General features: G+C 34.8%; 1 protein-coding gene and 1 pseudogene across 1 annotated transcript; both read right to left on the reverse strand.

Annotated features, from left to right (window-relative positions):
• Positions 1-21,293: 21,293 nt before the first annotated feature.
• Positions 21,294-34,374, reverse strand: LOC145821328 (laccase-7-like; annotated as a pseudogene).
• A 13,818-nt stretch (positions 34,375-48,192) lies between these two features.
• On the reverse strand, positions 48,193-52,165 carry LOC114321948 (laccase-7). Its single transcript, XM_028269198.2, has 6 exons — positions 51,919-52,165; positions 50,960-51,111; positions 50,621-50,865; positions 49,719-49,850; positions 48,635-49,585; positions 48,193-48,536 (listed from the first exon to the last, which is right to left on the reverse strand). The coding sequence occupies exons 1-6, from the start codon at positions 52,006-52,008 to the stop codon at positions 48,406-48,408; spliced, it is 1,701 nt and encodes a 566-aa protein (XP_028124999.2). The 5' UTR covers positions 52,009-52,165; the 3' UTR covers positions 48,193-48,405.
• Positions 52,166-72,089: the final 19,924 nt, after the last annotated feature.

Below are 72,089 nucleotides of genomic sequence, written 5' to 3' on the forward strand. Positions count from 1 at the left end.
CATGACGTCATTGTGCCGTTATGCAGCACATTTAGCGGCGTTTTTTAAAATGCCACCTATACTAATATAGCGACGGTCGTATCTTCGACGTTTGGTATTAAATGTCACAAAAATAATTAGCGGCATTTTTGATAGCTATAGTGGCGTTTTTTAAACGCCACTAAAAACCTCATTTCCAACGGTGAATTCCCAATCTGATGAGCCTATCAGCAGTCATCACCCGCCCCGCCATGCTAACCATCCAAAGAACTTAATTGTATCAACTACAATATATAAGAGTTTTAGAAATCAAATTTTTGGGCTCTAAAAGTGAAAATTTTGTTACAAAAGACATTTAAGGACCAATTTTGTTGCTAAAAGATCGTCCTGAAAAGTAAAAATAAGGCTTTTAGTGATAAAGTTTTGAAAATGTCACTAATAAATATACTTTTAGAGACAAAATAATTTAGTTTAAAAAGTGTTTATTTTTTAAGACAAAAAAATTTGGTTCTGAAAGGATAATAAATCATCACTAATGTTTAATTTTCGTTGTTAAAAATATAATAATGACATTTTTTACAACAAAAATATTTGGTCCATAAAAAATAATTGTCTTCAAATTTTGATCTTTAAAACCTTAATTTTTTTTTGTAGTGAGGGGGAGCAGCATTCCTCCAAATTAATTTCGGTACTGCTTTGTTTGGTCCTAAATTAAAATCAACTTCAAGGCACTTATGCAAAGATACCACTGAGGACACTCAACTTTGATCAGCTTTGTCTAATTGCAGGGGCTTCTGTTAAGAGGTTGCTCAAAGTGTTTACCTCATCCTCTTCCCAAGCAAGCAAAGATCTTCTGAACTCCAATTTTCATCCTGTTCCAACACACCTTGAGTCCGCGAAGTCGACAGCACTCACTTCCTTGTTTGTACTAAGTTGGTACAGCCTTGGGAAAATATTTTTCAGCACTACTCCTTCCCTCAACCAATCATCCTTCCAAAACAGGCCTATTCCCATTTCCCAGATTGCATATGATATTATCCAAAAACAAACCACAGATTGTAGGGCATCTCTCTCTTACCATTGAAATATCCTTCCAGATTCTAAACGGAAAATTGAAAACATGAAACCAAACCGAGTTTGGGAATATTGAGGAGAAGGTGAAATGTATTGAAGATCAGCTACACTCTTTGGATTTGGCAGCAGAGGATGGTATCTTGCAAAGTCAGGATCTATTAAGAAGGAAGGAGTTAAAAGCGGAATTGTGGAAAGCTTTGTTGAGGGCTGAATGGTTTTGGCAACCAAAAATCAGGGGTTGACTGGGCTCTTAAAGGTGATCATAATACAAGATACTCTCATATCATTGCAAATAGAAGACAAAGAAGGAATTTTTTAAATTCTGCATTAGTGGAAAGGAGTAGTATTGAAGACCCAGAAGGGGTTAAGTTAGCAGTGCTGAATCATTTTATGAAGTTATTTTCAGAAAATGGAAAGTAAGGCCATGTTTGGGTGGTAATTATGGGGCTGAGATTGGTGATGACATGAACAGGTTGTTAACGGAAAATTTTGCTGAAAATGAAATCTGGGCAGCCATTAAAAGTTGTGATGGCAATAAAGCTCCAGGTCTTCATGGGTTCAACATGCTATGTCTGAAGAAGTGTTGGAAGATAATGGAGGAGGATATAGTCCAATTGTTTTCAGAATTCCAGGAAAAGGGGAAGCTACTAAAGGGGCTAAATTCATCATTTATTGTGCCGATTCCAAAAAATGATAACCCAGTATCATTAAAGGATTATAGATCCATTAGTTTGGTTGGAAGTATGTACAAAGTGCTATCGTAAGTGCTGGCAGCAAGAATTAAGGTGGCACTTCATTCTATTATTGGCGAAGTACGAACTGCGGGGGAAGAAACATCCCGGATGGGATGAAGGGACTGGAAAAGCTTAGTTAGATCTCTAAATAATTAACTATTGAAAGTGCGTAGTTAGATCTCACAGCAATAATGTTGGAGGTGAAAAATAAAATCATTTTTACTGAAAAATCCCTTATATATAGCCTTTGCTTTTTTCCAAAAAACTACCCTTACTTTGATCAAATCCAGAGTCTCATTTCGTTAAAAAACAGACCCATTGAAAATGTGATCAAATTCACAACCAAGCATAAGATTGTTGGATTACTATGAATAGAAATTGAGCTCGATTGAAGTTGGACATGCAAGACCCATCAAACCGATCATAAACTAAAATTTAAAAATAATAATAATTTACTGGGTTTTGGATTTACTTGTGCTAAACAAGTGAAAACCCACACAAAAGCCCTCTACCAAGTTTACAATACGAATAAGGGAAATTACTAATAGGTCATAATAGTTGAATTTAATTATCAAGTTCTATTGAAAAAAGTCATAGTTAAATCGTCGCTAAAAAAAAATTTTGATGACGATTTTTTGCATATGTACTAAAAATTTATTAATAACTTTTTTTTTGTCACGGTTTTTATAAATTGTTGTTAAAACTTACAATTAGTAGCGTTTTTCTGTGACCAATTTTTCAAATTGTCGCTAAAAGTTAAAAATTAATAACTTTTTTTGTAATGATTTTATTAAACTGCGCTAAAATTTATAATTAGTACTATTTTTTGTAACAATTTTCAAATTGTCGTTGAAAATTAATAATTAATAATGTTTCTTAATAGTGCTCGATGAAAAACGCCATTAATTATCGTGTGACTTATTGGATTATAAGTTCACCTATTAGGATTTACATATTAGTTCCCTTATATGTAAAATGATAATACGACAACAAAAGGATACTAAAAAATTGAGTTTTAAACCAATCAAACGACACTTAATTATGAATACACTACAACATATCAGAGTTTTAGAAACCAAATATTTTGGTCTCTAAAAATAAAAATTTTCTTGCAAAAAACATTTAGGGACCAATTCCTATCCTCATGAGGATAGTCGCTAAAAGACCGTCCCGAAAAGTAAAAAATAAGACTTTTAGTAACAAAATTTTGAAAATATTACTAATAAATATACTTTTAAGGACAATAATTTGGTCTCAAAAAGGTTTATTTTTTTAGACAAAAAATTTGGTTCCAAAAAGATAATAATCCATCACTAATGTGCAATTTACGTTGTTAAAAATATAATAACGACATTTTTCGTAACAAAAATATTTAGTTCCTAAAAAATTATTTTATCCCTAAATTTTGGTCTTTAAAACTTTAATTTTTTGTAGTGATACATGAATATCTCAAAAAGTTTATTAGATAAGGCACAATCATTGTTGTGCACATAAACAAAGTAAGTTTCACTTGCCAAGATTACACTGATAAGAAAATTCATTTTACTACCAAAAAAAAAAAAAAAAGAAAAAAGAAAGTAAACTTAATACAATTGAAACAAAAAAAATTATTCATCACCATGGTTGTTGTAACGAATAGGAACATAAAATAATTGGGAAATTATTAGAAAATAACTACAATGTAGAACAACTCCTAACATTGGGGTAGATCTAGTGGAGCCGGAGGCAATATAATCAATGGTGTTAACCCGTTCTCAACCACAAAAGCCGTCATTAGGCCCCATATGGCACGTGTATATCCATGTGACAATGCATCAACCATACACCTATAACCATCAAAATATCCAAAAAGCATAAATCAATATACATGTAAAAAATATGTGTTAAACACACATATATTTACATATCATTAGAAGATTTTTAAAATTGTACGGACAAAGGATACTTGACAAGTAATCAAGATACTATATCAAAATGATAAAGCCATGCATGATACAACATTAATATTTACTCGGATTGTCAGCCCGAAATTTGACAACAGCCCATCCTCCGGGCGGCACACCGATGGTGTTACATGCTTGAGGATTGATGAGATTGAACTTTTTGGGATCATTTACGGGGTCATAGTTTCCAAACCCTTGAGCCAACACATGGAAATTGAATCCATGCAAATGCATAGGATGGTTCTCTATACCCAATGAAGCTGTGTTCTGGAACACAATCTCAACAGTTGCATTGAACTTAAGTTTCTTCACTTTGGTTGACTTTGAAGTCATTATGATTGTCTTGTTGAAGCTGTTGATTGATTTTGTGTAATCAAACACCATTGGTTGTTGGTCGGAAAATCAGGGGTGTAGATCCCATCAACATTGTTGAAGAAGGCTTGAAACATCGACAACTTGGTGGGGAGCTGGAATGATGCATTGTTCAAGCTTGCAGCTAATCGCTGTTTAAGTTGGCTTGCACAAGTACCATTACCTTCGCATGGGATCAAGCCTAAGTTTATTGTCACAAACATGTGTTCATCAACTTCAAGTGGGACTGGGACTCAGTGAGGAGCATTCACAAGAGTCATTAGACTAGTATAAAAGTTGTGGGCTGTTGGTGTGTCATTAAAGGCTGGTAGTGCCCTCGTGAATAGTTTCAAGAATGTCCCAAGCCTCTTTTGCAACCTCACACGTGCAAATACGACGAAACTCTTTTGGTGTCACGGAGCAAAAGAGAGAATTGAGAGCTTTACTGTTCCAACTCGAGTTTTGATAATCGACTGCGTCCCATCTATCGAGTGGTTTGGGGATATTAGCACCTTCAATGGTGACAACAGGTTCACTCCATGCATAGATCACACAATGCCAAACTTTCTCATCAATAGATTTTAAAAACGCTCTCATATGAACTTTCTAATAAGAATAGTTTGTACTATCAAGTAACGGAGGTCTATGGGTCAAGTTACCTTCGCGAATTGAATCCATATAAAAAATCACACAAAATCACACTCCTATAGTTTTGATAAAAACAAAGAGTGACCTGCTCTGATACCAATTGAAAAACCTAAGCGATTCGTGATTCGGACCAAAATCAATCGCAACAATTCCCAAAAAAATAAAACTAACAATCTAAATCATCTAGCACGTACGAAAGTGATAGATTGTTGCTTCAAAAATAATAAATCGACACAACCGATTTTTATGTAGAAAAATCACAATTGGGACACCTCCAATTGTGATTAAAAAACAACGGGTGAAACGCCACTAATCAATCCACTATGAAAGAAGGAAAGAATACAAAATTACTAAACAAATTACCCAATCTCTGTCAATTTGTCTTCAACAATCTGTATCTCTTTCACTGTTGCCTCTGACTCGGAATTGATCAGTTTAATGTTGAATCCACAACATCTATGTCGAATCAACGACCACGCACAGCTTCGAACTCCTTCGAATACTCCACGCTTGAATCGTTAGAATCCGCCGAAGAACAACTCTCTTGTATTAATAAACACAAATTGACAACCCTTTGATTTTAACTTTCTTGATCCATGAATAAACTCACAAAGAAATCAAAGGTAAACTAGAACAAGACCTCCGAAAGAAAACCCTAGAATCCCAAAAAGAATAACTGGTAGTTGTACCCTAAAATCTGACGAAAACACATATTTATAGCAAACAGCTCTGCGATCACCGCTCGAGCGTAGGAATGGCCACTCGAGCGGAGTGACTAAAACGTGTGTATCTGACAAGGCTTACGCTAGAGCGTTGGAACTTACGCTCGAGCGTAAAAACACCCCTCTCAATACTTTTGCAGACAAGCCAAACTACTAAGAGTGAGATTTTTGCTCAAGTGCAGCTTTTCCTGCTCGAGCAAGAAGACCAAACAACAAGGAAAAATTACAACTCGAAGAATCCAAGTTTGTTTGCAGAATTGGCAACAAATTGGGACCTAACACCATGGTATTGGTACCCCCAAGCAAGGGCTACACTAAGGATGCCACAATTACATTTCAAAGAAGACAATCATTCATTTGTATCAAAATAACATTTCAAAATAATGATCTTGCGGTAAACCAAAACACACTTTAATAAAATATCTTTACAAAAGTACTATTTGCAGTGGGCGGGTATTGAGAGTAGACCTCGGTTGACCACCTACACAAATACATAGCACAAGTACACAATGAAGCACACCTCCAAATCAAGTAGCGTATCTTAATTCATTTCCTATATGTGTGTTTCTAAGTCAAGCCATGATTAAGGATGCTCTAATGAGGCTTAAGAATGCCTAAATGGGCATGAGAATGTAATTATGCATTCATAAGTGTTAATCAAAATTTGTTGAAAATAGGGCCTTCGCTTGAGCACACACTTTGTTGCTCGAGCGGTTCAACAATATGCAAAGGGTTCACTCGAGCGCATACTTGGTCGCTCGAGCCACCTGTAAAACCTGCAAAAGTATTGGATGCTACAATTGCTCGATAGTCACTTGAGCCAAGTACTGAACAAAAGTAGGTTCGCTTGAGCGCACACTTGGTCGCTCGAGCCAACGACCACATGTCTGAAAAAGTACTGGATGCCTTCAAAGTTTGCTCGAGCCATGGTTCCTTCACTCGAGCGAACTGTATGAATTCTAGGTTTTTCATATTTGAGTTTGAAGTTCAAAAACAATGTTTTCATGTCCAAGACTTGCATGGTTGGTCTCAAAAGCTTTGAAACTTATTACAAAACATGAATTGTTGGAAATTATGGAACCATGATCTTAAATACTTGTCAATTCTTCAAAACAAAGCTCAAAACATCTTGTTTGTTGAAACATGCATGTATCAAATTTGACTATTTTCTTTCTAAAGCATGTATAAATAGATTGTTGAGTGCAAAAACATGAAGAACTTTGAGAAATAACTCAAGTAAGGTCCATGCATGTATGAATTTGACAAAACCAAGCTCAAAAGATGAAGAATTATACATGTATGTACACAATTCACTTGACTCCACTAAACTCTTGATGATTCATGTTCATAACTTTTAATTACATGCAATTGATCCTACAAATTGGTGAATTCATCTTCCTACATGGCTTAACTTCTTGAATTAAGGATAATAATCTTACCTAGAGCTTGAATTTGGCCTTCACTAAGCTTATTCTCTACAATTTCTCATGGCTTCTCTTCAATTCTTCTCCTCTCTTGCTACAATATTGAATTCTCTCTAACTCTCAATTTTCAGCACAAATTTGATATCCCAAAATGAAGCTTAAGCATGTTTAGCATATATATATAGCCTTAGTTTGGGATGTGGGTTGGCTTTTTAGCTTTTTGACTTTTTTAGCCTGGGGCTAAAAAAATCTCGTTTGGGGTGGACTTTTTGGCTTTTTTGACTTTTGTGAGAGAAAAAATAAAATGATTATGATTTGGATGTGACATTTTTTCTTATTGGTTTTTTAATCTATTTTGTCTTTTTTTTACTAAAATAGCCAAAAAAGATTATCCCAAACATAGCCATAGGGTGATTGGTGTTAAGCTAATTAAGTATGATCAAGACTAATCATTTGGCTTAAGTCTAAACAATTATACCTAGTTTATGCTAATAATTTTGGTCCGAATCAAATTTTAATTAAACTTACCATATGATTTTAAAAATTCCAACTAATATATTGGTTTATCTAATTTCGATTTCTGAGTCGGTTTGGGCTTTCAATTTCACATTCTAACATTTAAACAGATAATTCATCAACAAACAGATAATCATCAAATAAACACTTAATCATGCAAAGTATGCCAAATAAAATATTATGTAAAAATGACACGGAGGTCGGGGTTGTTACACATAAAGTATCCATTATTGATGATGATTAGACTGTATTTTGAATTTTTTTTTTTTTTTTTGTAATTGATCGTTTTAACTCATGTGTTTTTTTAAAAATAAATTATTGTATTTTTTAATTATCAATTGACTTAATTTGTAATTATTTTTCAGCTCACTGTGTTTTTTTTTTTTTTTTTCTATGAGCAAAAATGTGATTATATTTTTAACTACTAATTGACTTAATTTGTTATTGGGTTTTAATTCATTTTGTTTTTGGAAAAAAAAAATTGTATTTTTTAGCTATTAATTGACTTAATTTGTGATTGGATTTTTAACTCCCAGTGTTTTTTGAAAAGAAAAAAAAAATTGATTGTAAATGATTGTGTTTTCCAAATATCAATTCAAAAAATTTTGAATTTTGTCTAGCAAAAAAAAAAAAAAAAAAAAAAAAACAAATTTATAATTTGGTTTTTTAACTCACTGTGTTTTTTGGAAAAAAAAAATGATTGTGTTTTTTAACTGTCAAATGACTTCATTATTTTTTATTTTTATTTTTATTATGAGTAAAAATGTTATTGTGTTGTTTTACACTCAGTTTTGATCACACTTTTTGGCTGATTGTGTTTTTTTACACTCCATTTCGATCACATGATGTGAAATTTTTTTTGTTTGGATTGTGACAATCTCTGTGTTTTTTGAAATAAAAATGGATTGTATTCATTACTATTGATGATGATTGGATTGTATTTTGTTTGAATTTTTTTTTTATAATTGGATTTTTTTAACTCACTGTATTGTTTGAAAAAATAAATGATTTGTGTTTTTTTTAACTATCAATTGACTTAGTTTGTGATTGAGTTTTTAACTTACTGTGTTTTTTAGGGGGGGGGGGGAATTGTGCTTTTTAACTACCAATTGACTTCATTGCTTCTTTTTATTATTTTTATTTTTTATTATGTGATTGTATTTTTTTACACTCCATTTTGATAACAAGGTGAATTTTTTTAACTGATTGTGTTTTTTTACACTTCATTTCGATCACATGATAAGGAAATTTTTTTTGTTTGTGTTGTGACCATCTTTGTGTTTCGAACAAGAAAATTACTCATTTCATGCTAGATTGATCATGATGATCCCATATTCAAGGATAAATTGAAACAACGTCAAAAGGACGCACAGCGATTAAGAGCATGTGTTCTACGTGACAAACAATTGCGTTATAGAACGAATGTTCAGAATGCCACAAGTAAGCTCTTAAGTATATGAGATCAAAGGTAAACAAGCAGAGTTTATCATGCGATGTCAACCATCATAAGATCAAAGGTAGGAAATTATAAAATTTATTATAAATAACTTATTCTTACCTTTTCAAATACAATGTTATAATTCTAAAATTTTATAGGATGATGGAGTTAGAATAATTAAAGATTATATTACGTCATGCCAAGATCATGCGTATGCATTTATCATACATGTACCAACAACGTTACGTCAACTAGATTGTGCATCGTGCGTGACCTTTGTTTTAAATATAGATTGGTCTGAAAAATGCCTATACATTTTAGAAGGTAAAAAAAGAAAAAAAGAAAAAAAAGTAAGTATAACATTTTTACTTTATAACATTTTATAAACACATAATATATATGTTGTTTATCAATTATAATAGTAACTATCATGTTGACAATGTAGGAATGCGGATAGAAGACCCACAACAATTTAGATTTTAGTTATAATATATTTTTTTTATTTAGTGAATTTCAAAAAATGTAATAAATTTTTATTTTTATTACTTCAATTATAAAATGTCAACATTTTCTTTAAAAATTACGTATATTTTTTGCTAACAATTTAAATATATGTTTGACATAATCATAAATAAATTTTTTAAAACCAATCTCATGTATGACACGAGTGATATGTTAATTGTTGGTTAATGCTACTTGATATTCTAAGTTATTGTGTCCCTCGATAGAGTTCATCATGTATCCATTTCCTTGATTTTAATCATTTCTCTTATAAGACCCATTGTGAAGATCATTCATAAAAAATAAAAAAATAATCAAATTAATCCAATATTAATAAATGCGTTATAAATAATAAATGATTTATTATCAAAATCATATTTTCCATCCTATTAATTTGATTCGGTTATATGATTATCGATATCCGATCAATTTAATCTTTTTGTTAAATAATCTACTTGAACAGTTATAAGTTCTAGAGACTTAGGGGTGATTTGAGAAATTGGTTAAAAGTTGACTTTTTTGACTTTTTTTTTGTCTTTTTGTGTATAAAAAATATGAAAGGTGATATGATCCAAAATGAGTTAAAAGCTAAAAGCTAGATTTTTACTAGCTTCCCAAATTGCCCCTTACTTTATAGACCTTTCAATTTCAATCTGTTATAGAGGATTGAGTATACAAGTTGTACACGAGGTTGAATAATTTCAACTAGAATTTTTATTTTTATTTTTTTACAGGTAAATTACAAATACACTCCATGAGATTTGCTTAAGGTACAGATTGCCCTTATGGTTTAGAAAATTATAAATATCCCATTGTTAGAATTTTTTATTTAACGGAATTAACTAAAAAAATGAAATTTATAATTGCTCTTATATACAATAATAAAATTACCTAAATTATTTATTGAAACATATTTATAACATCATTAAAAACTGTTAATTGACTTGATTTATTAATAAAATGAGCTATTTATTATGAAATTAGAAACCTCATGGGGTGGAATGTAATTTCCAGAATCACATGGGGTGATTCGTATTTTAATCAAATCTCAAGAGATGTATTTGTAATTTATCTTTTTTTTTTTTTTTTTTGGAAGTAAGCGGTTAATTTTATACTAAAAATATATCGATATTGTAGTGACACTTAATACACGACCCTGAGGGCTAACATAACTTCAAAAAAATAAAACCCAAGCTAAAGGTTTTGACAAAATATTACACCCTTCTAATAAGATTAATCTCTCAAAATCCAAGGGGTTAGGCGAAGATAACTCGCCTTTGGGCAAAACTAGCTAAAACACAACTAAAACAAGGGAGGTAGAAAAGAACTATCTATCACCCAAGACAAATATGCCACAATAGATCAAATCAGATATGCAATTATAAAACGAGGTTCACAATAAAATAACACAAGCATACTATAAAAAAGAAATTGAATAATCATACAATTAGAAAGCCCCAAAACCAATATAAAAGAGAAAACACATGAGAAGAGTCAAAACTCTTAACCTTCAGTTGTGAAGGAGGGGTTCTTCACCAATAGGCTAATTCAATTGGTTAGAAAGGGTTGTGCCTACTCCATTATTCATGAGATTGTTTCAAATATCAAATGGGTGAGTCAACACATTTAAGGGTGCTAATTTGTATGGGTGAGTCAATAAAGAATGGTCTCATTCTTGAGATTGTGTCAAATATCAAATGGGTTAGTCAACACATCTAGATCTGCTGCTGGTATACTCTGCTTGTATGTAGTTGCTTTCAGGTCTGTTAGTATACTCTGCTGGTACACTTTGTGTGGTGCAGGTTTTGGTGCTAATGGTTGCTGGTGTGCAGTGCAGTAGCATTGGTTGTTGTTTAACGTCTGCTGATGGATCTAGGGTGCTGCTCTATGGCCTTTCCTGAATCTGGATCTGCTGCTTTGAGGCCTGCTGGTAGCAGCAGATCCAGATTGCATCAAGTGTCTGATGGATCCAGTTTGAGGCCTGCTGGTAGCAGCCTCCTACTAGTATTTCCTGAATGGTTGTGGTTTCTCTATTTATGATCTTGTGTGTAATTTGCATCAAGTGTAATGCTGCATTAGGAATGGCCCTGAGGTCTAATGCATTTTGTTGACTGATCTGCTAGTGATCTGCTACTGATCTGCTGCTGGTGATCTGCTATTGATCTGCTGCTGTTGCTCTGTTGGGATATGCTCAGCAAAGCTATGTTGTATGCTACTGCTTGGCCTTCTGTAAGCTGTAGCTCAGAGGCCTGCTGGTAGGAGGCTGCTCTGGTTGGTTGGCATGCTACTGTAGGAGGCTGCTCTGGTTTGTGCAGAAAGTAGGAGGGGAGTTGCAAAGCTATTACTGCTACTGTATTGGTTGGGGTAGATGGCTATATGGTGTTGAGTGTTGGTCTGGAAGACTGCTGCTATATGGTGTTGTGCAGATAGTAGGAGGAAGTTGGGTAGTGTTTTGGTTGGGGTAATCTGCATTGGTTGCTTGATTGTAGCTTATTGCTACTGCTGCATTGGTGGATTCCTTGGAGCTGCATTGGGTGTTGTTGCTTTGTTGGATGTATTGTAGTTTGTGTTTTCCCTTTATCTTGTTTTGGTTGCTTCTGATTGGTTCTTCACCAATCTTGGGCTAGTGCTAGCATATGATTGTGCTTCCTTTGCGGTGCCAACCTAGTTGAGATTGTTAAGGTTAGCTATGATGCTTAGTGCACTCCCCCGCTTTGTTGATGTAATTTATGCATGTTTTGTGCTTTATATCAATAAAGTTTTTTGCTGATAAAAAAAAATTGGTTAGAAAGGGTCACTTAATTGCGAGAAGATGAAAATAAATCAAAATTAAAACTAAAAATAAGTAGCATAATTTTAAATTTGAAAAAAAAAACTCTTGGGAATTGGGAAAATGGGCTAAATGGTGTGTGATTGAACAATTTATCATGTCATAAGTGGACTTGGCTTCCCAATATGGTGTTAATATATTGAAATTAATTTAAATACAAAATATATGTTGAGTACTACTTCCTAGCAGTAAGAAAATTGACCGTTCAACTTACACATTTAAAATTTAAAAAAAAAAAAAAAAGCTTACATATTTGGAAAGTGATGGAAAATTTTGTACAAATTAAAAGATTAAAGAAGAGTTCACTTTTAAAAGATTAAAGAAAAGGTAAATGTGTCTCTCTTATTATTATTCTTGTCACCATCCCATTTGTATAACTAACATTATGTGGTTGATGGTTTTGGTGGTTTACACCTTATTTTAAGAGAAAAACAACAAGGCTGAAAAGGATATTATTAATTTTCAAATTCCACCACGCGAAAGGCATATTAAAGTAAATAATAGTTGGTGAAAATTTAGTGTTGGTAATAATTATAAATAAAATACCAAAAAATACAAATAATAAAAGTTACAATAACTATTCTAAGGGCTGAGGCGCAGAAAATTCGTTCTCTTTAAGGAGATTCAAGTCCTCTGCGGTTGGGCAAAACCTCACACCGGTGCAGCAGAAAAAACCTTGACTTGTCTCTCCTAGAATACAATAGCCCGACTAAGTCCCAGGATACAACAACCCGACTAAGTCGTATGGTTAACCAATACTGTACAATTGGTTGAGCCCAAAACTTTATCACATACACCATTTTTATTTGCCTGATAATCTCACACAAAACATAATAAAGCAACAAAAAACTTCTTCTTATTACCAAGATAAGAAGTTAGATCAATATATAAAAGTGAAAACTTGTTAGGCAAGTGTTCCTGGTGGAGAAGTTTCCTGGAGACTTGACTAAGACTTGGTGAAGACTTGACATGGACTTGGAAGACTTATCTTGGAAGACTAGGAAGACTTGGAGGATAAGAATAGGAAAGGAAATTGGTAGGCAACTTCCTTGGAAGTCTTGGAGACTTGTAGAGAAAGACAATGAAAGCTTGGAGGGAAAGAAAAGAAAATCAAACCTATAACACATTATAATATTAAAATATCTGCTAATATTTAGTCTTCCAAAATATTCAACACATGACTGAATTTTGATGGATTAACTCATCTTTGCCTAACTCTTTAAGAAAAAGTCATTTTTATTACCTCCCCCTTTATTTTGACCAAAAGCATTTTTCATATTGGAAAACATTTTCTATAATAGTGTTGTATTAGTGGTAGTATTAGTGATGGCATTGAGGTGGTGGAAGTGGTGATAGTGTGTAGTGGTTATGATGGTTGTGGTAGTATAGTGGATTTTGTAAAACTTTAATTTGAAAAATATTTTTGTGAAATAATTAGTGAAACATTCGTCTATAACTTTTGGTAGTAGGTGAAGTCCAATATGTTAGGTCTCTCAAAAATATTAGGGACAATTTGTATTTTAAAAAATTCTGACAAGTGGATATTTATAATTTTTCAAATTATAGGGACAATCTGTATTTTAAGCAAATCTTAGGGGTGTATTTGTAAATTACCCATAATATTATTGGAGAAATTTTAATTTATCACAGAAAAATTTTAGCTAAATTTCTTTGTGACGAATTGAAATTTCTCTTTGAATAGCTAAAATTTCTCTGTGTCAAAATTTTTCTGTGAAAATGTTAAGAGACGCCAACTACTATGAAAATATTGCATATTCTTTATAAGTTAAAATTTTAATGTCAAGAATCTTAAGCTAAAAACCCCATTTTTTATCTTTCGAAAGTGAAATATTTTTCGTTCAAATAATTTTTTTTATTGATCATTTAATACATTTTCTAATGACTTTGACTTTTATTGTATCATATACAAGAAAATATTTTTCATTTGAATAAATGGTGCGTTAGTTCAAAAAGTAAATTTGCATATGTGAAATTACCCACTTAAGACAACTCAAAAGAGGGATGAATTAGGTTAATATTTTTCTAACAAAAAAACTTAATACAATAGATGCGACCAAAAATGCCACAAAATGAGATGAGATTAGTTGATAAAGTGTGTTTGAATGATGAATGCAATATAATATAAAGAGTTAATGAAAAAAAAAATGCACAACAATTTATTGTACTGGTTCTGTTTAATTCAAATTTACTTACGTGTACTTTTGAAGGCTTTACACGCAAAATTTTATACTCTAGCCTTTATTTAAACTATTAGGTTGAGCAACCCATGAATTGGGTCAACTGGACCCATAATCTGACATAAATGATCAGGAGGTTTTGAAGTATACGTTGCAAACATTATCTAGAGGCTAATGATGATAACTACACAATTAGCCAGAGAAGACTCATCAAAAGCACTCAATGGAGTTGCTTGAATCAATCATAGATATCAATAAAATAAACAATTAAAAGATTCATGATTATTTATGTATGCAACTGATTTGGATCTAGACCTTGTGTATGACCCTTCCTATGATTGATTATCAATCTTGTAGAGCAAATGGTATGTGGTTGGTTTCTCAACCTTTGACATGAGGGGTTCAGTTTCTTCATTATCTTTCAACCGAAAATTAAAGATTAAAGCATCAATGCAATTGAAAATTTATATTAAAACAAATATTATTTCTATATTTCGATGAATAACCCCCTAAAAAAAGAATTGTGATTTTTTAATTTGTTTTTATTTTTTAGTTTGTATATTAATCTTGTTCTAACATGAGGGTCGGCCCAGCTTTCAATGAGACTTATGGTGAAATCTCATTTAGAGACTTTTGTTTTTTTAATATTTAAATAATAATTTAAGTATCATTTATTAATTTTTTATACTGTGAATTTTTTATGTAAGAACTTTTCTTCTTCAATTATTGTAATTAAAATTTGAAGAGTTTATTTACATGCTTTAATATTGGGCTTGCACCTTTAGATAATGCCTTTTATTTTTTATTTTTGGGCCTTTGAATATAAAAATTTTATGAAAATTTTCAATTCCGTCACTACGTCAAAACAGGACATTAATGACCGTTTTTTTAACGGCGATTTTCATTACTGCCGTTAAAGATACTATTAAAGGCGGTAACGAAACCGTCGTTAATATCGACGTTAATGTATCTTTAACGGCGGTTTCGTTACTGCCGTTAAAAAAGCCGCCGCTAAAATATCTTTAATGGCTGTAATGAAACCGCCGTTAAAAAAACTGCCACTAAAGCCCGCTTTTAACGGCGGTAACGAAACCGCCGCTAAAGCCCTCTTATTACCGCCGTTAATGACAGCGGTCTTTGCCGACAGAGCTCCGGCGAGTGGTGACCACGCGCGGCCAGAGGTTGAGCATGACCATCTACAATAACGCAAAAGTAATGTTTAAATATTTATTTAGGAAACATATTTCACATAGAGTGGTTGTGGTGGAGTGGTTGGCGTGCGTGGATTAAAGGTCAAGGGTTTGAGACTTGGAGAGTGCAAGAAGAGAGAATTATTTTTTAAAAAATTTGAACCTATTTACAGCGGTAAAGAACCGCCGTTTTTGGTCCTATGTTACTACCGTTTTTGGTCTACTTTTAAGAACGATAATTTACCTTTTACGAAGGTTGTACTTTTTCCGACACGAGTATAAACGGCGGTCCTAAATTACCGCCGTTAAAGGCTTTAATAGTGATTTTACATCCTTTAACAGCGGTAAAAAACTGCCGCTTAAGCCTAATTTTGGCGTAGTGCGTGCATGTTTTAAAAAATAATTACATTTTTATTTATAAACTTTTTTATGAATGTATAAACATTTTTTGAAAGCACTATTGATGTGAAATTTTCTCAAATTTTATCTATTGGTCCTTTTGATGAGGATTTATTTATTTAAAATTTTCGTTCAGAATGGGTGTCGAAATAGCTCAACTATATATATCTTTGTGCCATTTTTAATACCGAAAATTAAAAGAATTTAGCTATGTCTAGTCTTTTATAGTCCAATTTCAGCTGGTGAAACTACAATAAATCCTATTTTAGTTATCTAATCTTCTAACACTACAAAAAAATTAAGGTTTTAGAAACCAAAATTTAAGGATAATTTTTTTTAGGGACTAAATAATTTTGTTACTAAAAGTGTCGTTATTATATTTTTAGTAACAAAAATTAGATATTAGTGATGGATTATTATCCTTTTAGGACCAAATTTTTTGTCTCAAAAAATAAACAATTTTCAAACCAAATTATTTTATCCCTAAAAATCTATTTATTAGTGACATTTTCAAAATTTTGTCGTTAAAAGCCTCATTTTTGACTTTTTGGGATAACCTTTTAGTGACTATTCTCATGACGATAGAAATTGGTCCCTAAATGTCTTTTGCGGCAAAATTTTCACTTTTAAAGACAAAAAAATTTGGTATTTGAAACTCTTATATGTTGTAATTTTTTAGGCTTTAGTGTGTAGAACATTTACAAAAAAAAAAAAAAAAAAAAAAAAAAAAAGTAGAATGTTCTGATAATTGTAATCACTTGTTTTAATAACATTTATTTTCTAAAAAAAGAAATGGTCAATTTAAAAAATTATATTTGTCATTCATTTGTTTATAAACAAATGTGATTAATTCACAAATTACAATTATTAGATCAATATAAATTTTTTTATATCTATATACTGAAACGAAAAAAAATAATTTGATCAAATCACCAAAATATGGCCCATGGTAGTCCTACGGGCCAAACAAACTGGACTGATTAAATACAAGTGGAGTCAGTTTAAAATGGTACCATGCAGTTGGCTGGGTTGGACAATCTAATTTGGGCTTGTGGGCCGACTGTGAGTATCATTTTGATGATTTAAATTATATATTTTTAAGTGTAATATTACAAATTCAGATTTAAATACTCAAAAATTATTTAGAATTATTATTTTGTGGTTCAAATTAATTCTACATATAAAACCCGCGCTATATAAATTCAATTTCAACCACAATCACTTTCAAGATAAATTTGGGGTAATTAAGGTGGGTTATATAGAATTATTTTTTCCATATTATTTGTTTCTAAAAAAATAGAAGCTATATCTTTTAAATTATATTTATCATCCACATGTTAAAGGAAAGTATACTACAATTATATAGCTTATTGAATTAAAATTCGTGATGGGTCAGTAGCCCAAAACTCAACTATCCAATCCTATGGAGGCAAATCGATTTTTTTTTTTTGGGTTTTCTCTCCCATTGCATGTTTGATTTTCATTTTACGGGTATCAAGGAAGAAAACTCAAAAAATTGGGTTGTTCAAAAATCCACTTGGGCCTGGTCCTTTTTTTTTCACTTTTTTTTTTTAATTTTAATTTTTTGTCTAATTGTTTAAGTGGTTTATTTGGAGACGTTATTAGAATACTTAAGATTGTTGGACTGTATTTTACTGATCGGTTTCTCTCTTTTTTAATTGTTTTTTTTTTCTTATATATTTTATACTAGGCTTTTAGTTTTACATTTGGTAAAATTATTTAAAAACAATAATAAGACAAATAGCCCACTAAAAAGCAGACTTTTAAAGCAAACCAAAGTTATGAAAATTGTAATATTTGTAATATTATTTTTATTTGAAAGGATGCAAACTTAATACAATTGAAAGAATAAGTTATTGACAAACTTTATTATAGGGTCATTGTAATGAATATATTGAAACACAAAATAAAATGAAAATGAAAGAACCATACAAAAATTATTATAAAAAAGAACAACGTAGAACAGCTCTTAACATTGGGGTTGTTAGTGCATTATATTGTTAGTGCATTCTATGCTGTAAAGTGTGTCCTAGCTGATCATGATGTCTTTGCTTTCGGTTGCTTTTGGGTGCATTGTTTGTAAACTTCTCCTTTATAAGGAGCTCCTGAACCATTGTACAAAATACAACATTCAATACAATATCAATCAATAATACATACAATTTATCTCTATATTTTTCATGGTATCAGAGCTATAAGATTTAGGCCTATACATCTTTCTTTCCGGCGGGCAGCCGGCCGACAACCTTGCCTTCGCTGCCCGCGGGAGTTTTTCAACACATATCACAAACACATACCTTTACTCTTCTTCACCACTCACCAATAGCTTCCCTCTCCAAATCGCAGTCATCTTCCTCGTCATCAATTTCCGGCGGCCACGGCCGGCAGCGATCCGGGTCTGGACGCTCTCACACTCGGAGATCCGATAGGGGATGGTAATCCCACCCGGGTGATCAAACCCGGGTGATCAAACCCGTATTCCTCCTCCGTCTTGTTTGTGACAAAGCCAAAACCACGTGATCTGTTCGTGTCCTTGTCATATGCTACTGAACCCTCTTCTATCTCGCCATCTCGCCATGCCTTCTAAAAAAAAAAAAAAAAAAAAAAAAAAAAGAAAAAAAAAAGCAGCATCTCACTTGTTGAATTTGGAGACAAGCCGCCAATGTAAAGCTTCCTCTGGGCCTGATCAGGTTATGACACCATAACCGCGTGATTTTCCTGTGGTTTTGTCAAAGATCACAGCCCCTTCTTTGATTTCTCCATGCACTTGAAATTCAGCACACAAGGTTTCTGATGATGTATTCCAGGCCAAGCCCATCTCTCTTTCTCTCTCTCTCTCTCTCTCTCAATATTTCTGATTTTTGTTGTTATGTTTACCCACGGTCTCTCCCATCTTTGTATCATGTGTGTACCTATATCAATTGTAGAGGGAGAAAGAGAGAGATGGCAACCTTGTCTTTTTTAATTGACCCACCCCAACACCACTCACGTGATCCCACTCACCCATGCACTTTCCTCTCTCTCCTCTTTCCCCTTTCCACCTCACAATTCTTTTTTTTTTATTCAACCCACTTTCCCCCATTTTCTATACAGTTTTTTATTCTCTACTGTTCTCTCCCCACCGAGCCACAAAATGCTCTCACACTCTCACTTCCTGGACCCAAATCATCATGTACCCCACACACTCTCTCTCTCTCTCTTGTCATTAATATATTATTATTATTCTTATTATTTTTCTTAAAAAAAAACAAAACAAAAAAAAAAAAAAAAAAAACAAAATACCACACCCGACGGGAATTGCCTCTTCCCCCTTAATACATTTTTATTATTATTATTCTTTTCAAAAAAAAAAAAAAAAAAACAAACAACTCATCCACCATCCAAACTTTATTTTTTATTCTAACTTTATTTATTTTTTTTTATTATCCAGCTTCAGTGGTGCTCTTGATTCGCCCTGTTCCCACTCTCACCTTTATTATTTTTCTTCATCTTTATCTATCAAACATTTCCAAATTTGCACAACAGTCCATATTTTATTCATGTCGGGGCTCACCCCGATCATCATTTTACATCAACAAAAAAAAAAAAAAAAAAAAAAAAAAACAACAACAACAACAACCCAACACACACAACCCCAACAACCACATCCACAGGCGGGATTTTTCTTCTCTACTCTGCAGCCGGTCTCTTCTTCTTGCCTCCGTCCTAGGCGGCCCTTGACGGTGCTGCCTCCGTGTTTTCCACGCCACCGAGCACGTTCACTCCCCCATACTCCTCCACTGCAGCATATGGCGGCCCTCCAAAACGGAACATCACGGTGGCCTTCCGTTTCAGCTCCTTGTTTTCTGCCCTTAGCACGCTTATCTCTGCTCGCGCATCCTTATACATGCGTTGGAGCAGAGCCAGCTGGGAGTTTAACTGCTGCACCTCATTTGTCCTACTCTGCAGCCGGTGCGACAGGTTTGTGACCGCCGTCATGGACTCCACACATGCCTTCAACGTATACTGATTGGCCTCCACATCCGACTGCACAGCCATTTTTTGCTCCACAGACCGCATCGGAAAGTTCAACGGAGCAAACTCCGGGGCACTTGGTTGAGGTTCCAGTGCCACCGCACCAGTTTTCTCTCTTGTTGACTCGTTGAGGTCTGGAAAGAGAGTGAGCAGACTCTGGGAAGACGAGGCCATTTTCTGGGCAACAGAGTATTACAGACTATCTCTCGCAACAGAGTGTTCCAGACTCTCTCTCTCAGCACAACGCAGAATTTTTCAGAGGTTTCTCTCAGTTTCTTGTCTCAGCCTCTGCCTCGACCTCAGCTCCGTCTTGGTTATATAGCCGAGGTAGCCACGCGCATCGCGCGCCTCTTGACGCCGACAACCTGGCACGCCTTTTCATGGCACGTCTTTTGATGACTCGGGCACGCCTTTTAATGACACGCCTTTTGAGGGTGCGGGCACGACTTTTGAGGGCTCGATATCTACATCCATGTATATCTTTTGGGCAGCCTATCTACACACTCATACAGTGTCTTCTACACCAGTCAGCTTTATCAATCCTTTTGTTTCAACCTCAAATAGGTTTCTATCTTCACACCTATTTGAGTTTGAGGGGGGGTTATACCAGTATCATGTATAAGTCGCTCATGGCGCACTCCCTAAGTCGCCTCCTCGGTGCACCACCACAGCTTCTACAACGGTCCGACATGACCCCGTAAACTGTCTTCTACACCGGTCCGGCATGACCTCGTAAACTGTCCTGCTACATCGGTCCGACATGACCTCGTAAACTGTCTTCTACATCGGTCCGACATGACCCCATAAACTGTCCCGACATTGATTCCGGTCAGCTATTACATCGGTCCGACATGACCCCGTAAACTGTCCTGCTCCAACGGTCCGACATGACCCCATAAACTGTCTTCTACATCGGTCTGACACGACCACACAGTGTCTTCTACAACGGTCCGACATGACCCCGTAAACTGTCTGCTACAACGGTCCGACATGACCCCGTAAACTGTCTGCTACAACGGTCCGACACGACCATACCGTGTCTCCTATCCTGTTTTGTTTTTTTTATTTATCAGTTTACTTTTCTATTTTGTTACTCTCTTCAAACTCAAGTTGGTTAGTTCCTATCCTCCTTGAGTTTGAGGGGGGCTGTTAGTGCATTATATTGTTAGTGCATTCTATGCTGTAAAGTGTGTCCTAGCTGATCATGATGTCTTTGCTTTCGGTTGCTTTTGGGTGCATTGTTTGTAAACTTCTCCTTTATAAGGAGCTCCTGAACCATTGTACAAAATACAACATTCAATACAATATCAATCAATAATACATACAATTTATCTCTATATTTTTCAGGGGTAGATCTGGTGGAGGGAGAGGTAATGTAGTTGATGGTGTTGGCCCATTCTCAACCTCAAAAGCCATTGACAGGCCCCATGGCAAATGTAAATCCATGTGACAATGCATTAACCATATACCTGCATCTATCAAATTTTTCAAAAAGCATAATTTAGTATATGAAAGCTTATGTACAAGTTAGGAATAATGTGGTATAGCACATTCACTCCTAAATGAACCTTTGGAAAGATTTATAGCTACTTGGTATATATATTAAAATTGTATGAAGATGATAAAGCCATGCATGATTGATTATAAATACTTACCGGGATTGTTTGCTTGAAATCTGATGACAGCCCACCCTCCAGTCAGCACGCCAATTGTGTTACGTGCTTGTGGATTGATGAGATTGAACTTTTTAGGATCGTTTATTGGGTCATAATTGCCAAACCCTTGAGCCAACAGATGGAAGTTGAATCCATGCAAGTGCATAGGATGCATCTCTATAACCAACGAGGCTGTGTTCTGCAACACCATCTCAACAGTTGAATTGAACTTAAGTTTCTTCACTTTAGTTGACTTTGATGTCATTATGATTGTTCTGTTGAAGTTGTTGTTTGAGTTTGTGTAGTTAAAAACCAATGGTGGTTGATCAGGGAAATCGGTGGTGTAGATTCCATCAACATTGTTGAAGAAGGCTTGCAACATCGACAACTTGGTAGGGAACTGAAAGGATGCATTGTTCATGCTCGCAGCTAATCTTTGGTCAAGTGGCCCTGCACATTGTAGACACCCCATTTTTGACCGTCCATAAGACTTCGACGCGACTGATGATTTACATGGTGGAGAAAGGTGTACAGGGCAAAGGTTCAATTTCTTCGGCAAAGAGAGAGTCAAATCTCAACTTCATACCCCTGTTCTGGACCAGAACGATCTCGATCAAAAGATTTTAGACTTAAAACCCTCTCTTTCAAAAACATTTTTGAAATAAAGTTTCTGCGATGTTCCGAGGCTCGCATTTTGTCAAAAATTGCGCTTTTCGGTAAACTGAGCATGGACAAAGTGGAAATGAATGAAAGAGAGATGAAATCTTTGAAAAATCTTTCAAAACACCTTACTTAGGGGTTTGAAGTTGAAGAAAAGAAGAGAAGAGGGAAGAAATCCAGTCGGGGGAGAAAATGGGCATGAACCATTAAAAGAAAGTCGAGCAGCCCTCGCCGAATCGGGCCTATTCATTTGGATACTTGGAATCAAACTATGAGGCCACCACCTTTGTAAATAACACTTCCGGGGATTCATTTTGCACTCAAGAATCTCCGAAATCCAATTCCGGACGGGGAAGATATAGTTGATTGAAGTAGGGTATCACTCCGGTTGGACCGAAATCTGCGCGGCTTCACCAAAAAGGGCATAACTTGTTTCACAGGAGGAATTTTAATGCAAGGTTTGCGCCATTGGAAAGCTAACTTCCGGGGCTTCAATTTGGACACTTGAACGGCCACCATTGGACCTTCCTACCACCCACCGGCCACTTTTCTTTCTGGTAGTCCATTTTTTTGTCTTGAAAGTAGCTGGCTGACTAGAAAATCTAGCTGGCCGGCCACCTAGCTGGTGAAATGACTTTTTTGCCCTTTTAAACTAGCCGGACATGCCCCCCTCCCCAAGTGTGTCCTAGAAGTGAATTTTGTTTTCCACTACACCCATGTCCGAGGGTTTGGCCATTTTGGGGGGAAACTTGATTTGTTTTCCCCCCCCCCCTTTTTTTCCCCCTCTTTTCCACCCCTTTTGCTTATATATACAGCCCCTCCCCTTCAAATTTTAGGGTTACAAAATTTGTTTTGAGAGCCTTGCATCAATTCTCCCTCTCTCTCTACTCTAAGCCTTAAAACACCAAGTCCTACACCCTTTTCTTCATCACCACCCAGCACCACACTACCACTTCCATTCCAGCAGCTTGGAGGTCTTCTTAGAGGCTAGAAGGCAGCTTTTCTTGATCCAAGAGGCAGCAAAGGATTGGTCTTCAAGGGTGAGTTGATTTCTCCCTCTTTCTAGCTCATTTTTGCAAGTTTTCTTAGCACCTTTTTCTTGCTGTTTTGAGCTCCGACCAAAACTGAAAGTGGCATTTTTTTGAGCTCTGTTTCATCTTTCATTAAGGGTCTTACCCTGTTTGGGACCCCCATCTTTCACTTGCTTCATTACCCCTTTGTATGCCATAATCTTGCATAATATTTTTGGCCTATGTATGATCTGTTTTGGAGCATGATGTAAACTGAAGATAGGCTTATTTTGAGCCCTTCTTCAACATTGAAGAAGGGCTCATCACTTTTTGGGACCTCCATGTGCCACTTGTCATTATCCCCCTCTTTGGTCCCCATTTTTGCATGATTTATTAGCCTATTGAGCTTCTGTTTTTGGACCTTGGTCTGAAGTGAAAATGGCCCTATTTTGACCCTCTCTTTATGTTTCATTAAGGGTCTATGGCTGTTTGGGACATCCTTTTTATACTTCATGTTATAGCTCTCTTGGTGCCATTATTTTGCATAGCATTTTGAGCATACTTGTATCTGTTTTTGGGGTTTTTCATAAACTGTAATACATCATATTTTTGGCCCCTCTTCAATATTGTAGAAGGCCCCTTCTCTGTTTGGGGCCAGCATTTGTGAGTTGCTTCATTACCCCTCTCTTGGCCCCATTTTTGTATACTAATCTAGCCTCATTTGTGTTCCATGTTTGGCCATGATTTAAACTGTAAACATGCTTGTTTTGGGGCTGCCTAGCTTCTGTCTTCATACTTCATGTTCAAATTATGCATGCATTGCATAGCTATAGGCCATTTCATGCGCCAAAATTCATGTTTCGGGACTCGTTCCATGCATCGGGTATCATTTTGCCATGATTCGGGGCTGTTTTGCATCTCATTTTTCCTCTGAAAATTTCATGATCATATGCCATATTCCATGTTTTTCCATGTCTTGTTAGAGTGGCATTCCGTGCCGTAGGTTCGGTCCTCGGTTTGCGTGCACGCGTGCACGCACTTCGAGTTGTCTCATTTTCATCTTATGGCCTCCTATGTGAGTGTGACTGAGGTCCATTTGTGTTGGTGTAAGTCCATATTGCATTGTGTATGCCATTCCATTTCATTGCATTGTGTATGCTAGGTTGTATATTAGTGCATTGTGTATGTCATGTTACCTCGTGCATCGTGTATGCCATTTCATAACATTGTGCATGTTAGGTTGTATCTTAGTTTGCATTCATGCATGTCATGCATATTTCATTGTGCTTGGGATAGGAGTTAGCCCGAGCACGGGAAACGAAGTACGTTCCGTACTCCGAGTGACGGAACGTGTCTCAATTCCCTAGTCACCGACACTCCGGATCATCCATGATGGAGTTAGGTCTTGTTGTGTTTTCATGTGCATTCATTTCATATTAAATTGTGCAATTCGACTCCTCGGCCATCATGCATCGAGATGCGTGATTGGTGGCACGAGGATCGAGGCATGCATACATTTGTGAAAATACATTGATATGCCCCTTTCCTGCTCTCTGTTGCAACAAATCAAGAATCAGCGGTCTTCCGAGGCTTGGCACGCATTTCAAGAACAGGTGCAAACAGAGGCTAATTGGGGCATCGACATGGATTTCCGCGCAAAGGCAACCCGGGCATGCATCATTCATCATCCGAAATGGAATCAAGGCAGTCCCTGGCTTGCATGCCAGTTTATTTATTTTCTTAGTTAATTTGTTAATTAATTAAGAATTTGTACATATTTGGACTGTAATATTTATTTGGACTGTACTATTCTTTTATTCGGGACTGTATATTTATTCGGACCCTCTGCGGGAGGGCAATATTGTAATAAGTGTGCGTGAGTGTGATGTATGTCTTCCAACCCCACGTCTTTCTTCCCTTTTATTTACCTGCTTATGATGGTTAGATTAGGGACTATTTCAATTAGCATACAGTATGATAGCATGTTTGCATTCATTCATCTATCTTGCATGCACCGGGCTCGGCGCATCATACTGACTGCATTGTATTTTCAATTCCAAGTTAAATACATGTTAGTTGTAGCATTTCATATGCCATGTTTAAAATAGCCGAGCCTGCTATAGTTGCATATTTGCATGTGTTGCATTAGGCATTTCTGTATACTTAGGATTCATGCATGATTTCTAATGAGTTTTTGTTTTGGCTTGGAGTACTCGGTGAGTTTTATGCTTTAGCATTCTTGCATGCGTGTGAGTGACTGCCATGAATAGCATGCTTACCATGAGGCTATTTGCTTATGTGATATAACTGTCTGAATGCCTGCGGGTGAAGGTTGGGTTATTTGGATTGGAACAAATCATTGACTGTGAGTTTTAAGCCCACTAGATAGTGGCAAAACCATTTTTTTCTTAAGCCCACCCGAGGGTGGCAAAATCTGCATTTTAAGCCTACTTGCGAGTAGCAAACCATCTTTCGAAAACAAACATGAAATGTTTTTGTTCCAATTCAGGCGATCCAGTCTATACTTGTATGCTGTGCACATCACATAGTAATCTAGGCTAATAACCGGAATAAGAACACACATTGTTTTCAAAACTAGATATCATGGTTAGTAGAGGCCGATCTTTGATCGGGCGAGCGGGGGTGCTCACGAAGTGACCTTCCCCAATCGTACCCAAGTTCCCGAGCCGAGGCAACTTTGGTGATGACGGACACGTGGCCTTAGGCAAACGAGTCAGGGTTTCCTAAATTTCCCAAAATAAAATATTTAGGTGGCGACTCTGTATCTGGCAAAGCAGTCCATGTTTGGCACTACTTTTCTAAAAATCTATTTTTCTCAAAACGATTTGTCGGATTTGGACTCTTTGGTTCAGACTTAGAACCGTGACAATTTGAGAGTCCTGAGCTGTAGTGACCCCAAAATGAACAGAACGGGAGCTCACCCTCCCGGGGCGTTTGGGGGACGTCTACACACATGTGGTATTTCTTCCGCATGGTATTAAGCCCAAGCTTATTGTCACAAACATGTGTTCATCGACTTTGAGTGGGACTGGAACCCAATGAGGCACATTGACAAGCGCAGACAAACTAGTAAAGAACTTGTAGGCCGTTGGTGTGTCATCGAAGGCTGGTAGGACCGACATTTGTGGAATCAATGATAGAGCATTCTTATAGACAATGATCTCTGTGGTGGATGTGGAATTGTCAGTTATATTTTGTGAACTAACATATGGATGTGTCGCCATATAGTAAGAGGCCAGTGGTTGGTTGGCAGTGAAAAGTACATCTGTGGTTTGGCCAGCAGCAATGAGAATAAAGTCAGTGACCATCGGAGTAGTGTAAGTGTCACGTCCCAAACCCGCCCCTAAAAGTTTGGGCATGACTACCTTAGAAACGGAAACTTAACTTGATGTACATAAGATATGGGGCCTGAATGGAAGCATTATATATATAAAATATCATATGATAACATACATAACATCCATTGAGCTATCACTACTATGCCAGGATCACAAACAAAACATAAGGCAAATAAATATATAGCGACATGCATCTGAGAATCTAACTATGTACATATATATATATATATATATATACAGACCCAGCCCTCGAGATTGGGCGTATAATAAAGACATTGAAAGGGATAAGGATCATATACACTTCCATCTTAGACAGACAATCAGGGTACAAAACTAAAAGCTCAGCCTACTCCATAAAATGAGTTGTCTTCATTTAGGTGCCTGGACACTCTGAGGTTGACATAAGAGAAATTGATGCCATGGGTTAAGATTAACCTCCAGGTTGAGTGCCTACAGAAACAGACATAACATAAAGTGAGCCAAGCTTAGTGAATAATAGCACGTAAACAATTCAATGCTCAACTTGAATTATAATACATATTCATGCATTTATAAATAAAGAGATCATATGGTTAATTTGTTTCAGTACCCATTTCAGAACGGCCTTGGCCCAGTGTTAAACAGAGTGGCTTGAAGCCCATAACAAAATGACATGAAGCCCTTAACAAATCGGCATTAAGCTCTTTTCATGCATATATGGACTCAAGAGGTGGCTCGCACGGATTCTAGAGGTGACTCACATGGCAGCACTTAGTTCCGTGCAGCACTTTGTTCCATACTAACAGATCACATAGAATGGTCATAGGCCTCATAACTTTCACAGAATGGCCAAAGGCCTTAGTTTACATATGTATGGACTCAAGAGGTGGCTCGTATTGCAGCACTTAATTCCGTACAACACTTTGTTCTATACCAGAAATCATTAGGTCTTAAGGACCGATCAAATCAAATCATGTCATAACATAGCATAAACGAAACAGATAAACAGAAACAACTTCGTACAGAATCTTAATTATGCTTGAATCATAAACAGAAATTAGAGTTCATGCTTGATTATACATGGTACATCCAATAGCGCTAACAAATCAATACAGAGCATATATGTTAGTTCCATAACGGAACCTTCAGTACTAGGAACTTGTAACATACTTGAACCACGGTATTCTTACCCCTGGCAAGGGCCATAGACCACGGTATTATTACCCCCAGGTAAGGGCCTTGTGCTAAGGATGCCATGGATACTTTTACATATATGGACAATCATTCATTAGTTTAAAACGTAACATATTAGAAAATAGAGCATTTCTTGTTATATCATGTCATTACAGTACACTTAATAAAGACAGAACAGTTTCCATCATAATGTGAGTTACATTACAATGCCATTGATATTTAATGTTGTCTTCCGGTTGGGTCATTCGTAAGTCAATCTGATGTTTATCATAATTCTTGGCAGTTATTAACGTATAACGTATGAAACTATCCGTGTTCTTACCTCATTATTCATTCTGATGATCCACTTTGGGTAGATATCTATGCCATATAATGTGTGTTGAACCAAATAAAACTGTAGAAGTTCATGATAGGTCATTCAGAACATCATGTTCCCATTCAAAATATCATGTTCCCATTAAGTGAGATTTACATTCATAATTTCTTCCCGTTAACTAATTGCATAATATTAATATTCGTATATAATTCTTATGCGAAGTTCATAGGTAATTTACGGTTATAGTACACTAATGATAACCATTAACCGTAACCAGAATACCGAGTAGGTTCAGAGTCATACCGATGTACGCCAAAATCTTTTAACGTTCACATAACTTCACACCGCTTTCCAATCAACATAATGTTAACGTAACATAATTACTTGTGAAGGGCAGAGTGTTAATGGGAATTATTAACGGTAAAGAAATGTGCGATTATAGTACTACTACTCACAGTGCTATAGCGGAGCGCTTGCCCTCCCGAGTTAGGACCTACACATGTGCATAACGTATACATTAGTTCTTTTTTTCTTTCTTTCATTATTTCCTGCATCATTTACTTCGAACGAATTTGCAGGCATCTTAGGGACATCAAACACATATTTCAAAAAGACCAGAGGGTTAAGCATACGAAACGGAGCAAAACATTTTTTTCAGCTTGGGCCGCACGTGCGGCTGTGAGCCCCGCACGTGCGGCAAGGCTCCCCGCACGTGCGGCGATTCTGGCAGTGCAGTTCGAAATTTCCAGCAAAAACTCAATTTTTTGTAAACTTGTTCAAGGCCCAAAATAGGTTCTTAATTGATGAAATATGAGTCAAAATCATGTATTTAACCATTATGTAATCTCTATATAACTTGGATCTTAAAGTTTATAAACATAACCCAATTCCACAAAATTCCCAATTCCCTCACATATCCACACCCATATACACACATGCAACCATATAGCCATATAGATGGGTTTAAGTTGATAACTGAGGAAATAGGTTGAACCTCTCATTAGATAATTCCACACAATTCCAAATCAATTCAATACAAAAGAAAATAACTTAATTAAGCACTTAACACAATAATATAGAGGAATTTCTTCTTTATTCAAGGAGAGGGTCAATTAGAAATGGGTAGGCATACCTTCAGCCAAAGTCCCTCCACTCCTCCTACAATCCTCTAGCTTTCCCCAATTTCCTTAAAGAACTTTGTCCCTCCTCTCTAACCCTTCTCTTTTCTCTCTCTCTCTCTCAGGATATTTTTGCATAAAGCTCCAAGTCAAATATTTGAGATAACATGAATATATATATATATATATATATAAAGTTAAATAAGACAAAACTTAATCAATTTAATCACCCCAAATCAAATTTCTACAAAAATACTTATTAGTATTTAAAAATTATACCGATCTCAAATGTAAAATAAATTTCAGATTATCAAGCCTTTAAGGCGTTCAATTTCTGATCCAAACACCGTAATTGTGACAGATATTTTTCTTATCATACAGATATACATCCATAAACGTAGGGTTCACTTAATGAAACTTAATTTCACATAAAATTTCACAGTAAGCATTTAAATACTCAGAATAAGGAACTGAAAATATACCAGAAACAGATACGTGGATCGGGTTATTACAGTAAGTGGCATCAACGGCAACAACTGTCAAGTTATGGTTGGCTATTTTGAAGAAGAATTGGTTATTCATTGCTGCATTGAAGATGCGTAGGAGATACGTTTTTCCTTGTACCATCGTCACTTTATATGTGTCTATGAAGAAAAAAACAACCATATGTTATATAAAAGTGAGAGATTGGACCCAATGAGTTGCATTGACATACATGTTTGGAATATAAATTGTTAGTTGTTAGTACTTACGATTTGAAAAACATGGATAGAGATCACTAGGTCGACCATTGATGGTGAAAGCATCAGAACTGTTTGTTGCACCTCCAGCTGCACGTCCTTCGTTTTCGACGTCATTAACATTTGCGTTCCACCACTCTCCTGCAATTACGCTTTCATAGATTACTACTATGTACATTTTGAATAATCTCTTGCTATGTAAAAATTAATATATCCGAATTTTGTGTTTCTTATATCAGATTTTGATGTATTTCAAATATGTTTTCTAATCTTCTAATGTATGCTACAATGCTGATCTAATATTTCAGATTGTCCTTTACTATGAAAATTTTCAAAATTAGTAATATTTTATATGATTTTTTAATAAACTAGCAAAAAGAATTGTTGCGTTTGCATGTAACACGTCCGCTATATTAACCACCTTTGCACATGTTAATTGCTAATTATCAGCTATTGTCATGAATGTAATAATTATGAAGCCTGAGAAAATTGATGGGGAATAAACAAAGAAAAGAAAAAAGATGTTGGTACCTAAAAGAATTGGAAATTATCTGTAAGGTTTTGGAAATGGGTACGAGTGACCAACTCTTGGGCGGATAATTAATGCTCCATAAACGGTTGCACGGAGCCACTGACTGTGTGCGTGCCACCAGAGGGTCCCTTCTTGTCCAGTGATGTTGAATTTGTAAGTGTAGCTACTACTAGGACGTATCGGACATTGAGTTACATATTCAGGTCCATCTGCCCAAGCACTCATTAGTTGAAATATTCCATGCCTGCATACATATTAGGGCAATGATATAAGTATTGATATTAATAGTCCTAATAATAATAATGATATTTGATAATATTCAATTCAAGAGGCTAAAATGGATAAATTGTATCAGAATATATTCTAATCAATAAATAAAAAGTCAAGGTTAATCTTCTAGAGAGTAGTTGAAAGTGAAAAACAACTGGACTATTTTTATATAAATTAAGTTTCAAATATATATATATATATATATATGTATATATAATTTTAAAAGACATATTACCGGTGAATGGTAAGGTTGTAAGGAGACTTATTAAAAACATGAACAACAAGAGTGTCACCCTCATGAACTCGTATTGTTGGGCTAGGGAGATTTCCATTCACTGCAGTGATTACTTGCTTTTGGCATAATGGATGGACAGTCAAATTTTTCACTTGAAATAATATAAACGAAATCAACTATGTTAAAAAAAAGTGAACTTTTAAGTTTAAGAAAATATGCATATATATTGTTGTATATAAGCAATGATATATATATATATATATATATATTGTGTGTGTATGTGTGTGTGTGTGTGTGTGTGATTTTAGAAAAGGAAAAGATACGTTGGCAAACTGAAGTTGATCAAGAATTTAAAGCAAGAAACTGAGAATAGGATAGTAGATTTTCGGCTAAGAAAAGCACTAATAAATATATTAAGAATGACTAAGATAATATATAGATGTTAAATGTAAGAGGGTCAGGGCTATTATGTTCATTGTAAAAATAAAAAATAAAAATAAAAATAAAAAAATGAAAAATAAAGGCCAGACTTAATTGGGTTATCTCCGAAATAACCCATATGTTAGCTTAACATGTAAGTCCAGCATACCCAAAAAAAAGCACAGAGCAGACACAATAGGAAGTAAAAAAAAAAAAAAAAAAAAACCCTAACAAAAACTATAGATTGAGAAAGTTAAAAAAAAATGATTGAAATACATAAGACAGATTATGTAGTGACCCCCATCCTCATCTTTGTCATGTTCATGTGCATCTACATGTTTTGTTTTGTTAAGCTTGCACTTGTGGTTTTGACTTGTTTTGCCTAAAGTAAGGTTTCCGTCTTGTTTTGTACCTATGTGTTTTGGCTCGAGTATTGTTTGTACGTCTTGTCCCTTGCTTGGTGTGTGTAGCCGAGGTCATCTTAAGCCTAGGTCACGCCTTTGGACCTTTTACACCTAGGACCATCTTGGAGCCACTCTGGTTGACCTCCACCTTCACCCTGGCATATTGGCCAAGATGTCATCATCTAGGCCGAGGTGTGCATCACCGAGGCCGAGATATGTATCATCTAAGTCGAGATGTTATCCTTTAGGTATTTTAGATCTTTGATCCCTGCACCTGGTGATCTTGTTCCTGGATTGGTATGACCTAGACCGAGGTGTGCCATATCTAGACCGAGGTGTGGCACAGCTAGGCCAAGTGTTAACCTTCCTAGCCGAGATCATTGAGACCTTATTTGCCGAAGCCTTGTCCTAATCCGAGGTCCTTACCTACCGGAGTGTCCATGTAACCTTACTTGTTATATACATTTTGTCTTATACATGTCTTGTTGTTCAATCACCTTTTTTAGGAAACCCAATCCGGTGGTGCCACATGTCCCAGCAGAGGGTTAAGTCTGCTGGCAGTAAAGAGAACATATCATTTTTGTCATATCTTTTGTATGGTAGAGAGAGAAGCTCTAGGAAGAAAGGTAGAAGAGTTCTTAAAAGAGAAATAGATTTCCAACCTCGATCCTTAGAGTCTAAACCGTTTGATCGAGTGTTGAGGTTAGATTCTTGATCTACTCTTATTATTCTTTATGTTGATCCGATCACATTGCATGATCCAGCATGATTCATGAGCCATGCATTGATTTAAAGTTGTTTTAGAAAGAGAAAATGATGTTCATGTGTTTTTGAAGAAAAAACCATGTTTTGATCCGAAAGTTTGTAACAAGATCCATGTTTTTGTGTTTGTTTTCATAAGATCTTCAAGTATGGGTGCCAGGTCCATGTTTTTGAACTCATCTCATGAAATCTCAGATTTTGAATAAAGACGTTATGATTTTAGCATTTCATGTTCTTCATGTTTTTGTCCTTTATGTTCTTCAAAGGGAAACCCAGGTTTCCCGACTTCATTTCCTCGAATGTGGTCGTTGGGACCATACCTCGGCCAAGGGGTGTGGGACCTCGGCCAAGACCTGGTTGGCACCCAACATGTTTTCCCCGAGATGAAAGACAGTGTTTTAACTTCCAGCATATTTTGCTTTGACTTGACCTAGTTTTGAAAGAAATGCCGAGATCCTTTCCTGTCATGTAAAGCTTGTTCTAAGGGTGCATTTCATATCCATCTTGAGCATCTCTTCTTGTCTTCTTGAAATGCGTTCAATGGAATTTATTATGTGCTTCTAGGCCTTGGATCCTTGCTTGTAATCTCCTCACCCGAAGAGCTATGTGAGTTGTATTTTTAATAAAGTTATGTTATAAAGTTTTGATAAAGCCTTGATTCGTTTTGGAAAAGTATTTGATCAAGCATGAATGATTGTCCCTAGTTTTGTATCTAGTACTATATTGTTTTGATGACATTCTGGGAAAGTCCTTAATGCCAGGAGACTATAATGCAACTTCACCCTTGTTTTAAAAGTCTTTAGTGCCAGGGGACTATAATGCAACTGCACCTTTGTTTTGAAAGTCCTTAGTGTCAGGGGACTATAATGCGACTGCACCCTTGTTTTGCCACTGACGGTTTTCCGCGTGGGTTTGTTTGTCCGGAATGTCATCCCCCATACTATATTAATGCTACTAAGCATCCCTCGAAGCTTTGAAAGATTTGACAGATGGATTTGGTTCATCCTTTGATTTTGTACAAGATATGCTATGTATTGTTTGATAAAGATCTTGATTATCAGTCATGCAAACCTTTATTTCTAATATCATTCGCTAAGTATCCAAGCTCACCCTCTCCTTATATATATGTAGGTGACGAGCAAGAAGGCGGTGACGCCTAGATGTGTTTTGCATGATGTTTGGATTCATACTTTTGCTAGCATCTTGAAGATTATGCTTCTTGGCTTTGTATTTCACCCATTTTTGTATATGTCGGCATGAGAAGCCTTTTGATCAAGATGTAATATGTACTTTACTTTTATCTGTGTTCAAGTTATAGACCATGTTAAGATGTATGTCATTTTATTTAATCTATGCACAGCTCTTATGGACTAATTAGATTGAAATTTATTACTTCCGCATATGTAAGCTCCATATGTATACTCTGTTTGTGTGTGAATCCTTGTAAGTTGACTTTTGGTAATTTTGGATTACTGGCCATCACGGCACCATTCTACTAGGGGCAGGATGGGGTCGTGACAAATTACTTCGAAAGAATGCTCCACAACTTCAGCAGAGGCTAGTGAAAAAGCTAGAAGAGCTAAAGCGCATGCTAGCAAGAACACGTGACGTGCCATTGCCAAACCAAAACAATACATGGAAAGACAAAGAAACAATAAAGATCAGAACAAGTTCTCTATCTCTCTCTTTCTATCTAGAAGTGTTGAAGATATCTTCTTAGGACGTGGCTTTATGTGTATTTCATACAAAGATCTTGTTTGTGTTTGCTATGAATTTCATTTCCATAAGGTCTAGATATATATAGTGGTTGTAGCTAGAGACTTAACCTCAAACGATTGCGTGAGTAAGAAGTATCTATGTTTTTCATAGGTTAATAAATTAGACTTTGAATGTGTCAATGAAAACGTTAGTTATCTAACCATAAAAATAAAAGTAAAAAAAATAGAAAAAGAAATGAAAGAGCAATGTCATAGAATCTTCATTGTTGAAGCAAACATAAGCGTTCTGAATTAAAAAATTTGAGATTTGGCCATGTGACCGCCCCACAAGGACGAGACAATTCAATATTTGGATATCTTTCTTACCTACTATTGGTCTGGATTTTACGTGTTTTCATGCCAATAAATGTTATTAGATAATGTTAATATAAAACTAAAAAATTAAAAAAGAAGTATATAAAAATTTATTTTCTAAATTTATTTTTAAAATCCAATGAGGTGTAAAATAAATTATTGACGGTTGATAAGAGAAAACATGAGATAAAAAAAGAGTTGGTTTAAACATTCTAATAGACTATCATATTATTGAATTTGAAAAGTCTACTACAAAAATGATATGAAAGTCATTTGTAGTATTGTACATCTAGTGTAAATAATAGATTGGAGAGAAGCTATGTCTATCGTCATATATACTTTTTTCAATAAGTGTTTTAGTGCGCAAGGTACATACTATATGTACTTGTATAAGTTCTCAATATTATACACAAGTTATCTTATAAAATTAGGTAAGTTTTTACAAATATACGTAAGTTGTGATTTTTCAAATTTTTATGGGTTAATTTACGTATATTTATGAAAACTTATACAATTTTATAAGTTAACTTATGTATATTTGTGAGAACTTACGTAAGTGCATATGATATAGATTTGTACACTTACGAATTGCCCATATATTAGACCTCATATAGGCATGATGAATAAGGGCTATCAAACCTTATTTCAATTAACTAAATTATTTATTTTTTCAGTTTTATGTGTAGATCAATAATAAAATTTTCAGATTGATCCTACAATTACTATAGCCATATGATTTTATAATATTTGTTTACAAAAATGAATGGTTAGTATACTCTTAAAAATAAAATATCTAATTTTTTAAGACAGTGTAATCAAGTTATATGTGTATAATTATTGTATCAATTTGATTTTTTTTAATTTTTATTTTAAATAGATAATCTACATACAAGCATACAACAAATGACACTTTTGATGACTAAATTTTTAGTCGCCGAAGTTTTTTAATGACTAAAATTTTTGGTCGCTTGATTTGTCGATGGAGACTTGTCGGGAAAGGTAATTGGCGACTAAAATAAATTTAGTCGCCAAAAGTAGTATATTGCTAACTATTTTTCTAGTCGCCAAAAACATTGAAATAAAATCAAATATCACATTTTCAGCGACACTAAAGTTTTAGTCGCCAAATATTTTTTTGTTCATCCTATGTTTTTTAGCTACTAAACTTTTTAATTGCATAAAGTCAGATTGTTTTTGTCTACTAAACTTTTAGCCACCAAAAATGTTTTTAGCTATTAAATATTTTAGTTGCATAAATGCCAATTATTTTTTGGCTACTAGTATTTTTGTCGCCTAAAGTCTCACTTTTTTCACTATTAAATTTTTAGTCGCCAAAAATGTTTTGTTGTTCATCTTATCCTTTTTAGCTACTAAATATTTTAGTCACTTAAAGTCTGATTGTTTTTTGGTTACTAATTTTTTAGTCACCTAAAGTATGACTTTTTGTTCCTATTAAACTTTTAGTCGCCAATTTTTTTTTTTGTTATGCGCCTTTTTTTTTTTTCAGCTACTAAACAGTTTAGTCGCCTAAAGTCTGATTGTTTTTTTGGCTACTAAGCATTTAGTCACCAAAAGTTTTTTTTTCCATTTTTTTTTTCTAGCTACTAACTATTTAGTCGCTAAAATATGTACTTCCTTTTTGACTAAGAATTGTTTGGTCGCCAAAAACATAATTTTATATTTTTTTTCAAAATTATAATTTCTCCACAATCTGTATGTATTCCGTGCAACTTGTAGTATCTATATAAATAAAATAATGCATATATTATCAATCATTCTACAATTTGATTAGCAAAGTGAGATTCAATTCTACCATAAGCCTAGTCTTATCTTATACGTCATTGTTACATTGATAACAAGTAAGAATAATGAAAAGAACACAAAATAGTAAACAGAATGAGTAAATCTAAATGTATATTTAGTATTTATAAGATAGAATATAGATATAAATTTATTGTTCATCTCACATCTCTATCTTATTATGTGAAAATTAAATAATACATTAGAAAATATGAATGTGTTTGTGTAATGTGAAAGGCATTGAAAAGTCATGTGTTGGTGTCCGCGTTTTGCTTAATCGCTCAAAAGTAAAACGGAGCTCTTTGTTTTCTACTTTGATACCATGTCCGAATCAACTACTCTCAAATTAACTTTTCCCTATTCTAGAAACGTTTTAAACTTTCAGTTTTAATTTCATCATTACTATCTCTACTCTACTACTAATCCAAATCGACTACTCTCAAATTAACTATTAGCCAATCTTGACTATTTTTCAACTTCTAATTTTTTTTGAACGATCAACTTCTAATTTTAATTGCATCATTAATGTTTGGTTTGACAATACAAACACCGGGATCAGTTTCCTATGACATTTGTCCTTTTAAATTAATGATTTCTTCCATGTGCAGTTATTATACAAGAGCCATCAAATGTACATTTTTTAATCAATTTTAATACTATTCTCATCAAGCTGTTTGGGGGAGGGAATTAGGAAAATATTATGAATTTCAAATAAATTAACAAATTTCTCATATGGGTGTGGGTCTTACATACATGTGATTTGTGTAGGTTTCACACTCATGTGAGAAGTTTGATAATTTATTTGGGATCTCTAACATAATTCGAGGGAATTAATATAGGGGGTGTTTGGGAAGAAAAAAAATAGCTTAGTTTAGGCTAAAAATCACAAAAAGACAAAATAGGCTAAAATAACTAATAAGACAAAATATCACATCAAACCCATAATCATTTCACTTTTTCTCTTACAAACATCACATCCAACCACAAAAAAAATCCAATCATCTTCCCAAACACAAAAATTTTAACCTACTAAAATAGCCAAAAACTAAAATAGCCTACTAGAATAGTCACTTCCCAAACGAGGCCAGTCAAAAACTCATTGTAGGTTGTTATTATTTTCTTAAAATTTTTATGTCTTTTGTAGAAAGTTAAAGTGCCATTAAAAAAGTCAATTTTTAAAGAAAAAATTTTTTTACATTTTCCTGTAGTCTCATGTCTACACTGGCGAATATTGTCAACGCCCATCAAACCTGTATTTCGTTTTAATAATCTGAACTATTTATTTTGTAGAGTATTTTGTGTATATCATCCAAAAATACAAAAATAAATCGATCCGATAATTGTAATTTTAAAAAATTGATGACAAGTATTTTTTTTAAAATAGACTAATAATTTTTCTGGTAACAAATGTGATAAAGTGAAAAAGTTTGGATTATCAGATTGATTTGATTTTTATTTTCATGTGTGATATACATAAAAACTTTACAAAATGAATGATTTGAATGATTAAAACGAGACTTGTGATGAGTTCTGTAAGAGTAATTGAGAGGGAGAGAGAGAGAAGTATATGAACTGTATTAATAAATGAATACATTATAATAGGGGCCACGCAACCTAAGTATACAAGAAACACAAGTATAGGAATAGATAAGTATACCATATCCTAGAAAACAACAAAGACAAGAATAGGGTTCTAGTTTAGTGTGTTCATGAGACTGAAGTAGAACAAAACAAGTAGAACCAGGAACTTTAAAAGTGGTATAGTCAGGAGGAGAACCATACAAGCGCTCGTAAGGAGAAGCATTAGCGATGACAGGTGTAGGTACACGGTTTATGGTGTGGATGGCAGTGAGGGCAGCTTCCTTCCAAAACTGTTCAGAACAAGAAAATGAGATGAGAAGAGCCCGGGTAGTGTCTAGAATATGATGGTGCTTTCTTTCGGCACGTCCATTTTGTTGGGACGTGCCTGTACAAGATCGATGAGATGGTGCACCATTAGCCTGAAGAAAAGAAAGAAATTCAGAATCCAAGTACTCCTTAGCATTACCAGAATGAAAGATTTTACGAGAAAACTGAGTACTGATCATGGCAAAGAAATCATAATAAATCTGTTTAAGTTCAGATCGATTTTTGAGAAGAAAAGTCCAAATATAACGAGAAAAATCATCAACAAAAATCATAAAATATCTGGACCCCCCCATGGTCGGTGTAGGGGTAAGTTCCTAAATATCTGCATGTATAAGATCAAAAGGAGTAGTAGACATAGAATTACTTTTATTAAAAGATAAGGCAGGTTGTTTAGCAATTTGACAAGATAAACAATCGGTATCATCAAGACGGACTCGACCTAACTGACAACTAGAAACTAAAGTTTTTAAATGACTAAAAGAGACATGTCCTAATCAACAATGCCAAAGGTGAAAAGAAGACATGGCAGAAGTATATGCAGCAGATGAATCAATGGGAGCAACAATAGATGATTTGGGTGGAATGCGAAGATGGGTAAGCTCGAACAGAGGTCCATGTTTACGGCCTATCCCAAGGATCTGTCTTGTCTGAGGGTCATGCACCAAACAACCATTAGCAAAAAAGGTAACAATTAGACCAAGTTCACATAACTGACCAATAGAGATAAGGTTCAATTGAAGAGCAAGAATGTGATAAGCATTAGAAAGAGACACAGTGGAAGTAAATATTTAACCAATGTGACTAACAGTTATATAAGAACCATTAGCAGTGTGTATGGTGGGGACAAAAGATGATGATGATATAGAAGAAAACATAGTAGAGTCAGAAGTCATATGATTACAACATGCGGGATCAAAATACCATGGAAAGTTACCTGAGGTCACTAAAAGAACAGTAGAGGGAAGAACTAGATTTGGCAAGCAATTGTTAGATGATGGACTCCATAGAGAATGAAAGAGAAGTAGAATCAGTGGAATGGTGAGTCGAAGAACCCTCAGTGGAAACAATAGTAGAGCGAGAACCTTGGCCAGATTTGGACTGATACCCAGAACGAGAAGACCCTATCCTGGATGAAATAGTGGAGGGGGCTCGAGGACAATTGCATTGGAGATTACATGGAGCAATTTTATGGCAAGTCAAGCATTCGTGAACCTGGCACTGACCAAAAGAATGAGTGGCTAGCAAGCCACGATAATGACAATAATTACAGAAACTAGCTGGCTATGAAGATGAGGAACTTCGTGATGATGGTGTAGCAAGAACAAAATCCATATTCTGAGATTTGAGAGTCCCAAAACAAGTCTCCTTTGATAAGAGCTCAGTAATGGCTTGCTCTAAAGTGGGCAAGGGCAAACGATGGAGTAAAGAAGCACACACGAGCTTAAAAGTGCTATGAAGAGCCATAAGGAACTGTAATAGTCGCTGATGATTCCGATAAGTAATAAATAGCTGTGCATCCTCAAAATATGCCCATGTAGGTTTAGAAAGAGCTAGCTAGTCCCAAACAGACGACATCTAGGATAAGAATTCATTGATAGACTGATCAGGGTGCCTGGTGCATGTGATGAAGAGTTCGCAACAGTTGATATTGATGAACATGTCCAGTGGTCTAATAACATTCCTTCAAGAAATCCAAATTGCTTTGGCAGGGGAAACAATTTGATCATCATCCTGGAATCGGCCAAACTGGAGATTAACAGAGGGAACTAAGGTAGCCCGAAACCATGTGATAATTTGATAATTCTTACTTGCCCATTCGTCAAGACGATTACTAAATGCAGAGTTAGTGTCATCCTCCTTCTAAGTGGGTTTGGAAAAAGCACCAGTAAGGATCTGCCAAAGTCGTTTCCCTTTGATAAAGTTGAAGAAAGGTTGGGCCCAACTAACATAATTTGACCCATCAAGTATATATAATAGAAACTGAATCAATGTTGTTAGAACGACCCATGATGTTCAAACAGGGCCAAAAAAAAAAAAGGTGCTTTTGTAAATGTTGATTTTGCCAAAACAGAACATACCAACAGATTTAGGAGGCCAAAAACAGTTGGGATATGGTCTGAACGAGCCAAAAACACGACCAGAAAGGCAGTGAATCGGATTGTCAAAGTTGTTTGACCAACCTGGTTAACCAAAACTAGGGTTGACGTCACAGTAAGGAGGGCTGACGTCAGAAACGCGCGTGTATGTTAGCAGAGGTGTGTACAGCGCATGATAGCAAGAAGGCAGAAACGGTGCACGGTGAACTAGAGTTGATGTCAGCGATGACGTTAGAACACGCGGCTTATAGAGATCCTGATTCTTCCTCCTTTGGTTGTTGTATCCGGACTTAGGTTCCATGGAGTTGGTTATTGTATATATCTTGTTGTTATCCTTTAATTCCATATATTTGAGTTTTAGAATGTGTTAGGCAGGTTTGTTACAGGTTGGTTGTGAGTTTAAACCAATGGTTGCTGCCTAGAATTTTGGTTCTTCGCTCGAGCGAGGCTTTTGTCGCTCGAGCGAGCTCTTTGTTTTAGATCCTTCGCTCGAGCGAGAGTTGAGTTTTGTGTCTGGTGGCTCGAGCGAGAAGTCTTGCGCTCGAGCCTGCGTCTGCGTTTGGTTCTGGACCTGAGAGTTGCATTTCTTGGCTCGAGCGAGCGAGGTCTATGTTTTGGGTTTCTTTGCACGAGCAAGCTTTTCTTCGCTCGAGCGTGCTTCTGGGCTGCAGACCTGAAGCTTCGTATTGTTGGCTCGAGCGAGGCTTTCTATGCTCGAGCGAGGTATCTTTGTGTCTGATCGCTCGAGCGACCACTCCTTCGCTCGAGCGAGCCTTTGTTATATCAGTACACAGCAGCCGTCCCCTTCATCATTTTTTGATACACATTTCATCTCAAAACCCTAGATTCGGCTCTCTCTCCCTCTACATTTACCTTCTCTCTAGGGTTTCATCTATTTTTAGTGTGTTCCTACCCTAATCTCTTTGTAAGAAAGGTAGAGGGTCGTGTGGGCTACATTTTAATCTGGAAAGTTGTGGATTTGGAGCACTTTGGGTTTTTACCATCTTCTCCTTTGAGCTTCTAATTCCGAGGTAGGGATACCCTACTCCATCTTATGAGTTTTTTTACATAAACTTTGATCATTTTGATTAGTTAGTATTGTTGGGTAATATTGGAAAAGTTAGGGTTTGTTATGTAATTTATAAAAGGGGGGTTTTCAAATATTAAAACCCATGTGTATGTGAGACATTGGAAAATGGAATTATTGATGGTAGATTGGCGAAATCGAACCTTAGGGTTTATTTTGAGAAAGGGGGAATTATGCCCTAACTATCGTAATAAATTAATTTGTATAATTAATTTGGGAAAATGTGAAAATATGAAATTGAGTTGAGAATAATGAAATTGAGAAATTTTAGAATTGAATGGTATAGTTGGATAAATTAATCACTCACCTATGGAAGATATTGATATTATATCTGTTTGATGCATTTATTATCTGTTTAGAAATAACTACTTTGGGCTATCGGTGGAGGATAGTCTTGATTGTTGTAGACACTGTATGTTGATTAGGGAAAACTGAAACTAATCATATTGAATAGGTCATTGAATATGACGGTTGGAATAATACATCAAATATGTGTAAGAATTGATTCTTGTATATAATGAGTGCTTATATACTTGGAATATGTGTATTGTGTGGGAGGAGATAGGGAATGTATTCCACAGTTTGGGAGGAGATGGGGGATGGACTCTTAAACTAGATATTATTTGGGAGAAGATAGGGGATGGACTCCATTGATACAGCAAATATGTGTATCTATTGTGAAGTATGAAAGTGTTTTAACATGACATTGATACAGCAAATATGTGTATGTATTGTGAAGTATGGAAGTGTTTTGTTATGAGTTGCTATCTTATTTAAAAAGGAAATGCTTTAATATGAGTCGTAATCTCCTTGAATTGGTGGGCCAGGTTCTGAGCCATGTTTGTGAGTCGAAACTGTAAAAGTAATGAAAAGTGAAATGAAACATGGACTATTTGTCATGGAAGAGGATTGTATAATAGGTTGACGTATATGTGTTAACCACTTATCGAATGCTAATGTTTTAGTTAATTCTCATACTTTGTTTAGTATATCTCTACTGGGTATTGGCTAACCCTATATGGGACATCATTTTCAGGTACATGTGGTATGCCGCCTCCAAGGATGTAGCTTGGGAGGTTGTAGAAGCAGAAGGCTTCCTTTTTGTGATTATTTTGTGTATTACATGTAAATCAAGCCAATGGCATATTATGTGTATTGAGTTAGTACTCTTTTTTTGTAACCAAGTGTTGGCTTGAAAAGTTATAAGCCCGTAGGGCATTTACTTTGGATGTCAACATGTAATACTTTTGTAATAAATATTCTGATAAATGGAATTATGTTCTTTTCTCTTAAGTTTACGGATGTACTGAATGTATGATTTATGGGTTTATTTTAAGGGCGTTACAGACTCATGTTAGTAGATAAGGCTACGACGCAAGATAGCGCGAGACAGGAGTAGGAGGCGGGTAGGAAAACGACATAGCGTGTGTCCAATCTTCTGGCGGCGCATTGGATGCAGATGATTCTGGTAGCGTTGGCTTCGTCTTGAGGAGATGAAGAATCTAGTACAGTCCAATCGTCAAAATATGGAAGGACTAGATACGTAGAAACCAACGTGAAAAGGAATCAATCTGCCAAATAGGAAAAAAAAAAAAAAAGTGATGAAGAAGAGGAGAAGGTTAGGAGAAAACCCTAGGCTTTGATACCATATAAGAGTAATAGAGAGAGAAAAATATATGAACTGTATTAATGAATGAATACAATACAATAGGGGCCAATAAACCCGAGTATACAAGAAGCCTAAGTGTACAAGAATCCTAACTATAGGAATAGATAACTATACAACTAACAAGTTTTATAGACCCGAGACAACGGACTCCATTTGAACCAGAGAAAAATCCAAATATTTAAAACATCAATTGAATTCTCTTTATTTGCTCACCTAATTTTGGTTGCCATTGTTGAATCTTTTATGTTCAAATTGACCATTTTGGCAAATAATATCACACTTAACCCTAACAGATCAGAAAATATGTAGTCTGGTCCCAACTATCTTACAAGTGCTTGGCTTCTGGTTCCACACTTTAATTGTAGACATTTCGAAACATCTTTTTTATAAGTTGTTCAAACACTCAAACCCATCTCATTCATTCCAACAAGACGTTGATTTAAAAACTTCTTGAACAAGAAAAAGTCTATTAAATCATTCATTACGTTGGATGGTGATGTATATGCAATCGAAATTACAACTGGTCACGTGTCTCCCCGAGTTTTTTATATTTATACTATTTCTTTTATATGTGAAATTTATATCTTATTTGTCCTTTATAAAATTATAATAGTACCTCTCTTTAAATTATGTAAAATTTTGTAGTATTTTAAAAATTTTGAAAGTACTCTACTATATTTTTTTTTTGTTCATTCTTTTATATTATAAACTGGAAAGTTAATGATAAAAATTAAATTAATTAAACAATTCTTTCTTATTATCAGATTTGTTTAGTTGATTGTTTTTCTCTATTATAGAATTTTTATTTTTATTTTTATTTATTTATTTATTTTTTGAGTTGGTAGTGTTGAATTTATTAATCATAAATTCAATTGGGTTGTTGATTGTGGATTTCTAAGCTATATTGATGTAATTAACACAAAAATTGTAATATTGAATCTTAACAATGGACCCAAAAAATGTATAAATTTAGCGGTATTTCATTGTTTTTTATTGTGGGTGTTTTTATTTATTTATTTTTAATAATGTGAGTAATATATATGTGTTTCCTCTGCCTTAAATTTTTGACTCCTCCACCAATTGATGTTTTCAAAATTTAATTATAAAATCATGAAAAAATTTATAATTTTACATATTAATATTTATAAAAATACCACTAATTTGAAAATATCTTTTACCATCACAGTGACGTGATGTTCCCCCATAAATAAATGTTGCAATGATCCTCTGGAGTATATTGTCTTATTATCTGACATACCAGTTTAATTATGTATTAGGAAATATACTTAGGCCATGTTTGTTTGGGTAGACATGAGCTTGAGATTAGACTAATAGTCCAATAAAATTATTAATCCGATATTTGATTAAACAATTGAAGTACGGACTAATTATTTTAAACTTGACTATTAGTTAAGATAGGATACATAATCTAATAGATTCGTAATCCTAAGACTATTAGTCATGAAAATATTAATCCAATCCGCCCAAACAAACATGGCCTTACATTAGTGTTGTGGATAGATAAACATAGTATGATATAGAAAGCTATGGTTACACAAGTGCTTGTAAGGGATTGAAGACGCTCTCCAAGATCTAATCTATAACATAAAGCCTATAGTGTCGGCTTGACCATTCAAAGCTGGAGATAAAATAAATTGTCTCTAATAAAGGAAAAATTTTAATATGTATTTTTAAAAGTGGAGTGTATCATATGTATTTTTAATTAAGTTATTTTTTTTTAATTATGACTAATTTTTTTCTTTAGGTATGACACTATTTTAGTTATAACTTATTAATTTTTTTGTTATGGCTCATGTTGAATTTAATTAGGATACAAAAATCCACCAATAGAAAGAAATTTTCACTTTTTGAGTTGGGGCTTCCCCACAAATTCTTAAATAAAGGGAGATACGCCAAAGATTCTAATAAAAAATCAAAGGATGCCAAACTTGTTTGATCTTCACAGCCTTCGCAATCATCAATTGGTGGAATCTGATGAGGAGATGGGACAACAAGATGAAGATGAGGAAGAGGAGTATAGATTCCTTTTGGCTGAAGCAACAAAAATCTTGCAAATGGTTCAGAAATTGCAGATTAATTTTGGTGCTAGAGAAGATACCTTCCTGAATGATTTAATCGAGTTAGAGATGAGCAACAAAACCAAAATAAAAAAGAAAACTTAATAGAGTTACAGATACAGAGAAACAGAGTTAGTGGGGTGCAAGTAATTAATTTTTAGAAGGGTTTCGTGATGTGATGGATAGTGGGGGAATGGTGTTTTGTCCTGAGTGGTTTTAGTGGTGTGTTCGGTTTGAAAGGAGATTTATTTTAATAGAGGGTTGATGGGTTGTGATGGTAAGCAGTGGATGGTGTTTGTTCTGTTTGGGGAAAAGTTGTTGTATTATCATTGTTAGTGGGGTGTGGTTTGGTGTGAAAGGGAGATCTGGGTTTGGGGAAAAGTTGTTGTATTATCATCCTTAGTGGGGTGTTGTTTGGTGTGAAAGGGGCATCTGGATTTGGTGTGTTGGAGTTAAGTTCTTCTTAACTCTTTTTATTTTTGTTTCTAGTTTTTTTATTTTCTTGTTTAAAAAAAAAAATCATTTTTTTTTTCTTGTTTTAAAAAAATTGTGAAGCCGAGGTGCTGGTTAGATAGTTGTAAGTAGCCGTAGTAGGAATAGTCTGTAATTTCTCAAATCTCTCTCGATGCTTGTCATTTGCTGTACCTTTAATTTTATATTTTTTAATGAAATTTTTCTTTGCTGGTAAAAAAAATATTGGGTTTAATTATAAAATATTTTTTTTTAGTTATGACTCAAAAAATTGAAATTATGTTATTTTTCTTTTTAGTTATAAGGTGTACATGGTACATATCTTTCCCTTAATAAAGATAATTAATAATTAACTTTTGCTGATAAAAAAATAATAGATAAATAGATAAATTATACTTTGTCCCATTTATGTTTGGTCATTTTTTCACTTAATCGTGCATTTTTTTTTTTTTTGAAAAATATCACATCAATGGGGTTTTGAAAAAATAATTGTAAATCAATTAGAAATTTTATAAATATTAATAATTAAATATGTGAATTTTTTTCATGAATATATATATATATATATATATATTTTTTTTTGGACATCTTCTTTTTAAAATTTTTAATTTTTATTTGACTCTTCGTATTTCAAATTAAAATTATAACTCCTCTTTAAATTTTTTGCACAAAATTTTCAATCACTTTCAAAATGGTTAACTGTCCGTCTTTTTTATTCTTCTTCTTATGGATAGGAAGTCGTTATATTTTTATATGAATAAATAATACTTTGTACCATTTATATTTATCTATTTTCTCAGTTTGACCATTAATTTTTTTTTTTCATTGGACCTTTCATGTTTTAAGTTTTTTCAAATTTATGCCTAAAATTAATTTCTATTCAAAATTAGACAAAAAAATGTCACACTAGTTGTCACATTACATAAAAAAATATATTGTTATATTGATATTTGTATTTTTAAATTGTATCAGAGAATTGAGTTATATAAAATAAAATACTTTCAAGTCAAGTGACTCTCAATGTGTTATTTTTTTTATCTAATTTTGGACATAAGCTAATTTTTTAAATAAATTAGAAAAAACTTGAAATATGAAATGTCAAAGTGAATTTTTTTTTTTTTTAAGGATCAATGTAAGAAAATAGGCAAATATGAAAGGAGGCAAAGTATAATTTATTCGTATAAAAAAATAACCACTTCCTAACCATAAACAGCTAAACATTTTGAAAGTGATTGATTTTCATATCACTATCTCATTTATATGTATTGACTTTATGTGCGGGTGATGGCTTCGTGGTTTACAAGTTAATTTGGAAGAAAAACAAGTAGGGTTGAAAGGCAAAGACTTATAAAATCTAAGCAGTAGGTGAAAGTCTAAAGTGTCCCAACACAGACTAAATTTTGATAGATTGAAGTCATCTTTGCGTAGGATGGAAGGTTGATTTTGACAAAATTAAAAATTGAATTATGAAAACTTGAAATTTAAATACCGATGATTGAATTTTAAGAGTAATATTGAAACCGGGACAATAACAGGTTTGGTTTCAATATTGCAGACACAAAGCTTAATAATATATATATATATATATATTTTGGGGAGTGATTGTTATGAATAAAAATAGTGGTGGAATGAGGTTGATCATGCTTGACACATTTTTTTTTTGATCGGCAAAAAGAATACTTTATTGATGGAAAAACAAAGATTACATCAATAAAGGGGAGCTTGGAGCTTAAAACAAGCTCCAACCTCCAAGTTGGTGAGAAACCAACGAGCCAAACAAAACAAAGGAAGAACACATTTGAACATTTGAAACACCAATAACACCAAAACCAGAGCAGGCAAACAGAACAGATAGCCCACAGTTGAAGCACCAAACAGATCAGGTCCTGCAGTTAGTTAGGCACCAAGACAGAACAGATAGCCAGCATTCCTACAAACTAATTAAATACAGCAGCAACAGCAGTTCACCCACCAAGATTGTTAGCCCAACACATCTGCAGTTCACTACTACGGCCCTATTAAACAGGTCATCCTCTGACACAAGATTGTTAGCATGCTTGACACATGACGATGATCATTTTTCCTAGAAAGTTTTTATTTTTTAATGTTAATGGAAATTTTATAATAATAATAAAAAAAAGACCAATAACAGGTTTGATTTCAATATTGCAGTCACAAAGCTTAATAATATATATATATATATATATTCATTTATTTTTTGGGGGTGATTGTTATGAATAAAAATAATGGTGGAATGAGGTTGATCATGCTTGACACATGAGGATGATCATTTTCCCTAGAAAGTTTTTATTTTTTAATGTTAATGGAAATTTTCTAATAATAATATAAAAAAAAGACCAATAAAAAGTTAAGACTTTTAACCAAACTGGAATTTATTATATAAAGCACAATTATTGTGGTTCATACGAAGTAACTACACTTGCCAAAGATTATGAACATTGGAATATTCATAATATTATTTTACACCAAAGAAAGCGAACTTAACACAATTGAAAGAATAAATTATTGGCCACCTTTATTACATGAAAAAAAAAATGATAGAAAATAATAAAAATGTAAAACAACTCTTAACATTTGGGTAGATCTCCTGGAGGCGGAGGCAACGTAGTTGAAGGTGTTGGCCCATTCTCAACCACAAAAGCCATCGATAGGCCCCACGGAACGTGTATATCCATGTGACAATGCATCAACCATACACCTGTAAACATCAATTTTTTCAAAAAGCATAAATTAGTATACATGTACAACACACACATTAAAATGATAGAGCCATGCATAATAAAACATTATATTTACCAGGATTGTTTGCTTGAAATCTGACAACAACCCACCCTCCGGCCGGCACAGCAATGGTGTTACGTGCTTGTGGATTGACTTCATTGAACTTTTTGGGATCATTTATTGGGTCATAGTTTCCAAACCCCTGAGCCAACACATGGAAGTTGAATCCATGCAAATGCATAGGGTGGCTCTCTATACCTAGTGAGGCTGTGTTCTGCAACACCATCTCAACAGTTGAATTGAACTTAAGTTTCTTCACTTTGGTTGACTTTGATGTCATTATGATCGTTGTGTTGTAGTTGTTGTTTGAATTCGTGTAGTCAAATACCAATGGTGGTTGGTCGGGGAAATCAGTCGTGTAGATTCCATTGACATTGTTGACAAAGGCTTCCATCATCGACAACTTGGTGTTGAACTCAAATGACGCGTTGTTCAAGCTTGCAGCTAATCGCTGATCAAGTGGGCCACTACAGTTGGAACCTGCTTCGCATGGGATCAAGCCCAAACTTACTGTCACAAACATGTGTTCATCAACATTGAGTGGGACTGGGACCCAGTGAGGCGCATTTACTAGAGCAGTTAAACTGGTATAGAACTTGTGGGCTGTTGGTGTGTCATTGAAGGCTGGTAGAACCGGCATTCGTGGGGTTGATGACATGGCATTCTCATAGACAATGATCCCAGTGGTAGAGGTGGTAGTATCAAGTTCAACTTCTGAACTAACGTAGGTATGCGCTGCCATGTAGTAAGAGGCTGCTGGTTGGTCGGCAGTGAGTAGTGCATCGATGGTTTGGCCAGGAGCAATAACAATGACGTCGGTCACCATCGGAGTAGTGTAAGTGGCGTCAATGGCAACAACTGTCATTTTGTGGTTGGCTATCTTGAAGAAGAATTGGTTATTCATTGCAGCATTGATGATACGTAGGAGATATGTTTTACCTCGTACCACATTTACCTTATATGTGCCTGAAAAAGACAAAAAGAATCATATTTTATACAAAAGTCTGGGAGAGGTTAAGCAAAAACTAATACTAAACATCTAAATATAACTTGGCAACTATATATGCAATATTAGAGTGTAAAGTGTGGTAGTACGTACTATTTGAAGAGCATTGATAAAGATCGCCGGGCTGACCATTGATGGTAAAAGCGGCGGAACTATTAAGAGGAGGACCACCGCTTTCAAGCATTTGATTCTCGACGTCAATAATATTAGTATTCCACCATTCTCCTGTAATTACAATTTAATGCATGATTAATCTTATAGGCATTGAAAAAGTATGTTTTCTAATCATTTTGAAGTCAAACCATGCAACCAAATATTAGCTAAAAGTTTTGAACCTCAAGATTATGAACTTTACATTCATTACTATTTCCATTTTTCTATTATGCGTCTGTATGTCCTTATTGACTTTTTCCAACAAAAATGTGCAAATGAACTATCGTAATTTGTTCTTCGAAAAAAAAAAAATGCCTATACTAATTGTAAGAAAAATGTTTCATATCACTAATTTAACACCATTAATGCACCACTAATGACATGACATCATGTGAACCTCACTATTGATGTGATAGTTTGGCTTTTGCTTCTTTTTTTTTTTTTTTTTTTTTTTTCTTTGCACTTGCCAGCTCATTAGTGGAGCTTTTAGAGCTGCTGATTTAGTGCTTTAAATCGGAACTGTAATTGTAATTTTGAAGTACAAAACTTTTAGAATAACTATTTAGTTGGTTTGAATTCTATACGATTAGAAAACATTTTTATTATACTAATGTATGTTAGGGTCACTAAACTACTCCCAATTATCCATTACTTTTGAATATTTGAAAATTACTAAACATCTTATATATGGGTAATAAACTTGACAATAGAATATTAGTAACAAGTCTATTATTTTGACCGCTTTTGCACAAGTTTATTTTTACTTATCAAGTATCATAATAAGTGTACTAATATATGAAGCACACGAAAGTTTCTAGTGGAATAAACAAAAGGATTGATACCTAAAAGAATTGGGAATTCTCTGTAGGGTTTCAAGAATGGGTATGAGTGACCAACTTTTGGACGAATGATTAACGCCCCATAAACGGTTGCACGAAGCCATTGACTATGTGCGTGCCACCATAGGGTCCCTTCTTGTCCTGTAATGTTGAATCTATAAGTATAGCTATTTCCGGGACGTATTGGACATTGAGTTACATATTCAGGTCCATCGGCCCACGGACTCAATATTTGAAATATTCCATGCCTGCATATATGAACACATACTCATATCAAAGTTAGTCTAATATAAGTTAAAAGCAAAATAAAAAAACTCAGTGCAAATTAAAATTTTATATTACCAATGAATAGTAAGGTTATAAGGAGATTTATTAAAGACATGAACAACAAGGGTGTCTCCCTCATGAGCCAGTATTGTTGGGCCTGGGAGACCTCCATTTACAGCAGTAATTACTTGATTGTGGCATATTCGTTGGAAATTCATGTCTTTTACCTGAAATAACATAAATGAAATAAGCTATGTTTTCAAATTTAAAATTTTCAAGTTTAAGTAATCATGCACATATTGAGAGAAAAGAATACAAAGGGCATAGTTTTTCGAAAGCAAAAAATTAAAGTAGGATAATTTATTTTAGTCAAAGAGAAGCACTAGTAACTATATTAAGCAAGAGTAATAACTTCTTGTTAGTCTAATGGTATAAGAAAAAAAAAAATTATTTCTAAGACTTAATAGTGAAGCTTTATTTGTTATTGGGGTTGTTTGGAGTGTTCTAAATAAGTGCACTTTTTGTCTTTTTGGACTAAAAAATTGAGAAAAAAAATATGGATGTTTGGGTTAATTTTTTGACTTTTTATGAAAAAATGTGTATTAAAAAATTGTATAAATTAGTGTGTAGGGAAAAATTAGGATTAGGAGTTGTGCGGCCGTAATATTTGACTTTTGATAAATAGTGATAACTTTTTAACTTTTTGAGTAACTTTTTGACTTTTTGAGTAACTTTTTTTCAACTTGCCAAACTTGGCCTAATATTTTCGCTACGGTTTTATATCACTTCTATATGCTGTGAAGAATTTTAGAGGAGCAGAGATAAAAAAATTAAAAAAGTATAGTAACCAATGCATGTTAGAGAAAGTGCCGTCCTCCACAAGAAAGGCTTCAAAAACTAGTAAGTCGAGCATACCCAACTTAGAAAAAGTGCACAGAATAAACGCAATTAGAAATGAGTCCCATACAAAGTGACAAAAAACTAAAGACTGAGAAAAGTTTTAAAAAATTATTGAAATGGGCATGATAAATTACTTCGAAAGAATGCTCCACAACATCAGCAGAGGCGAGTGAAGCAGCCAGAAGAGCTGAAACCCAAATGAGTAAGAACACAGGACGTGCCATGTTACTTGACCGAACAATGAATGACTGAGAGCCAAAGAAACAAAGATAAAAAGAATCTCTTTCCCTCTCTCTCTCTCTCTCTTTTTTGTGAGAAGTGCACAAATTTTTTGTAAGTAGCTTTGTATTTCATACAAGGATGTTGTGTGTGTGTGTTTGTTCTGCAATTCCTTTACATATATATAGTAGTTGGGCATGTAGATAGACAAGCCTTACCCTTTACCAATAACGCGTAATTTTAATGTGACTTTGAAATTTGAATATGTCAATCGTGGAAACTTTGTAATAAAATTGCTGGAGTTGACAATAACTAAAAAAAATATTTAAATAAATCCCAAAGTCATAGAATGATGGCTGTTTATGCAATTACAAGGGGCTTGATTTGTGTAATGTCAATCCTACGGCATCAAATGTTTATTTTGTCCTAATTTTAGTGGTTGTTTTGAAGTTATGTTATTACACTATCATTATATCACAAGGCACTAAACAATAACGGGCCGCTGTCTTCGAAAATAAGAAAATTTGAATGTAAAAAAATTCTATGATGGTAAGTTCGATTAGGCAAGTTTTAATTAGTAATTTTATAATTTTAAGTATAAGTAGAGTACTGCTTAAGTGATATTTTGGTACGTTCTCTTTAATTTTTTATTTGATATTGTAGTTTTAGATTGTTTTGTTTTTTTTCTTTTTCTTTTTGTAAATTGGATTTTGCTACCTTTGTAACTAAGTTTTAGGGGTCTGGCTCCTTTTTAGTCTAAGATACTTGATTAGAGAGTGCTGTCTAGGGTCATGGAGCTGAACACGGATCTATTTTTAATTATTCGAATAATTTATTTTGTAAAATCTTTTGTATAAATCATACACACAAAAAATTAATTTAATTCGATAATCCAAATCTATTTAATTTATCATATGTCTAAAAAAGTAAATGACATAGTGTTTGAAAATATAATACTTATTTTTTTTTAAATAACGATAAAATATAAAATTACTTTTTTTGATATATATAGATATTTGGGTGCCTTTATACCTGTTCATCACTGTTATTTGATTTTACCTTTTCATATAATTGGACCTGTATATTTTGGCACCCATTGAAATTGAGAATAAGTAATTATTTCTTTTTATTTTTATTTATTTTTAATTTTTTTTAAAGATTATCAGTAATCTTTGGCATCAGTTTTTCAATTTTTTAAAAATTAAATTTTTAATTAAATTTTTTACTTTTTAAACACACTTAATATAAATACAATTAAAATGTATAATATTTGTGAAAAAAAATTCACTAAATACCAAAACTACAAATATATATATATATATATATATATATATATATGAAAGTTTAATACATTTTCATATTCTTATGTATTTATTGATTTTTTTTAAAAATATTTTTTAGAAATATTTTACTTTTTAGGTACATTTAGGTTAGATGCATCAAAAAAGTAAAAAAAATTCTTTAAATTTTTTAAAAAATCACTAAAAACAAAAAAATACTAAAAATTAAAAACTCAATTTTTTAAAAATTAAATTCAAAAAATTGGAATCAAATTAGGACATGAGATTTTATTTTTTATTTTTATAATTCCAAGAAGTGGAACCGTTAGCGAGATTTCCTTCCAGTTTCAAATTACTTATGATAGTGGGTCACCAATATTGTCCCATTTCCATAATCAATTCTATCTGTTTTATAACTTTTTGTACATAAATCATTTATAAAAAATAAAAAAATAAAAAAAATTACATTGATATTATATTAGTAATTACATGATTTTATAGTACTTACTTCTAAAAATGAATAAAAAAAATATAATTTTAAAAATAAATATAATAAAATTCAGTGATTATAATTATTGAATAAATTAATTTTTTTAATAAATAATTTACACAAACATCAAAAATAAAAAAATATATATTATAGTGAAATAAGTGATAGACCCACAAAGCCAAACTGATCGTGTCTAATTATTTCCTTAATTGGAAATAATCGATTTCCAAATTAAATAATGATGATTCTAATATAATAAATTAATTAAAAGAAGTAATAAACAATTAACCATTGGAGCGGGACTTTCATGTGAGCTTCTAGAGGAACTATTAATTGTTTTGTATCCCATACTTATGAATATTTTATTTTATATAGTCGCCATGTTACTGTGCTATTTTCCTTCTAATGATTAAAAAATAGAATAATTTATAAATAAGAATTCTGTTGACAAGTGTCCTAGAATGTAGAAAAACATAGATATATATATATATATATATATAATTCAATATATGTTTCAAAAATTTTACAACACTTTTATTTATTTTAAAATTTTTAATTTTTTTTATTAATTTACACTAATTTTAACATTAAATAATACAAAAAACAACACTCTTAGATTTTTCTATAAATAAATGTTATTGAGATTATAAAATGCTAAGAGTCGGTATGGATATTTGTGGTAAGATTAGTCGTATACAATTAGGTTAGTCAAAGTAAGCTTCAAAGTCCCATTCTTTAATCATTCAAATATGTTTTAATATGATACAGTAAGAAATTAATTTGGTCAAAGTAAGCTTCAAAGCCCCATTCTTTAATCATTCAAATATGTTTTTATATGATACAGTAAGAAACCACAAATTTTATTTTATTTATTTTATATATTTATTTACTTTAGCAGCAAAGAAATGAACTTTATTGATGAATCAAAATACTATTACATCAATAAAGGAAAAAAAAAGAAGATGAGTGCAAAAAATATCATAGTGAACTACATCAATCCGAACTAGGTTGGCATCGATAAGACCGCCCAATAACATGCTAGCACACCATCAAAAGTTGAAAAGAAACCAACCATAACAGCCAACTCAAATGAACATCCAGTAGCAGCAACGACTTGCATCAGCTCTGTAGCAATAGCAACATCCAACTAGCATCCGCTCAGTAGCAAGAACAGAAAACTAGCATCACCAAACCAAACCATCATACACCAGTAGCATACAGCAGCAGCATGCACTGATATCCTTGATACTCCAACTTGCAACAACTCAGTAAACTAATCATTAAATCAAACTAGCATCAGCTCTGTAGCAAGAACAAAAACCTAAGCTCCGTTTGATAAGACTTTCTAATTATGATTTGAAAATATGAGTTGTATTTTGAGTTTGTGTGTTTTGAAATTATGATTTGAATGTAGAAAATTTGTTTGGTTATGATTTTTGAATAGAGTGTTGAATTGAGTTTTGAAAGTTTAATTTGACATGTGAAGTAAGAAAATTTATTTGGTTAAGAGTTTGGAAAGAATTTTCAAAACTTAATTCAAATTGTTATAACTCATAACAAAACACACTACTTTTACACTATTAAAAATTTTGATCAACACTCATAACCAAACTCTTTTAAAATTCAATTAAAAAAATTTATTATTAACAGAAAATAATATTAATCAATTTTTTAATTGAAAATACTACAAAGGAAATAATTTTTTTTCAAAATAAATATTCAAAAAATTTAAATCATAAATATTTAAATAATCTAAAAAATTTAAGAAGTAAAAAATTAAAATAAATATTAAAAAAATTTAAATAATTTAAATATTCAAAAAATTTAAATAATTTAAAATTTTAAAATTTTAAATTTAAAAACAACTCTACACTCAAATCGTAACCAAACACATAAGACAAAACTCAATTAAGAAATTATTTTTAAAATTCATAACCAAACACATAACTCGAAACTCTATATTACTTTCACAACTCTACACTCAAATCCTAACCAAATACATAACAAAAAAAAATTAAAATATTTAAAAATATTTTTATAAAATAGAGTTTGAATTTATTTTTATAAAATATTTTAAAATTTAAAAAATTAAAATCGTAATATTTAAAAATTAAAATATTTAAAAATATTCAAAAAATTAGAAAATTAAAAAAAGCGTAACATATTTAAATTTTAAAATATTTAAAATCTTAACAAAATTAAAATATTGATTTGAATTGAGTTTTGAAAAGTATTTTGAATTATGTATTTGGTTATGAGTTTTGAAAAGTAATGATTATATTTTGAAATGAATTTTAAGAAATAGGTGTAGAATTATGATTTAAAAACTCAAAACAAACACCATACTCAAATTAATCGATAAAATTATAATTTGAGAGGTTTAGCAAATGGAGCCCTAGCCTCTCCAAACCAGAATCAACTCAATAGACAACAGCATCATACATAAGTAGCATATAGCTTAGTATGCTAATCATTGAGAATCACTCCCATAGCAGCAACAAAACACATTCCATCCAATTGGCTAGCCTCAAAACCCATATCATTCAAGCACTTTTTTACAAGTTGTTCAGAATGTTGTAACATTTTGAACAACTAAAAGTCAATTAAATCATTTTTCTTTTGTGGATAAATTCAAACTTCATAAAATTAAATTAGTCTAATACAAAATTGTCCTTTTGACATCTAGCGCAATCCTCTACTCCGCTACCTCCTTAGCTTCTGATCCACCACTCTTCCCAAATCTTTCCATTCTCGCCTCCGCCTACCTTCTCATTCTTTTTCTTCTTCTTTTTTTTCATAGGTCTGAAAACCATAAATCTCTATTTACTTTCTCTCATTGTTTCATATGTTAGACTATAGGACACCAAAAATCAATCACACACAATAAAACGAGAATATTTACGTGGTTCGGCAATTGCCTATGTCCACGGAGAGCGATATATTATCCGGAGAAAGATTATAGTACTCACTCACATACACTCTCACTCTTGGTGTTCTCTCTGTGTTATCTGCATATTTGCTCTCCTTTCAGCCTCTCCATTTATACACCAAGATGGAGGAAGCTAGAGAGCACAGCTGGCCCAACACATGGCCAGCTGTGTACTTGCCTTTTGGTTCCTTTACTTTCGGTTCCTTTACTAAAGGTGGTCGTTCACCTTTCAAGCTGGCACAACACATCACATGGGAGATCAATCTTATGAGCTGGAGCTAACAATTCTCTCCTTCCACACCTATAAGGATAACTGACTTCTCACTTGAAGTCCATCCCAGTCAGATTCTTGCAAACTTCTAGTTTGTCTCTGGTGACACCCTTTGTCATTATGTCAGAAGGATTCTTATCCGTGTGAATCTTCACTAGCTTCATCAGCTACTTTTCAATCACTTCTTGTATCCAATGATACTAGACATCAATGTGTTTTGTACGTGAATGATACATGGAATTCTTGCTCAAATCAATTGTAGTCTGACTATCACAATGTACCTTGTATTCTTATTGTTGCGGACCCAATTCTTGGAGAAATCGCTTTAACGATAACATTTCCTTTCCAACATCTGCGGCAGCAATGTACTCTGCCTCTGTTGTAGATAAAGCAACACACTTTTGTAGTTTGGACTGCCATGAAACAGCTCCCCCTGGAAAGGTGAACAGAAATCCTGATGTAGATTTTCTACCATCAAGATCAGTTGCCATATCGGCATCTGTAAAATCCTCCAAAATTGATTTAGCTCCCCCGAAACATAAACTCATCTTTGAAGTTCCCTTCAAATACCGAAGAATACATTTGACCACCTCCCAATGCTCCTTTCCTGGATTGGTGAGGAATCTGCTCACAACGCCAACTGCGTGAGCTATATCTGGCCGGGTACACCCCATTGCATACATCAAACTTCCTACTACGGAAGAATAATCTCAATTTCTTTCCTTGCAGAGCTGGTTGTGGGACACGAACGCTTTGACACATTGAAATGGTTGGCCAGTGGTGTGCTGACTGGCTTGGCATCTTTCATGTTAAACCTTTTAATTACTCGTTCAACATATTTCTCCTGTGACAGCCATATCTTCTTGGCTTTCTTGTCACGAACAATCTTCATGCCCAAAATTTGCTGTGCTGGGCCTAAATCCTTCATGTCAAAATACTGCGACAAGTCCTTTTTCAACTTGTTGATCATAGTAGTATCATGTCCGATGATCAGTATATCATCGACATATAACAGTAAGATAATGAAGTTTCCATCCGAAAACCTTCGGAAATATACACACTGGTCTGCTACTGTTCTTGTGTACTCGTGATCCACCATAAATGAATCAAACTTTTTGTACCATTGTCTCGGTGCCTGTTTCAGGCCGTAGAGACTTTTCTTCAGTTTGCAGACTAGATTCTGTTTTCCTTTAACTTCAAATCCTTCTAGTTGCTCCATATAGATCTCTTCCTCCAAATTACCATGGAGAAAGGCAGTCTTGACATCCATTTGTTCTACTTCCAGATTCAAGCGAGTTGCTAATCCCAGAGCTACTCGAATGGAAATCATCTTCACAACTGGGGAGAATATCTCATCAAAATCAATTCTTTTCTTCTGCCCAAAGCCTTTGACCACCAAACGAGCTTTATGCTGCAATAGTTTACCGTTTCCATCTTTCTTCAACTTATACACGCATTTGTTCTTCAAGGCTCTCCTGTCTCTTAGAAGTGGAACAAGCTCATAAGTGTGGTTCTTTTGCAAAGAACTCATCTCCCCCTTCATGGCTTGCATCCAACAATTTTTCTCTGTATGACTCTTGGCTTCTGAAAAACTCTCGGGCTCCCCCTCATCAGTAATCAGAATATACTGAGAAGCGGGATATTTGGTTGATGGCACAACATTTCTTCTAGATCTCCACAACTGAGGCCCAGTTGCCTCTGGTTGAGGGGGTTGCTCCCCCTGCTCAACACCCTCTTTATCCGGGTCTTCATCTCTTTCCTCTTGATCCTCAATTTCTGGCATAGGATCCTGCAACTCTGGCACTTCTTGTTGCACATCATCATATCTAGCATTTTGTGATGGCTCAGGAGATAGAAACAAGTCTGGACTGATGACATCTCTAGACTTTGCAGATTTCTCAAAATTTGCTACTGTCTGGTCTTCTTGGAACACAACATCTCTGCTCCTGAACATCTTCTTGTTCACTGGGTCCCACACCTTGTACCCAAATGTTGTATCTGAATAGCCCATAAATATGCATGGAGTGGACTTGTCATCAAGCTTCTGTCTGTTTTCCTTGGAGATATGTGCAAAGGCCTTATACCCGAAGACTCTCAAGTGAGAATATGATACTTTTCTTCTGGACCGGACTTCCTCAGGTATCGCAAAATTCAATGGGACTGAAGGTGACCTGTTGATGAGATAACTGGCTGTACGAGTAGCTTCAGCCCAGAATGACTTTGGCAACTTTGCCATTTTGAGCATACATCTGACTCTTTCCATAATAGTGCGGTTCATTCTTTCTACCACACCATTGTGTTGTGGGTGTCGGGAACTGTTGTCTCATGCCGGATACCTCTGCTGGCACAGTATGCTGCAAAAGCATTGGAAATGTACTCGCCTCCATTGTCTGTGCGAAGACACTTCAACTTCTTCATAGTCTTTCTTTCCACAATTGCATGGAACTCTTGAAAGTGCTGAAATACCTCATCCTTTATCTTCAAGAAATACACCCATAACTTCCTTGTTGCATCATGTTAGAAAATATTTGTGGCCGCCATGTGACTCTACTTCGATTGGGCCACAAACATCTGAGTATACCATATTGAGCACTTCTGTTTTCCTCTTAGTCGTTGAACTAAATGATACTCGATGTTGCTTGCCATAAAGGCAATGATCACACGGCGTCAGGGCACTCCTTTTGGATAAAGGTATCCTGGATTGCTTTGCCAACAGATGCAATCCCTTCTCACTCATATGAGCTAGTCTTCTGTGCCATATGTTCGGTGACTCCTTGTCTTCTGCTGCATTAAGACTTTCCAGAAAGATCTTCGTTTGAGTCTTATATAGTGTTGAAGACGTCTTTCTTTTGGCGATTGTCAAAGCTCCTCCTGTCAGCTTCCAACGGCCATTTCCGAATGTACTTGTATAGCCCTATCGGTCCAGGGCGCTTCCGGAGATAAGATTGAGGCGCAAATCTGGAACATGCCTCACACTTTGAGAACCAGCTTGTTCCCGACATTAGTTTGAATGCTAATGTCGCCAATACCCACAATCTTCGAATAGCTAGAATTCCCCATTCGAATAGTGCCAAAATCTCCAGCATTGTACGAGCTGAAGAGTTCTCTGTGGGAAGTGGCGTCATAGGATGCAACTGTGTCTATCACCCATTCTATGTAGCTGTGGTCAGCCACGTGAAGACAATCCTCCTCTTCACCAACTACAAGAAGTATTTCATCAGTTATTGTGGCTGTTGTGTTCTCATCTCCCTTTGACTTACTGCTTTGGCCTTTCTCTTTTCGGCTTAGGCAGTTTCTTTTTATGTGACCCTCCTAGCCACAGTGAAAACAAGTGAAGCTGGAGTTAGCTCGACCTTTGTTGTCTCTGGATTTACTCTTGTTGTTCCAGCTGGCTCTACTTTTGCTTCTTCCTCTACCTCTTCCTTTACCTCTTTCTCTGCCTCTATCTTCTGTGACAAGAGCATGGGACTGATTACTTCCCATGTCTTTCCTTCTTGTCTCTTCATTGTATATGGCGTCTGTGACCATGCTCATGGTCAGCTTCCCTTTTGGTGCAGAGTTGCTAAGAGAAACCACCAACGTCTCCCAACTGTCCAGTAAAGAACTGAGCAGTAGTATGACTTGCATTTCATCGTCTAAGCGCATCTTGACGGTTGCAAGCTGATTCACCAGATTTTTGAATTCACTGGTGTGCTTGGCGATAGACATTTCATTCTTCAACTTCAAATTGACAAGCCTTCTCATCACCAAGGCTTTATTTTGAGCGGTCTTTGACCGGTACATGTCGTCTAACATTGTCCATAGAGAATAGGCATCTGTCTCCTCTGCGACATAATGGTACACACCGTGGTCTATCCATTGTCTGATACAACCGATAGTCTTGCGGTTTATCTTTATCCAGTCATCATCTTTCACTCCTTGAGGTTTATTCCCTTTTATAAAAATAGGGTCAAATAGGTCTTTATAAAACAGGATGTCTTCCATCCGTGACTTCCAAATTGCATAATTGGAAGGAGTCAACTTGAACATAGATCTTGAAGTTGATGTAGATTCCTCCATTGTATTCTTTCTTTTTATAGAAAACTTTGAATGAAAAATCTAACCATACAGATGTGTCCGAAATATGCCAAATAGTTGAAAACCACTATTGGATCGTCAAAAAAGGACTCAAAATGGCTCAGATCAAGCCAAAACAGTTTGGACAGTTCAGATCTGCAAGTGTACCTTAGTCGCACAGCAGTTGATAACTCTCTACCTCTAGGTTCACTGGTCAACAGGGATGCTGACGTTGGCAACCACGTGGCACTGGCTCAGGGTGACGTGGCAGACACATGTAAGTGAGATGGCACTTACGTGTCAGACACGTGGCAGTGACCTGGCGATGACATGTCGGCCACGTCTCAGTGACGTGGTGCTGACGTGTAGCCACGCAGATAGTGACGTGGCGTTTGACATCACACACACGTACAACACACTCGTCTTCCTCCTTGCGCAGCACGTGGGGCGCGGGCAAAGCGTGATATTTACGCTTTGGCTGTTCTCCACGGCGCGTGTGGCGCATTTAGAGCGTGAGATTCACGTTTCTACTTCAAAGAGCGCGTGAGAGCACGTGCAAGCTCTTCTGGGGCTCTTTTTTGCTGTTCTGGACTCCTCTTTACCAGACCTTGCTCCTGGTATGCTCAAAACCTGATTTTGAACAACTTGATTTCTGGGCAGTTTCGAAAAACACTCTGTTAGACTTATTTATTTTGATGATTTATTTAAAAGAGAAAAATAGAAACAAAATTTATTTTGTTTCCATTATTTATCACCTAAACCTTTATCCTAAATGTTGTTAGAATGTATTTAATATTTGATTAAATCAGGAGTTCAAATAGCCCAAAACAAAGGTTCAAACAGCCTAGCATAGCAGTAGGCTAAAAGATTCAAAAGGTTCAAGTGGAAGATATTCAAATTTGTAATGATAGAGTGGAAGATATTCAAATTGGTAATAATGGAAGTACAACGGCTATAAATGGCTATAAATTTAAATGACTACAATGGTTATAAACGAGTATAAATTCAACTGAATACAACGGCTATAAACGGCTATAATTTTCATTATATATACCAAAGCCTCTAATGTAAACAAGTTACAACAAAAAAACCTGAAGATATTCTTTGATCTATAATTACTCACATCTATTCTCAGAAATTATACACTGAGCCTTATAACTTTAAGCACATCTTTTCTGTGTGTGATTTACAGAAAAATCAAACCTTCATTTTATATATCTATCTTTGAGAGATATTTATTGTAAGCTTTCTTTGAAAGTAAAAATACCATTTTATCTTGTAAAAGTGTTGCAAACACTGTGTTCTTGAAATCTTGAGAGTGATTGTGAATCACCTAAGATTTGTAAGGGTTTGGGCTTGTGAAGTCTGTGTAAAATCCGTGGAGGATTGCTCTATTTGTAAAGAGGTTGCTAGCACCCTTGTGAAGCTAGAAGATAGTGAAAAATCTCAAGTGAAGCTTGAGGAGTGGACGTAGGCTGAGTTGAAGCCGAACCAATATAAATTTGTTTGCCTCTCTCTCCTTTATCTCTTTATTTTATTTTAAATTGCCATAACTATATTTCACATTTTTACTGTGCTAAAATCATTAACTGACATAGCTGTTAAGACACTTGTCTTAATTATTTTTATATTTATCTATTATGCTAGTCATAATTTTTATTAGGGTATTATTAATTTTTAATTGTAAAAACCTAATTCACCTCCTTTTTAGGTTGTCTTTTGGGTAACACACTCTGTTTTTGTTTCAAAACGTAACCGACGAGGCTCTGATACCACTTGTTAGGACTATGGGACACCAAAAATCAATCACACACAATAAAACAAGAATATTTACGTGGTTCGGCAATTGCCTACGTCCACGGAGAGCGATATATTATCCAGAGAAAGATTACAGTACTCACTCACATACACTCTCACTCTTGGTGTTCTCTCCGTGTTATCTTCCTATTTGCACTCCTCTTAGCCTCTTCATTTATACACCAAGATGGAGGAAGATAGAGAGCACAACTGGTCAACACATGGCCAGCTGTGTACTTGCCTTTCGGTTCCTTTACTAAAGGTGGTCGTTCACCTTTCAAGCTGGCACAACACATCACATGGGAGATCAATCTTATGAGCTGGAGCTAACATCACAGAGGTGCTCCAAGAGATTATTTAGCTGAGGTGAACGAGAATTGTGGAAAAGTCATAGTTGTAAGGGGCTGCAGGAAGTGGAGGGTGGTTGTGTTGGAGATAATGGTTTTTCAAAAATTTTAATTTGAAATTAAAGTAGGATTTAACTGTCAGTTGAGGTGGGTCTGAGTGGTTTTGTATTATCTTAAGTGAGAAGATTGCAATACAAAAATAATGAGCCAAAACCATTGTTGTGAATACGAATTGTCTTATAAAGTAGGCATCAATAAAGTTGGGATTAAATTTGGACTTAATCTTGGTTTAGACTAGGCCTAGGCTTGTACTTATGCATGTGCTAGGTTTGGTCTTGGACTAGGACCTGGATTTAATCTTGAGCTTGGGCTAAACTATGTTCTGTTGGGCTTACCTTGTACATATGTTTGAGAATTGGGCTTGGATCGAATTGTGACCCAACATTAGTATCCATTTTGTGATCCATCCAGTTGGTTTATTCAAACATCATTATATACATATTTATTTGTATATATTAAGTACTTGAAAAACGTAAATTTTTGTAACTCTCATCTTTTAATGATGGAGTTGATGGCCATATTAGTGGCCATAGGTTTTCAACAATTGTAACTCTAGCCCTAATGGCTATAGTTGATGGCCTCAATGAATGGCATTTGCTGGCTCTATTAATGTATAGCTTTCGTGGCTAGGGATTCTCCTACTTGTATAAATAGAGGCATTTCCCTCCCAACTTGGTAGGATAATTTTTGGAGAGATTTTTGATGAAAAACAGATATGGTGTTTTGAGATAAAAAGTTGGAGATGGTTTTTTTTTTTTTTTTTTGGCCAAAGAAAAATTTTCCTATATTCTTTTGTTAGCCTATTCTTTAGTTATTGTTAGAGAGAGTCCTGCCATTGTCAAGTTCGCTGAAACTATTCAGAAGATGCTTTTGTAGTAGCTGGTTTCGACTATTGTATCTTGGGAGGCAGATACCGGCGTACCTCTAGCACCCATCGGGAGGCGGTGAATCTGTTTTAAGGAAATTGTGTTATCACACAGGTTTCGGTTTGCATATCTTATCTTTTGTTCTTTAAACTTTTAGATTTGAACTATTTCTCAAATTATTTTACATGTTCACAAGAATCCATCTTGTAATATATTCCATCAATGTTTTAAAAACTGGACCGGTGAGCGAACTAGAAAAAGGATTGGGTGGACGAGCCATCGGTTTAACTGTTGAGTTAAACCGAAATCGAACTGTGACGTAATAAATATATTAAAATTATATTTAAATAAGAATATAAGTAATAAAATTTTAAATTAAAAATATTAAATTATCTTAAATATTTCTCCTAATATTTTTTTTACTGAAAAATATAATAATATATTTTAAAATAGTATTAATTTTGATTTTGAAAGAGGATATCAAATATTCAATATTCCCCCATATGATTTTAATTCAAATAATTTAATTGAAAGAAAAGTAAAAATTTTGGAGGGATATCAAAATTTCAATACATTTGATTGAATCTTACATGAATTTTTTGACTTTTTTTGGAAGATTTTTTTTTTTTAATAAATAGGTCGAGATTTTCACAATAATTTCAAACTCTTATTGGGATTCCTCACAAGAGGAGACCCTTGAAAGAGAGTTTTCAATTAAAATTTTCTTATATATATATATATATATAATAAGTAAGAAAGAAAGAATAAAAAAAAAAGTTAGAACAAATCAAAAAAAAAAAAATATAGATTTCAATGACCCGGTAAACCGTTCCCGGGTCGACCAGTTCAACCAGTGGTATTCCCGGTTCTCTCTAAATCGACCGATTTTTACCTTCGAACAGTTTATAGGGTATATCTGGATCAGAACCCTGATCGATTGACGGTTCAACTGGTTGAACTGGCTAGTCCGGTCCAATTTTCAAAACCATGTATTCCATGACGTAGTAAAGTTTATTTATGTATTTTTAGTTGTGCAGTTTATTATATATTTCATTTTTTAATAATTAAAAAAATTTGTTTTGTCATTTCTATTTATTTTATTGTACATATTTTTCTTATATTGTTATGGAAAAATACCAACAGGTTGCAAGGGCAAGGAAGGAGTAATGATCACAAGGTAAGGGAGGATTGAAGGTAGACAGAGCTGGGTTGATGGTCGGAAATAGAGAAGGGAATGGCTTTAGAGTAAGGGTTTGGAATGATAAGGGGTGTAAAAAGAAGATGAAAAGTTAGAGATAATGTTGTATTTAAAATTATAAAGGGTGTAATGAGATAAAGTGAAAATTTTAAATTTTAGAAAAGGAAGTAATTACAAAATAGGTGTAAGGAGTTATTTTGTTGTAGAAATAGAAACTCTCATTTGCGTCCAATTTGAATTTATTCATTATCTTTTACATTGGACTAATGGGTGGGTACGTGCGATGTACGCGGCATGTAATTTTTCGTCAATTGTTAGTACTATAATTATACGTGTCTCTTAAATTGGCATGTGGTATGCATACAATGAATGGAGATTTGTAGGGATAAATTGATCTGCATCTAAAATACAACCAAGCAAAAAAATTAATACATACTCGACTGAAAAATTTAAATGATAAATGAGAAAATTTATAAAAATAAATATTAATTTATAACTAGATTGTTGAGATTACAATCTTATTTTAAACAATAAAAAATAAACAAGTCCTTTAAATATATAGTATTACACAAATCTTTTTTCTATCAACTTCCTACTTCAATTTTCCATAATCCATACATGTAATACAATTAAAGGCACAAAATTAATTGCACAATTACACAATGTTGTTTAATGGTTCATCTTATAATACAAATTTATTGAACCCACTATTGCATATTATTTGCATACTATTGGTATAAGAATGCATTAATATCAATATGTAATATATTTTTATACATCAAGAGTTATTCAGTCTTGTTTCTTATGCCACGAATATCTTGCATGATGAAAAATATAACATTAGTCATTAGTATATTTTCTTTTATGTAAAAAATGTGGAATAATTTTTTTTTTAAGAAAATGGAATGATATTGTAACTTAGTATTTCAATTGATGTAGGAATTTCATAATTATTTTCACGATATTTAAAGATCCATGGTTATAAGTATTTACATGGTCACTTTTATGAAATTATCAAGTTACGTAATTTATCATGTCATGATTATGAGGCTCAAACTAAACTACTTGGCTGTGGGGGTAAAGAAAGAACTCAAAGCAAAAAGGGTGCAGAATGTAATAGTGAGAGAAGGAGGAGGCCGTGATGTAGTCATTACATTCAGTTCTAGGGAGGCTTTGAGCAATACACATAGTCTGCTGAATGTTTGGTTCCAAGGCTGGTGTGAATACATCACAGAGTGGAAATCTAGAATGCAACTACAGCAGGATAGATACATTTGGATTAGCTGCTATGGTGTACCCCTGAATCTTTGGAACTCAAATACCTTCAGGAAGATTGGGCAGTTGTGGGGGGAGGTGATAAACCTAGATTGAGACATTAGTGACACAACATCATTTCGGTGCGGAAAGGTAAGAGTAGCCACAAGTGCAATGGACCGAATTAATACAAGTTTGAATCTAGAATGCAAATGAAGAGTTTACCCAATCAGAGTCTATGAGGAACAAATTATCAAGGGAGTGTTGACTAACAACAAAGGTACTACCACTGATGATGGAGAAGAGGATGTTAGCTCCAATGTCAATGGGGTGTTACAATCAGCTGTAGAGAGCAAGAGGGAGAAAGAAGATGATGATAAGGCTGATAAGGTGGATGATGATATGGCCAAAAAAAATGAGCAGGCAATAAGTGATTCAGTATCTAGAATAAAAGAGGTAGGTGACAGTTGACTTCAGATATCAGTATTGAAAGAGACTGAAGAGTACATGGGGAAATCAAATGAAGAAGGATTAGGCGTAAGAGATACAATGATGGCAGTGGAAAGCATGCAGCAGCAACAAAAGTGCAATCAAGAATTGGGAAAAGTTGCTGAGGTTCAAAAAGTTGATGGGTAGATTGTCACTCCAGGATTCATCAGAAGTTTAAGTGGAACCCAAAAAGAAAGCCCTGGAATTAGCTTGGAGGTAGATCTGGGACAAGATCCAACTAGGGCTCGGCCTCTTGGGCTAGCCCAGTATAAATATAAGGGAAATGGGCCCTTTGGCAAGTACATGAGGTGGACCCATAGGGGTGGGCTCTAAATCAAAAGTTAGTGATACCATTAGTAACTCTAGTAGTGGATCCATTAACAACCAGTTTAAGAAAGGCAAAAGGAAAGTGACCAGCAATGGTGGAACTAAAAATTCGCTGTTAGTAGGTGGGTTTTCTAGGCTTGCTAGAAGAATTGGATAGAAAAGAGTAGGAGCATGACGAAGCAAAGGGTTTCAGAAAAGTTTGGTGGCTAGAGCTACAATTGTGCCAAAGCCATTTGCAGTGAAGAATCAAACCAATTGTGAAATAGGTAAATTACAAGAGGCTCAAACAATATTACTTCTGGGGAAAAGTTTAGAGCTCGAATGCAAGGGGTAGGATGCAGAAATGACCAACAAATTTGTACAATTGGAGGAGAAGGATTATGAGAGGATAGGTGGGGGGATTGAGGAGGCTATGTAATCAATAATGTTGGGTAGTTGTAGAGCAAAAATTGTTGTTATGAAGATACTAAGTTGGAATATTATAGGGGTTGGAAGACCTGATAAGAAGAGGAAGATTAAAAAACTGTTGTTTGATAGAAAAATTAAGATGGCCCTCTTTCAAGAAATAAAAAAAATCAAGCATGTCCAACTCGGTTGTGAGAAGTTTGTGGCCTAGAGATAAGATGGAATTCATGGTTGTGGATGCAATGGGTGTGGATGTCTTTTAACTCTCATTATCTTCTAGTAATAAACACTTCATCTTGCTCTCAGGTACCATTCTTAATTCTTTTGATTGTGTGATTTTAAATATTTATGCTCCTAATGACATTATGAGGAGAGGTCAGTTATGGGAGTCCTTATTAAATCTGAAGACTTTCTTTCCAAAGCCATGGTATCTTGGTGGTGATTTCAATGAGATCCGAAATCTGGAGGAAAGAATAGGTAACTCAATAAGGGATAAGGGAATGAAAGATTTTAATGAGTTCATAGATCGATGTGAGGTGGCTGATATACAAATGGTAGGGAGAAAATTCACTTGGTGTAATGCTTATGCTGGAAATAAATGGAGTAGAATTGATAGATTCCTTCTTAGTCCTTAGTGGCTTGAAAAATACAAATACAAATTCAAACTATGAGGTTTGCCCAGGTTGGTATCTGATCATTGCCAAATAGTGCTTATGGAGGATGAGAGGGATTGGGGTCTCAAACCTTTCAAATTCTTAAATGCTTGGCTTTTGCACTCAAATTTTGTCCCTTTTGTGGAGAAAAATTGGAAGGAATTATAGTTTCAAGGGACTGCTGGGTACATTTTGCATAGGAAATTACATGCTCTAAAGGTGGCACTAAAATAATAGAATAAAGAGGTGTATGGCAATATTGCAACAAAACTTAAAGAATCATAAGATGAGTTGAATGAACTAGATTTGAGGGAAGAAACTAGACCTCTGGAGGATGCAGAAGTGAAACATAGAGTAAAGGCAGGGAATGAAATATGGAGATTAAGTAAAATGATGGAATGAACATGGCTTCAAAAGTCAAGATTGGATTGGAACATGAAAGGTGACAGGAACACTAGATATTTTCACGTTATGGCTACTAGTAGACAAAATAGAAATGCTCTTAACTCCATTACAATTGGGGATGTCGTGTTAGAGGAACCAAATCAGGTAAAGGATGAGGTGTGGCTTCATTATCTAAAGCACTACTCAAAAAAGAGGACGAACAAACTTGTGTTAGGGGGTGATTTCAAGAGTGTAAGGCAAAGTTCTTCATTTCAAGTGCTCGAAACAGAATTTTCTAAAGATGAGATTTGGGAAGCTATTAAAGATTGTAATGGCAACAAAACTCCGGGACCAAATGGTTTTAACTTGCTGTTTTTTTAGAAAAATTGGAAGGTACTCAAAGAAGATGTGATTCTATTTATGAAAGAGTTCCATGAGAGGGGCAGATTGGCCAGTGGTCTGAACAGCTCTTTCATCACCCTCATTCCAAAGAAAGTTAATGCAACTAACTTAAATGAGTATAGGCTATCAGCTTAATAAGGTCAGTTTATAAAATACTCACCAAAGTCCTAGCTAGTAGACTTAGAAAAGTCATGCCAGAGGTGATTGGTGAATCATAATCAGCATTAATAGGAGGCAGAAACATAACTGATGGGATATTGATTGCAAATGAAATCGTGGATCGGTGGAAAAGAAACAAGAAAAGAGGGTTGCTCTTCAAAATTGACTTTGAGAAGGCTTATGACTCCATCAATTGGGAATTCCTCTACTCAATGCTATCAAATTGTGGCTTTGGCTTAAAATGGCTCTTTTGGATGAAAGAATGTATCTCTTCCATTAGAATCTCAGTACTTGTAAATGGTTCACCAACTAAGGAGTTTAGTCCTCAAAAAGGCCTCAGACAAGGGGATCTATTATCATCTTTCTTATTTAACTTGGCTGCAGAAAGTCTAAATATCTTACTTGTGACAGCTAGGGAGTTTGGGCTGCTAAAACGGGTAGTCTTTGAAAATAATGAAGTGGTAGTTTCTCACTTACAATTTACAGATGACTCATTATTGTTTTGTGATGCTAAGTGGTCAGAAGTGTTAAATTTGAAAAGGATCTTAAGGTGTTTTGAAGTTGCATCAGGTATCATAAAAGTGTGGTATGTTGTTTTGGTTTTTTTGACTCTATGCTCATAGAGTTTGCCTCCATGTTAAACTGCCAAACCCAAACATTACCACTAAAGTACCTTGGGTTGCCATTGGGTGCTAGTCCAAGTAAAAAGTTGATGTGGAAACCTGTCATTGAGAAGCTTAAGCTCAGACTTGCAGGCTGGAAGAGGAGATTCCTCTCCTTTGCAGGCAGACTAACTCTGGTTAAAGCAGTGCTATCTAGTTTGCTAGTATACTACCTCTCACTGTTCAAGATGCTAGAAGGGATAGCAAAAGAAATTGAGAAATTACAAGCCTCATTTTTATGGGGTGGCTCTGAGGTGCAGAGGAAAATTCATCTAGTGAAATAGGAAGAGGTAAGTAAAAGTATTAAGCAAGGGAGCTGGGGGTTAGAAGAATAAGAGATATGAATGTTTGTCTATTAATTAAGTGGTGGTGGAGGTTCGCAAATGAGGAATCAACTCTGTGGAAGAGGGTGATTTGCAGCAAATACAAATTTGAGGGTGGGAGATGGCTACCAAATCTACATTCAGGTAACAGATTTTCCAAGATTTAGGGAGATATTTTGTCACCAGCAAATGATAGGGTCAGCTTACTGTAGTTTTATGTCAGTAATCTCTAGATCAGAGTGGGAAATGGCTGTAGAGTGAGTTTCTGGCATGACTATTGGAATGGTGGAGTTAATCTTAAATAGTTATTCCCTAGACTCTTTAGGTTGTCTAATGAAAATGATGGGTCTCTAAGGGCCTATGTTGTTAAAAAGGTAATTATGAGAATTGGGTTTCTAGTTTTAGGAGGGCCTTATTTCAGTGGGAAAATGAAGAGCTTCATACCCTTAATTAGCTTGTCAGAGTAGCCCCTGCTTTGAACATAAGTGCTTAAGGATCAATCAGTTTGGCTGGCAGCTAAAACAAGGCAATCTTTTGTCTCAATTCTGTATAATCACACTAACTTAGATTACGGTGAGCATAAGGCTTCAAGTAAACTGGTGTGGATCAAGTACCTTCCCTCTAAAGTATAATTCTTTGGGTGGCTTGCATGGAAACACAAGGTCAAAACGTCTGTATTCCTGTAAAGAATTGGAGTGCTAGATGTCAATGCAACTACCTTGTGTGTATTTTGCAAAGCTGATCAAGAATCAGTAGGGCATGAGCTATGCCCTATGGTTTGGAGAGTTTGGACAGGTCTTCTGAAATGATGGGGAGCTCAATGGATGGTGCCTAAAATAGTGAAAGGGCTGTTGTAGTGGTCGGCAAGGAACAGATTTACGAAAGCTGAGAGGAGAATTTGGAATGTCATACCTCTGGTGGCACTCTGGTCCATTTAGAAACATAGGAACGATTGACACTTTAATGAATGACGACCAATGATGAAGGAGCTGCGGGAAACTATAATCATTAAGCTTACAATCTGGCTGAAATTTACAACTAGGGACTTCCAATACTCCATCACTGACTTTTTGTACAATATTATGTAGATTAGATTTTGTATTGGGAGAAGGGTGTAGTGTAGCATTGTTCTAGCTGTATTGAGGTGTTTTGAGTTGGGAACTCTCTAACTCTTTATGGGGCTTTGGAAATGCACATGATTAGTCTTGCTTTGGGTGCTAACCTTGTTGGGATGCTTAGTTTTGACAATGATGCATCTGCTTTCCAAGTGCACGTGCCTGGTCCCTCGCGGCGTGTCAACATATTGTCCGCTTTGGGGTTGGGCCGCTGCGAGCTTGCCCCCTCACGGTTTTGTTCCTCCTCCTGGAAGAGGGGAAAAGGCCTGTTGACATATGGAGGGGGCCAGTACGCTTATAAGGTAGATGAGGAGTCCCTCCCGAGTCGATGTGGGATAGACCCAACATAACCCCCCAGCGGGCTGGGCCGCAAACAGCGGGAGAGTTTGCCGGCACGTGCATTGGCGCTAGAAGAAGGGCGTCCGGCAAACTCTCCCGCTGTTCGCGGCCCAGTCCGCTGGGGGGTTATGTTGGGTCTATCCCACATCGACTCGGAAGGGACTCCTCGTCTACCTTATAAGTGTACTGGCCCCCTCCATCTGTCAACAGGCCTTTTCCCCTCTTCCAGGGGGAGGAACAAAACCGTAAGGGGGCAAGCTCGCAGCGGCCCAACCCTAAA

The sequence above is a fragment of the Camellia sinensis genome, chromosome 3 (assembly GCF_055761805.1).
Source record: "Camellia sinensis isolate YWXY chromosome 3, ASM5576180v1, whole genome shotgun sequence".
In the NCBI taxonomy this organism is placed as follows: domain Eukaryota; kingdom Viridiplantae; phylum Streptophyta; class Magnoliopsida; order Ericales; family Theaceae; genus Camellia; species Camellia sinensis.

What these genes read in the sequence shown, in the direction of transcription:
- LOC114321948 (XM_028269198.2), bottom strand. Translation starts at nt 52,008, where the DNA reads ATGGCACGTCCTGTGTTCTTACTCATTTGGGTTTCAGCTCTTCTGGCT. An exon ending in AGAATTCCCAATTCTTTTAG is followed by an intron (nt 49,851 to 50,620) that starts GTATCAATCCTT and finishes TTGTAATTACAG; the next exon opens with GAGAATGGTGGAATACTAAT. An exon ending in TTATCAATGCTCTTCAAATA is followed by an intron (nt 49,586 to 49,718) that starts GTACGTACTACC and finishes TGTCTTTTTCAG; the next exon opens with GCACATATAAGGTAAATGTG.